Source organism: Talpa europaea (genome assembly GCF_964194135.1).
Source record: "Talpa europaea genome assembly, chromosome: 8".
Classification (NCBI taxonomy): Eukaryota; Metazoa; Chordata; class Mammalia; order Eulipotyphla; family Talpidae; genus Talpa; species Talpa europaea.
Genome location: NC_140075.1, coordinates 117,313,198 through 117,374,145, shown reverse-complemented (window position 1 = coordinate 117,374,145; position 60,948 = coordinate 117,313,198). Strand labels below are relative to the sequence as shown.

Here is a 60,948-nt window from a genome sequence, read left to right as displayed (position 1 = left end):
AAGAAAAATGTACCCAAATGGCATGTGAAATTAGAGTGCTAGACCTAGTGGGAAGTGAGATCATCCCTGCTTTCTTTATTGCTGCCTTATCAGATTGCTTCTGAGTTGAGATCAGACTTTGTAGACAGTTTTGAATGTGATTATCAGAAGTACAGTAGGTTTGGATTCTAGTAGAGAGCTCCTGGATGGCTATCAGTTTTACTCATGGTATTCTAGTGGTAATGGTATTTTTAGGGTAAATACAAATTATAGTCATGAGGTGCAGATATATCTGTTGCTGAAGAAAAGCACAGGTATTCTTGATACTGAAAATCAGAACAGAATTTTCATTAACCACAAATACTGTCCATCTAGGGTATTTTTTAAAATGTTTCACATAGTTGTGGAAGTTATTTTTAAGATACAATGTCTAAAAAAAAAAACCTTAGATACTGGTCAAAATGTCTCCAGAAAGTGATGGACATGGGCAGATGTCTAATGTGTTCAAGAATGGGAAGAAATGGCTTTGCATTGTTGGGATTAATAGCTGTGTGGTATGATTCCAGAGGCAGAGTTGGTGTTTCAATGTGTATATAAAGCACAGTCTTTCACATTGCTCAGTATTGGAGTATGTAAAAAAAATTTCTTTGTTAGAAATAGTTAACAAATGTCTTAAATTGTTTTTTATCGCTTTATTTAATTTCTAGTATTAAAATTGAATGGAAAAACTTATTTCCTCTGTTTAAAGTACAGTTGTGACTGAAGCTTTTAGGGACAGTTTGGACAACCAAAGCATCTAGCAACTGGAATTCCTAGTCCATCCTCTTTAGGTTAGATTAAGCCATTTTTATTGGAGGTGCAGGTATCTTTTTAACTTTCAAAACCTGTATTTCTTTCTTTATATTTGATTGTGTTTTTTAGATTTCTTTCATACTTGTTCCTCCCCCCCCCCCGAATTGTATTCTATATGTATGTTTGAATTAGATATATGGCCTGTATGTATACATGTTATATATGTTCTGTAGTTAGGTGGGACAATTGTCATTTTATCTTAGATGATGTGACTATGTTTTGAATAAAGTAATTAAAAACTTGCAACTGGAGTATGGTTTGTTTTGCTATCAAAATGTTAATGTGGGAACCAGTGCAGACATCTTTTTTTATTCCAAATTAGGATGAACAAACTTGGTGTGTCCTATTATTTTGTTAAGATAGTTAAAGTAGATTGGAGATTTCAAGCTTTTTTTGCATGTGATGAAAAACCTGATATTTGAGAAGGCAAAAAAAAAAAAATGGGCAAGAGAATAAGCAAGGAATCTTAACCCCACAGAAAATGGATATGCATATTTTGTTCAATACAGACTCAATTGTAATAAATTTGTTAAACCTCTTTAGAAAGGAAAAGACTGATGAGAAAGATAATAACTACTCAAAATAAAAAAACACAGCGCCTCCCTGGTGCCACAGGGGTTAAAGTCTCAGCATTATGAAGCTCTCACCGGCCACTGAGGCTAGTTCCATTTCCAGCCAGAGAGCTGACCCACAGGGCACAGTAGACCGCTCTTGTCTTGTCCACTGGTCCTCTTAACAGTGTGTTTTGGTGGATCTGCCTGTTCTGCTCCCCACTCTTGTCTGGTGAATCTTCTTATCCCCAGCACCTCTGACCTAGACCCCAGTTCTTGTATGCATATGTAAATAAATCTAAAAAAAAAAAAAAAAAACCAGAAAACAAAAGGGCCTCCCTGGTGGCTCAAGGGGTTAAAGACCGCACTATGAAGCAATCCACAGCCTCCTTAGCGTGAGTTTGATCCCCGGCCAGCCAGGGAGCAACCCCCCCCCCTCCCTGCTGCACCCCTCAGCAGTGTATTTCAGTACATCCGCCTGTTCTGTTCCCTACTCTGTCTCTGGTGAGTCCTCTTACCCCCTGCATCTCTGGCCTGTACCCCAGCTCTTGTATGCATTAATAAATCTTTAAAAAAACCAAACAAAATACAATCCAGTAGTGGTTTATTACTTGAAGTTATAAAAACATGAATACAGTTTAACACTTGGCTTGAAAACTAGCTTGAACCATTTCTAACTAGAATGAACTTTATGCTTGTTTTCATTTCTAGTTATAGTCAAAACATTTATAAAAGTGCCTGTTCATAATCCTGGGATAGTCATGGGGACTATAGTTGACTTAAACTCATGAAGCAGTAGACATTGTGAGAGAACAGTATTGTGCTATAATGGGGCAAGTATTTTTTTTTTTTAAATTCAGTATTCATTTGAAATTGGTTGAAAGTATTGTCTGAAGGAGAATTCAAATGGTTATGGCAGTTTTGAGGGTTACCTTTTTGAGGTCAGTTTTATGGAACCTGATAACTATTTGTTACCTGAGGAAAATATATTAAATTTTGAATTCATCAATAATTTGTGTATTTTCATCACAGGAGAGGCTACATAAATTTGGAAAATAGAATATTATTAATGTAAGAGTCTTGAGACAGTGGTGCTCATTTGGATCACCAGTTCTGTGGAATTAATATCATGGCCTTGTAAAGCTGTGCAGTCCAGAATAAAGGAGTAGGAAGAAATAATGTGAATTACTGTAAGAGAGACTCTGATTCATGTTTGTTTAGTAAATGTTACTGTAAAATCTGAATTAAAAGAGAAACAGTACATGCCAAGACTAGGAAATACTGACTAGATGATTGCCCAGTGGCTAATAAGTAACAAGCACTATGGGTTTCCTGACATTCTTAGTATTCTGTGTTAATATTAGGAGACAAAATATTAAACACATCCAGCAGTGACAGCATAAATCAGAACCCAAGTGGGTAGGTAGTACACAGTGGTGAGTACTGCACAATATTCTTAGATTTTGCATTTTGATTAAGTAGATTATTGCACTTTTAATTTTAAAAAGAAAAATGTATTTAGAACTTGGGAAAGTGTAGGAGTGTGTGTTTGAAAACGAACACTTAATTTCCTATGGAACAGAATGTGGGGGGAGATACCAGATCCAGACATCAGGTTCTTTCCTTAGCCCTTACCTAGTTTTGCATGATACTTGATTTGTTAGCTTTTAAATAATTGTTCTGTTTATCTTTGAAGTCCTTGTCCATTGACTTATAAGTTATTATTTCAAAACAACAATGGATATCACCAAAAAATAATTGAATCAAAATGGTTCTTTCTCAACAAACTTTTCACCAGTTAAATAAAATCCTGCTGGTTGCACAAATCTGGAGTTTCTTTTCAAATGCAAAGATCTATAATCTATAGATTATAGCATCATTGTTGAAGTGTAAATCTGCTACTAAAAATCTGTAAAAGCTTAATGTGAATAAAGTAATCCTTCCCCCAAGTTATATTGGTTATGTTTATATTATTTGCCCTATTACCTGTGGGTTTTACTCCTTGAAACTCAGATGTTCCAGTTGTATTGGTAAAATAGTACTTTCATAGTATGCTTATGCTTTAGAAATAACAATGAAACAGATTTTCATTCTTCCTCAGGAAGTAAAATTTCTTAGACATTCATTATGTTTAGCATTGATTTTTTTTCTCTAGTGTTATAGTTGATCTATTTTCTTGTCAATAGTTTATTTAGATGTTTAGGTAGTGGCAAAGTTAAAATCCTTGGGGTCGGAGGAGAAATGTTTTCTTTTTGGTCACTTGGTTTATTTAGGTTTCTTAGTCTTTTTGGATATGGCAGGGAATCAACTATATTTAGAAAAGCACTTTATTAAAGCAGTTTTTCTGGTCATGCCAACTTGTTTTAAATTGTAGAGCTATTTTGGCAATAATTTTATCCAATTTCATTTGTAGTCCAGTTACAACGCAGGGATCACAACAAACACAGCCGCCACAGAAGCACTATGGCATTACCTCTCCTATCAGCTTAGCAGCACCCAAGGAGACTGACTGCATACTTACACAGAAACTTATTGAGACACTGAAGCCCTTTGGGGTTTTTGAAGAGGAAGAGGAACTGCAGCGCAGGTAAATTTATCATACATATTTTTAATTTATAATTTTAATTAATATAATGCACTTTTTGAGACTTTCTCCATTCAGAAAGTCAGGATTCTCCCATTTATGTATTAAACAAGAGCAATACCTAGAGAAAACTTTCTATACCAAGTTCTAGTTCTGTAATTTTGAATTCTAATGCTTTGGCAGTAGTACAGTATTGTCAAGAGAAATGGGAAGGCCTTGCTCACCTAAAGGAATGCTGTACCACATGTTACAGTACCCATGATATCGCTAAGCACCATGTTCTTATAACTTAAACGCTGGTTAAAATTTAGAAAACATCTATTGAAAATGTTTTCATTTTAATTGGTAGTGATATATAATAACAAACAGCTTGATTACTTACTGTATTTGCTCTGTCAACAGGATTTTAATTTTGGGAAAATTAAATAACCTGGTAAAAGAGTGGATACGAGAAATCAGTGAAAGCAAGGTAAGGTGACTTATTTGCAAATAAAATAATGTGCCAGTTGAACACAGCAACTGTCTGTTTTCATTTGAGTGGATTTCATTTTTAATTGAACACAGTTCATTTTAGACTACTGATAACAAAATTTATATTTTGTTTCTAGTTATTTTGAGAGCAGGAAAAACTGAACTGAGTTCAGTGATGCCATAAACATTTTTGGTTGCAACATTCTAAAGCTGAAACTAAGTAGTTCATAGAAGAAATGGATATTTTTCTGAAAATGTGCTTTAAAAATGTAAACACATATCTGAGAATTTTGTTAATGTTTAAGGAGTCCTACAACAGTGAAAATTTTTTAGGTTTTCACATATTAGACTTTCAAACTGAATCTCTTTTTATAACCACCACCTTTGAGTTCCTAATATTTCTTTTTGAAAAATTGTACACACAGCTAGTGAATACATGATTGAGCTTCTGGTAAAGGAAATATATTCTTAGAGTTGTGGAATTCATTTCACCCATTTAAAAATCCCCTAAATAGTGGTGATCTTTTCAGGATGGTACAAATGAATATTTAATCCATAATTGATGGAAAGAGAACCAGGGGTAGAAGATAAGTAAATTAAAGTCTTCAAATTCTAGTCAAATCGATAATAACTGCTGTCTTAAAACTATGTGTATTTTTTTTTTTTTAAATTTATTTATTTGTTTGTTCGTTTTGTTTATACATGCACTGGGTACAGTCAGAAGCACGGGGGAGGGTGAGAGAATTCACCAGAGCCAGAGCGGGCAACAGAGCAGGCAGACTGAAGTACACTGCTGAGGGGAGCAGTGGGCGCCAGGAGAGGTCTGCGCGCCATGTGGGACCCTCCTCTGGTGGCCGGGGAGCAGCCGGGGATCGAACCGGCGTTGCAGAGGCTGCGGGCAGCTTCGCAACCCAGCGCACAACCACTGCGCCACAGGGGAGGCCCAAAACTATGTGTATTTTTTTCAGGTGGCTGATAAAGCTTTCGTAATGGTAATATGCCAAATTGGGGGGTCTGTTAAATGTTTCTCATTGTTAAGACTTTTTGATAAAAGTCAGATTGTGAAAAGGAAGTTTTAGCTGAGCAAAAGATGTTTAGATTTTTTTTTTTTTTAAAGTTTTAAAATATATACCTTTTGGGCCTCCCTGGTGGCGCACCAGGTTGAACTTAGTGCTGTGAAGCTGTCTGCAGACTCTGCAGCTCAGGTTCGATTCCCGGCCAGCCAGGGAGCAACCCACGTGGTGGGACAGACCTCTCCTGTCTTGCCTGCTGCTCCCCATGGCATTGTCTTGGGTCAGTCTGCCTGTTCTGCTCCCTACTCTGTCTCTGATGAATTCTCTCACCCTCCCACGCCTCTGGCCTGTACCCCAGCTCTTGTATAAATAAAGTAAATCTAAAAAAATAAAAAAATATATACCTTTTTTCCCTTCCCAACTACAGAGTGAAACAGTATTCATTCTGAAATTTAAGTATTCTTTACTCTTTTATTGAACTTGGTATTTCCTTAACCATTCATAAGGGAACATAGCTTTGTAATAGCCTTTTCTTAGATGTAAAACATAGTCAGGTAGACAAGGCCAGACTTAAAATTATTTGTGAAACAAGAATATTACCTCATTGATAATTCTGTTTCAGTCACTTGATTTTCTGGTTGTTTTTACAGAAAATTTTGATACAATTCTTCCTGCCTGTTTTCTTGCAGGAGGAATTGTTTGGTTAGTGAAATTAATGCTCATTTCTCTTAACATTTGTCATGTCTTTTTCTTTATAGCTTACTATATAGATAGTGGGTTAGCAAATGGGACTAAAGAGGTTAGTGAGGCTTCACAAGTTTTGATCTTTTGTATCTGCCTTTTGTGAAGAGAATTTCTTTTTTATCTGGTTAGTTTTAAGACTTGATACAGGATTTCTTGATGTTCATGCTGTGTATACTTTGGGGCCAGATGGTTGTTTTTTAGGTGGTCTGTCCTGTTCATTATGTTAAGCAGTATTCCTGTCTTCTGCCTATCAGATGCACTGGCCCTGCAGCCTTTCTCCCCAAATTGTGACAACCAAAAATGTCTCCAGACATTGTAATATGATCCTTTGGGGGTGTAGAATCATATCCCTGGTTAAGAAACCATTGATTTAATATATAGTTATAATTAAGCTATGTTATTTTGGGGAGATTTTTTTGAATTTTCTTTTGTTGTTTGTTTGCCATGTAATCCTGAAATAAGCAACAACAAAAAAATTACTTTGCAACTGAAAATGTTTTCCACAGCCTGAATTAAGAAATCTTTTCATATTCTGAGACTGAGTGGAGACTTTACTGAGTAATTAGAAGCTACAAAGAGAAATACTGACCTAGCACATATTAAAATCATGCATTTTTTAAAAAAGATTTATTTATTTATGCATACAAGATCTGGGTACAGGCCAGAGTTGTGGGGAGTGAGAGGATTCACCAGAGACAGTGGGCAGGCAGATCTACTGAAATACACTGCTGAGGGGAGCAGCAGGGAGACAGGAGAGGTCTGCTTCGCCATGTGGGTTGCTCCCTGGCTGGCTGGGGATCGAACTGCTGCAGAGGCTGCAGATTGCTTCATAGTGAGGTGCTTAACCCCTTGCACCACCAGGGAGGCCCAAAATCATGCCTTTTTTTTTTTTTTGAGACAGTCGTCATCCTACCACCAGGGCCATTAGAGCTCACCATCATACTTTAGATGAGTGCCCACGTCAGGAAGATTTTTAAATGCTTTACTTTCATCTTCCTGGTGTTTCTGCTCTTAATAAGAAACCATCAGTAAGTAAGTTCTGCTCAAAATCTTCCCATCAGAACTTCTTGGAAATCTAAACAACTAAACTGTTACAGTAGTAATACCTTTAAAGAGAGTCACTTTTGATATGGTGGAATTATGCGTCAGTATACTTTGAAATATTTACTGTGATCATCGAATGTTTTGTTATCAGCTGTCAGAATTTGTGTTTGTTATATTCTGACATAATTTATTGCAGCATCTTTGTCATGAATAAAATCTCTGATTTTTAACATTGGTCCAGTAGAATCACATGCTGTCTTCTACCATAGTTCTCTTTATAGCAGTTTCCATAATATGGCAAAATTCTAAAATAGTGTGGGTCTTCATTAATATATGTTCTGCTGAAGAAAGCACAGTTTGGGTCTTCATTAACCAACACTCATTAAGAGTTGAAAATTGCTTGAATTTCAAATTCGGTTGCTCTGTGAAGACCTGGTATTTTGTAGCGTTTATAGGGTTTGTTTACCTTTTCTATAAATTTGCACTGAAGTCTTGCTTTTTTCCCCCCTTCTATATTTTTAAATATAGTGTTACTTGAAATAATTTCCCCTGTGTTTCACTAACAAAATGACCACTTTTTGGTTTTTTGACAGAATCTTCCACAGTCTGTAATTGAAAATGTTGGAGGAAAAATTTTTACATTTGGATCTTACCGATTAGGAGTACATACAAAAGGTAAATACTGTATAATTATCTTGAGATGGAATGCTTTTTTTAATTTCTTAAAAATTATAATGACATTCATGCATTCATGTCAGTTACTTGTGTTATCTTAAAGCTTAGGTTTGCATGGAAGAGAGGGTACTTCAGGGAGGATAGATTTGGTAAGAAAAAAGATATGAAATGCTGCCTTCTATACCTGCTCTGTCAGTGCAGTGTTAAGCTAAATTAAATATTCAGTTCCTCAGGAAAAGTAGCTTCAATATGTATGTTCAATAGCCACACAAGGCTAGTGACTGCCACAGTGGAAAGTGCAGACACAGAACATCTTTACCATCAGAATCTTTTGGATAGTGCTGCTCTGTATATTGTTTCCTCTCTGAGGAATATTAGTCTGGAAAGCAGAACAAATACGAATTACAGCTTAAAAAAAGGCTGTAGATTTTCTTTTTTCTCCATTTGTTTATTATAATTGTAATAAATACAAACAAAACAGTTAAAAAGTATATCTACAGCCCACTGATAATCACTGTCAATGTTTTGATATGTATACTTGGAGTTTTTTTCCTCTGCCTAAATATGCAATAAATATATTATGGTGGATAACATTTATTGAGTTCTTTCTCCTAGGCTAAAGCTTTTGATTGTTACCTTATTTATTCCTCGCAGTACTTTCATGTAACAAATAGGCATCTGAGACTTAATGAGGTGATGGAGCTTGAGTATTTTCCCTCTGTGATCTCTTGGCAGAGCTAGGACTCTCCTACCTTGGGCAATCCGAGGGCCTCTCTAATCACCTACCACTGGCCTCTATGTTTTGAAAGCATCTGCCAGTACCGTGTGCTCTGTTTTGACATCTTTCTTTCCCACATCTTTCCCACAGTGGTAGTGTGTTTGCTTTCGATGCATCCTGTGCACTCTCCACCCTTCTCCCCCATCGGGAATATGCTAAACATACAGCTTTCAGTATTGCCTCAGCTGTTGAGTTTTTTTAGGAAAATGATGAGGTTGACCTGATTCCACATTGATCTCTCCCTTTTGTGGTCTCAATTGTTTTGTTCTCTTTTAGTGTTCCCTTTATATACTCGGTGCATGGCCTGCTTTTACCACAATCTGCTCTTTGGATTCTTACCATTGGTTTTAGAAATTTGTTCTATAGATCCTATTTAGGGACCAGGTTGGAATCTGTAAGCACTGGTCACATAATGTATAGAAGAAACTGTATTTTGGGCCCCCCTAGTTAGTGGCCTAGGTTGGGTTAAGCCTCGGGGCTATCAACACTATGGACTGAGTTTGACACCGCACCCCCCCCTTCCCCGCTGGTAGCTCACATGTGGCTCAGCAGACCTCTCCTGTCTTGCCTACTGCTCCCCTTAGCAGTGGATTTCAGTAAAAAAATCTCCCTGTTCTACTCCCCACTATGTCTCTGGTGGATCCTCTCACCCTTTTCCCCTCCCCCACACCTCTGGCCTACACCCAAGTTCTACACATAACATACAAAATAATAATAAAAATAAAGAACTTTTTTTTTTTTAAACACTAGTAAACTTGACTGTGACTGACTGATAACTTCAAGATATTATGTGTTTTCTTAAATAATTCCCTCTCTCTACCATAAAAGTCCTACCCGAGTCACCTTTCTTATCCAGCTCTTCTTGGGCAGTTAATGGCTGATTCACTAAAAAAAATAACGATTCATCCATTACAATTATATTGTTCCTGAACTTACTATTATATTTTTTTTAAGGGGAGGGGGTGTATTTGTAGTGGTTCACCTGTATAATACTAATAGATTTTCAATACAATTTCTGTTACGGTAAGATACAAAATAATTTTCTCATAATTACAATTAGTGGTTGATGGACTTAATTTCTTTTAGGTGCCGATATTGATGCCTTGTGTGTTGCACCAAGACATGTTGATCGAAGTGACTTTTTCACCTCATTTTATGATAAGTTGAAATTACAGGAAGAAGTAAAAGATCTAAGAGTGCGTAAATGTTTGGGGTTCAGGGGAGGGGTTACAAAAAAATGAGTTGAGTGAATTTTATGATACAGTGACCATTTATTGAACTCTTACAGGCCCTTGTAAGTGCATGCCTGTATGCTTGCATTTTTTTCTTTATATATTAGCCTTTATCATAAATGTAATCATGTACTGATTGGGAAATGAGGCAAACAGAATAAGTAATTTTTGACCACAATATGTATCTGAAAGATAGAAATCAAGAATTTGAACCTAGATTTGTATGAGTCAAGAGCATAGTGTTTTAATATTAATTGCTGAGAACCTAGTCTATGTCAAGCATTATGCTAAGCTACGTTTAAACAATTTCAAGTATCAAATTTATTGAAAAGCACTAAAGCAAGTATAGGTCTAAATGTGTAGTTTCAGAAAAACTGAGCTTGTTTAAATTTCTTACAGGCTGTTGAAGAGGCATTTGTACCCGTTATCAAACTGTGTTTTGATGGAATAGAGGTGGGTCATAGTTTATATGTTTTTTGCTTATGTGTAATTTTGATCAATGTAGGTTAAAGGCTTTAAAATGTAAAGGTTTTATGAATCTAAAGTTTTATAATTATTGAATTGGTGTGATAGTAATAAGTTTTTTTTAAATAGAATCTACTACCTGTTCTTTGTGGAATATGTCATTTTTAGTCTTGTCTTTTTGAAGAGCATAGTGAAATTAGAAACTGAAATATAGCTAGAAATAGTGACACTTTGACTATGAAATGATACTATAAGATAGTTTACCTGTAAGTTTTTTCCATTTGCAAATTTTATGTACTTCTAGTCTCTAAGGCAATTGCACAGTATCTTTTTGGAAATAGAACTTTCGCTTGACTTTAAATTAGATATTTAAAGAGATTGAGATAAAATCGTGACATGATACATTGTAAACAGAAAAATTTTTCTGATAAAGGGGGAGGAATTTACGAGCCTAAATTCTGGAGATCATATGAAAGTAATTGGGACAAAAGTGACAGTGAAGCAACTGTAGTTTTTGTTACATGCTGACATACATAATGGTGCTGGAATGTCACTAATAAGTCATAATGAAGATGATAAAAATTTGGAAACTGGAAGAAAATAATTCATTGTTTTCTGAAAAAGTTTCTATAATTGCTGTATAAAATAACCCAACTCGATCTTCCATGAAATGTCATACCTGACCTTAATAAGTTCACATAAAATGTTAAATTTCGTAAACAGTTCTCAAGTTCAAGTAGTTATGATTTACTGCCAGTGTTTAAATAAATTTGAAACAATGTGTATGTAACACAAGGTTATGCCCTATTTCCCTAAAAAATATTAACAAAGGGTAGATTATTTATTTTTTTGGTGGGATACTCACCTCAGTTATATAAACTTTATGGGCTAGAAATGAAAAGTCAAATGGCTAATGAAATATTTAATGTTTTCTAGCCACACATTCTATAAAATACAATGCTATTTTAAGGAATTTATTTCCATTTCAACATTTTGTGAAATACTTTATCCTAACATAAGAAAGTCTCCTTCATCACTGGAATGCTTTTCGAGTGAACTGTTTTTGTGAAATAATATTTATTTTTGTATATATTAGGGAAGAATACTAGACTTTGCAATCTGTTTCATTAGAAAATGTATGCTCTGCTTCAAGTACTTAATTTGAAGAGTGTAGTTTTTTTTCTATCTCATAGTTTTATTTAAATCATCTTTCACTATAACCTTTTAAAATACTGCTTTTTAAAAGTGATCTTATAAAAGTTTTATTTGTAACAGCAGGCAGCTTTTTGGAACCATGAAGTCATACCCTCAGGAACAACTGCCACATCTGTACTTCCTTTGCCTTGCTCCTTTTCAATGGGGAAAAAAAAAACAAAACTGCATTATATAATACCCAAAAATTAGCCAGCGTTTTACTACCCCCCTTTCCATTTAGTCAAAACTAAATTGAAGAAATGTACTTCAGTGTTACAGATATAAGTTCTTTTGCTCAGAGGTTGGTTTGGGCTACTGTAAGGTTATTTGCCTTATATTTGGGCATCCTTTGGTCTATAGTCCATAGTTCATATAGTTAATTTTAATTAATTCAGTATATGCATGTAACATATTTGGTAAACCCATTATATGTATTCAGTAAACTTAGCAAACCTAGTGTGATGAAATGATTAATAGGTATTTATACAAGTTCTGGTTCATATCTCCATGATTTAACATCTGATTTAAAATATTTATGATATAATTTGATATTGTTTTGACCTTTTTTTTTTGGAGACGCTGTTCATATTTGATCAAAGTGCCTGGCTTTAAGGAGTACTAAGTGTTTTTTAAAGAATTGCCTTAAAAATAGTTTGACAGATATGGAGTGTTACATTTTGGTTTTGTTTTAGATTGATATTTTGTTTGCAAGATTAGCACTGCAGACTATTCCAGAAGATTTGGACCTACGAGATGACAGTCTACTTAAAAATTTAGATATAAGATGCATAAGAAGTCTTAATGGTATGTCATAACCTAATATCTCTCTGCATAGTAGCAGTTTTTGTCAAGCATGAAATAGGTTTTAACTGAAATTTTATAATGAATGTTTTTTATAGTTAATGTTTATAGTAAGTCAGTACAGTGAACTTAAATTAATAGATGATGGGGGGGAGGAATCTGGTTCTTTCGTTTTACTCATTGGCCTCATATTCAGCCACTTTTCTTCCTGGGACCTTTTAATATATAAAAAACTGATGTTTGTATTCTCTTGTAAGTGATTCAAGTCTCACTGCTATAACCCTAATTAATTTTGATCATGGTATCCTTTGTAATATTTTCAGCTGTTGTGTTACACAAAAGGGTTACCTTTTGAACACTTTTATATTAGCATTGCTTTGTTACTATACTCTTGAATGAATTTTGGAAATTTAAGTGGATTAGACTCCTTAGTGTATCTGTACTGAAAGAAGTTTTAATTATCAGTTGAAAGCTAGCTATTAGGCAGGTAGCGCTTTGGTTTAGGTAGTGCTTTTCATAGGAGATAAAGTTTTAGATTTTTCTATTTGTTATTAGCATTTCTGGTTCTTCCAAATAAATTTTATTTGACATCATTTTCAGAAATTTTAAAGGAATATTGTCATTAAACTTGGGATGATTTAACATTCTGTTTTTCACTCCTGTTAATCAGGTTGCAGGGTAACCGATGAAATTTTACATCTAGTACCAAACATTGACAACTTCAGGTTAACTCTGAGAGCTATCAAACTGTGGGCCAAACGTGAGTTCAGAATTTGTTGGCTAGCTTATTAAAAATGTTTAAATTTGTGTTCAACACTAACTTTTCTTTTTGCTTTTCCCTTATCAACAGGCCACAACATCTATTCCAATATATTAGGTTTCCTCGGTGGTGTTTCCTGGGCTATGCTAGTAGCAAGAACTTGCCAGCTTTATCCAAATGCAATAGCATCAACTCTTGTACATAAATTTTTCTTGGTATTTTCTAAATGGTATGTGTTTAGATTATATTAAAATAAAATTGTTTGTAGACACTGAAGTTTAGTCTTATTTCTATGACATTTCTGCAGCTGGTTTCAGATTCAAAGTTTAGTTCATGATGGTAGTCATTTAGATAGTCTTGGGGAGATCATGTATCTAAAATGGAAAACCTAAATACCATTTATTTCCCCTAGATTTCCCAGGATAGTAAGGCAGATGCTATTTATACATCCATGCATAAACTTACTCTTTAAATAAACTCTGAGCTATAATGTTTGTTAAAATATGATGAGTTGGTAGGTTGGGATATCAGTTACTTTAGATAAAACTTATATATACTACCTTTTTTTACTCTTCGAATTCATGTTAATCTATAGCCCTTTAGTTTATTGTGACTGTTTTTTGCTTTCAGCTGTCCATTTATTTTTGGCATGATATTAAATATGCAAATGTGTATAAAAAGCTATTAAGAATTAACAGTGCTTGGGGAAAAGAAAAAGTGAGATTACTCATTAATCCAGGAGATTTTTTTTTTTTTTTAAATAGCTCCCTTTGGCAGGTTAACATTTGTCAACCACTATTTCTTTTAAGGTTAAAAGATAAAAGGTTATCGCCATTTCATGTTGGCTGCTTTGGCCCAAAAAGTTCAGAGTTCTTGGTTTTTCGTTGAATTGATCTCAGTTATTCGTCTTTCCTCCCTGTTTCTACCCCACCCCCTATATCTCTTCCCTCTGGAAAAAAGTTCTTTTCTAGTTATTTGATAAAAACTAGAGTTATTGGAGGCAATTTATGATTTAGAATTCTGCTACACTTTGCAGTATGCGTTTCTTTCAAGATTTGATTACACCTAATCATAGACAATCAGGTGTGATTATATTGACTTGAGAATGTCAGTTTCTCTTAATGCTACCCATATATAGCAAGCTTTATTTTAAAGAAGCTAATCTTGATATTAAAAGTGGCATACATTGTGCAGTTTTAAATCTCTTCCATAAAGGATGAAGTAGCAAACTTACAGACTGCGTCTTAAAAACAGTGTATTCATGTCACAGTTTTGTTACACACATTCATGCTACAAGTTTTAAGTCATGAGATAAAGTTTCCCTAATCAATTTTTGTAATTATTCATACACCTTTGCCTATAATCAGTTAATTTTTTCAACCTCCGTTGTCTTTGGATGGAACTTGTATAAAGGCAGGGCTTTTGTATTTTGGGGAGAGATTTAACCTTTGCAAGGTTGAGATGAACACATTATAAGTCTTGGGATACTACTTCTTAATTTCATAGTGCTTTATTCATTCTTTGAGAGGCAGAGAAGATGGCTGACTTCCGCTGCAAAATAACTTTAGGTTAATTTCATAAGAGGAAATGTATTTTGAATAATGTAATGTCTACAAAGAGCAATAAAAGGTTTTATATACCAAGAGGGCAGAATGAATGAAGAAGGATCACATTCACAAATGCTGTATGTTTAACAAAGTACGTTTAGATGGTAATATCCAATAGTCTTATCAAGTGCTACAATCTTTTTAAACAGGGAATGGCCAAATCCAGTGCTATTGAAACAGCCTGAAGAATGCAATCTTAATTTGCCTGTATGGGACCCAAGGGTTAGTGTATTATTTTTTCCCCTACAAATTCACTGTGCAATAACAAGTAAAAATCATCTGCATAAACTTCAGGGAGACTTCCCATCCTTTTACATATGAGTGGACATATCCGATTTACACTATCTTTTTGATAATCTCAACTATAATTGTCCTCTGATGTGAGACGCATCATTATGTATTCTGTAAAAACATTTAATTGTACATAGTTTATAATACCAAATTCACTAACATTTTAATTTATTCTATATAGAACTGCCTTGTAAGAGAAACTTGTGTGGGCATTTGTGCTTAAAAACAAAATAAAAGGATACTAAAAATCCCTGTATTTTTTTATTTGATCTAAATATTTTGTCAGAATTGGGTTGTTGTAGGAAAACTGTTGCTTAATGTTTCCATGTGGCAGATAAACTTCTAGGCAATATTTTAATTAGTATGCTGTAATTGTGAAAATTGGTTTGGATATTATAGATTACGAAAGCACGGTTGGGCTACAGAAGAGCTTCTGCTCTGCTGCTTAGGAAGTTATGATCTTTATTGTTTGCTTAGTTTAAATGCTAATAACATGCACTTTATTAATTGATGAAAGAGATGTAGGTTTGAATAAGGCTTTCTAGATTTAAAGTCTTTTTTACATCAATTTACCATCTTATTACAGTATCAAAAATGTCAGTTTTAACTTCTTAATTACATCAAGCTAAGCTATGTCAGCCCCCCACACCCATTGTTTGTTTTCCAAATCTCAAGGTTTTTAGTTATGGAGGGGTATGAGTTTACATTTTCCTTTGTGGAAATATGCCACTAATCATTAGTATTGGAGTAACAGTTACTAAATCATTTTACTTTCTCTTAAAATACCAATATGGATATGTAGTTGTAGTCTTTGTTGATAAGCTTATATTCTTTAAGTTAAGGGTATATTAGAAAATAAGTTTCCATTTTTCTTAAAATTTGTTTTACACAGAACATACTATATAGTAAGACATTTCTCCAAAGCATAGTTGTGTGTGCACTCCTATTTCTATTGGGGAAAAAAAAGGAAACCCAGACTCAGTGGATTCCCCAGGTAGAATCTGTTTAGCTTAATAGTCACACTTTTGCTACTAAGATTGCAGACTAGTCATGCCCACATGGTTGCTACACACCCCATTATTCTAAACCAAATCTCTTGATTCTATAAAGAATTCCTGTAAATGCAGTGTCTGCTTACATGGTTTTTCTTTCTCAACTCCAGCTATGAATGAAATAAATTTAATCATTGGTTCAGTTTAACAAGGGGTAAAAAGTCCAAGTATCTGTTGCATATGTACTTGAAGAAACTGATTGGCTGTTGTTGTATGTAGGTAAACCCCAGTGATAGGTACCATCTTATGCCTATAATTACACCAGCATACCCACAACAGAACTCTACGTACAATGTGTCCGTTTCAACACGGATGGTCATGGTTGAGGAGTTTAAACAAGGTAAGTGTTTATCCTTATGCTCTCCTTTAAACACGAGGATTTATATGCCCTTGTAGACCCAGTTCAGTATAAACTGAAGAAAGCATTCACTGAAGTGAATGTTGGGAGTCATTAATTGATTACAGTATATACTTGAGAATTTCCTTGGAAAATCCAGATTAATTTTAGGCAATTTATTTTGGATTATATATTAGAAGATTAACCATTAGTAAAAGCCGTGTCCTTAGCTGGGCCTTCTTGGGCTGGTGAGTGCCATACTGTGGCCATGTAAAGTTGACTAATCATAGTTTGTCTCTACTGGGTGACAGCAGAGATGCAAGCAGGATTGGGATCAGACATTTTGAAAGAACCTCTAAACTATTCTGAATCTCTGTACCATTAATTTGAAGGTTTAGCTGTTGCCAATCTTTGAGATAAGGTAACTGGAACAGGATCGTTTGATTGTGACATCAGACAAGGGAATAGATATTGGATGACAATCTTTCAACTCAGCAGAGTAAAATTTTTTTCTATAGTCTAAAGAGACTCTTCACTGGAAGATATTGCTGTCCTTATAAAAAACAACAGGAAGCGTGTTTTTAGAAAAATGGGTAACTGTAGTGCCTAAGCTGCTAGAGTGATCCTACCGGCATGATATTTAGAGTGCTAGTAGTTTACTGGAAAGCCGACTCCCAGAACCCTCCAGCGTTTTGGAAAATGTGTATGTATGAGTCTGTGCTCTATAGTCATAGGCTAAAATTTCTGTTAAAATTAGGATTTTAGGATCATACTGAATGCATGTGGTATGTTTAAGAATTTAAAATTTCTAGATTGTTAGACTGAAGCATGCAAACATTTTAATATGTTTTTAATTTAGGTCTTGCTATCACAGATGAAATTTTGCTGAGTAAGACAGAGTGGTCCAAACTTTTTGAAGCTCCAAACTTCTTTCAGAAGTACAAGTATGTATTTTAAGGCATGTTGGACATGTTGCTCTCTTTTAAGTAATGGTTTAATAGTAGCATATATGACATCTCTTCTTTATAGACTCATGTCATTTTGAACTTTCCTTCAAACATTCTATAGAATTCTCTTTATCGCAAAGGGTGTACTATATTTAGTAAACCCCTTATTTATTTATTTTTTTTTGTCAAGGTAAATTGTAGCCCCTACAATTTGCTGCCTGCTGTAACAGAACCTTTACGTGTAGCAACGCCAGTTCTTATAGGCACTTTCTAGTCGTCTTCAGAACTGTATACTTTGACAAAAGAGGGAACTGTTAAATCTGTAGTTAATATGCTCTGTTAAGAGAATTATTTTCAGCTAGTTCTGGAGGCTTTATCTCTAAGATTCTTTATAACTCAGGCAAAGCTAATACAATGTCAATATATATTCAGATGTTTTTCAATAGTTAAGGTTATGATTGGCTTGCCCCCCTATGTCTTTAAAACTCCTACAAATATTTTTACAAATAGGTTTCATGGGATCTAAGTGGGTGTAATAATTTTACTAATGGTTTTAATATAATGATTTTAATACCTTAGTACAGGTTAATAGCCTGATTGTGTTGATTTTGATGAAAATTGTAAGTTACAATAAATCTTACTTTAAAAAAAAATGGACTTGCACTTTTATTTGCCCTGAGCTGAAATCTTGCCAGAGTCCCACTTAAAATTTTTTTCCTTTAGCACTTGAAACTTGACCATTTGATCTTGTGTTGGATTGTGTTTTGTAATAATCTAAGCAAGATTGCGTTATGCTATTTCCCCAATTAAAAGCAAGAATGATGACCTTCATTATGTCTCTGTGTTTTGTTTCTGTATCTTTTGCATGAAAAAGCAATAATGGAGCCTGCTTAATTGTTGTGTTCTGGGAACACTGCTATGTCAGTTAAAAACCTAGCATAACATTGAATACTTGTTTATTACTCCCCATAAATTGTGCTGTTCCATTTGGCAGATAATTTTTCCTTATTTTTATTTTAACTAGTGTTGAGGGAAGTACCTTTGAACATGTAAACTAATGAATGGATGTTTGATACTATAAGAACTACAGCTTGAAAGAGTACATTATTACCTATAAGTAGAAAAGTAATAAATTCTTGTAGAAAAGTGTCAGCATCTCAGTCCCTGAGAATCAAAGGTGAAGCTAGATTATTTTTCTTATCTCAGGAAATGGGTAGAATGAGGGTTTTGAAAGTACCGACTTTCTCAGTGACTTTCTTCACTGTGAGAGAGGTTACTGTTGAAAATGCACAAAATGATAGCTTCATTCCATTTCAGAAGTTTGTGTTGTGAGAATTTGAAGTTTTTTCTTTGTTTGCTTTATTTTTTTAGCTCTTAAGGTAACCTTCAGTCTATGCCAAATAATATTTAGAAAATTTTCATTTGACTAATAAAAATATTATAGATTGTTATCTACTGATTCTAGTGAAAAAGCTCATTTTAGGTTATCAAAAATTAAACATTAGAAATGATAATAGCAACAAATATAGAATATTTTATCAGGAACATTTAAATTTCGGCTGTGAGTTCTGAGGAAAGTAAGTTGAAAATAGAACAATAGGCTAGTTTTATCTATGCCAATTTCTATTTATGTTTTTAACTTTTCTCCCAAAATTTCCTTCTTCGAGGTATCTTGCGATTACTATCATTGACTTAGATGTAGTCACACATACGGATTTTTTAAAAATTATGAACTACACCAGCAGTTGGCTGCACAACTGAGTTGAAATCCTTAGTTTTCTCTTGACTCAAAGTTATTCAGCTGTGTATAGGAAGGATGTCCTGAAAGTGTTGCCATTTGTCTTGTGTAGGATTTTAGATTGCATGTAGTAATTACCTGCTATTCTTGCAAGGGAGGGAAACGTAGAGAATTTCATTTGTCTTAAAAAGCATACAGATCATCTTTCAGAAACTAATGGTGTCCCTGCAGAAATAGAGTACATTGCTCGGTAAAATTTTAAGTCTAAGAAAATTTTTGCTTTTCCTCCAAGATAATAAAGCAGCAATAAAATAAATCATTAACAACTGAATGCTTCAGGTTTTCTGCTTCACTTGGAAGCAAGGAAGGAAAGGTACTTAGAAAAACATTCTCTGAGGTGTAAAGATTATTTTTAAATTCATTATGTGTATGTATGTATAGAATATCCATAAAGTGCTTGAAAACTTTAACTCTTGTTCCTGAGCTAGTTAAAGATGGAATTGCAAGGACTTTTGCCTGAGATAATTCCATTTTTAGTACATGTGGGAGACGTATGATCTGTCCAGGTAAAATGTTAATGTGATGAAATGACCACACCTATTTAACAATGCTTTTTTTGAATAGATGTTTGATGATGAAAGCAACTGAAGTATGTGTTCTAACTTAGGAGTATTTGAATAGATTTTAGTTCATTCGGGGTACGATTTTATAGTTATTTTATTTTTTTTTTCATCAGAAGCTGATCATCTTTGGGGAAAAGTTAACCACAGTTGCATTAAAGAACTCACAAAGGCATTAGAGCATCTCCAGTGTGATAGTTTTAAGTGACATAGGAGATAACATTTTGAGCGAGAGTAACACAATATTGCCCAGATGTGGAAGAACTTGTACTTTTAGCCTCTGCTCTGATAGGGATCTTAGGAATTGAATACATATTCTGGCTTTTAAAACAAACTGAGTTGGCTTTTGTTTTCATTTTCTTAGATGGATTTTGTAAATGAATTTCTAATCCACATAAATATTTGCAGATCATTTCTGCTAAACTCACTGTATTGATATCTCCCACTTTAAATTCGCTTAAATATTGCTGAGTAAAGGACATTTAACCTCAGCACAAATACATGTTAAAGTTTTTATTTAAAGTATTTAGCTATATGTAAACAAGCACCTCTGTGCAAAAACAATGTAAAAGGTAATTTGCCTCTCCTTCCACCCATAATTACCTCTCCTTCCCCCCATTTCAGTGGGAACCAAACTTGAAATCAAACTTCAAAACTTTAAACTTAGAAACACCAAAAATTATATTCAAATGGATCGTATATTTTGCCTTCCTAAATTGAACATTGTACATGATTTTGGCTTTTGTGGAAAACTGGCTGTTGAGATCATCCAGTATACTAGTGTGGCCAAAGTGATTGAGACTCTGAATTGTGGTGCTTATCCTTGGTTAACCAGACAACTTTGTTATTTTTTAAGTTTTTGTGTGCATGCCTGTTTTTTATAACTTTGTTGTCTCCTGTTTTGTTATACTTCTGTCAGAGAACTTTTCCTTCATCTCCACTTTTATTTATTTAAAAAGTTCTTTTGCCCATTAAAATCTAGGATAGAAACTAGGTTGCCAAACTTGTTAGGATTTTGTTTGGTTTTCCAGTATTTAGGGCTCTGAAAATGGGTTCCTTTCTTTGTAAAATGCATAAGCTTTTGGTGCTTTTTTGTGACATTTACTGATTTATTACTTGGCCCATCTATGTTTGTTCTATATATTTGGCTTACTCCAAACAATGTTGAACAGTTAACCTGGTGAAAGAAGTTTTGACTGGACTGTATAGATTGGGCTGCTATTTTTCTGTCAACTTATTTTCATATGTATGTATATTACCTCTGCTACTTTAAGTTTAGAAATACTTGAAGTCATTTGCACTTCATAGTTGCTCACCCAGTAAGATCTATATCCCATTTTATAGATGGTACAAACAAGTCTTAGACCTGTTGAGAGAGTTATATACCTATGAAGACTAAGAACTATTTCACGTACTTTGTGAGCATGAATAACAGTCAAATAGACTAAAGGAGCATGACTTTAAAAACATGTTTAAATTAGCAAATCTTCAGTATCACTTGGCTAAATATCCTTTTTCCTTCCGTTTTTGGTTAAGTGGGATTAAGGTTGGGGTTTTTTTAGGTCTAGGTTAGAATTTTCCTTTTGGTTGGAAACTTCATTTGGAGAATATTAAAACCATAAAGGCTTCAGCCTTTTAGAAGAGTAAAGTAGTGGTAAATTTTAGTTCATGCCTGACTTTCCAAAGTCAAGATCTGTACTAGATAATGATGTCAGTTTGGGTTTTTTGAGGTTAAACTTCTGGTGAGAAGTTTGACTGCCAGTACCTTTTGATTTTGTAGGAGAGTATATTGGACTGAACTTTTTAGTAGTCTTGTGAAAGTGAAATAAATTAATTTTACTTCAGTTGCAGATCATTTTTTTAATGACAAAATAGATATATGGTCATTGTGCTATTTTCTAAAATAAAAAAAAAAACCTACCCTTAATTTGAATGAGTTTGGATTCCACATAGAAATCAGGTTTCTTGTTCATATTAGTGTTAACTTCTTCATTATATAAACATACTGCTATTTAAAAATCATGAGGCCCAAGTTCACTATTCAATTTAATCTTTGCTACCTTTGAATTACGTAGCATGATGTGTTTGATACTATTTTTAAAGGTATTTCTGTAATGTGTATCTAATGATCCTATTTTGGGGGCTAAAGCCCTGATGCTTTATTGCCATTAAAAGAATTTGTTTTCATAGATTATATTTTAATGAGCAGTTCTTAAAATTTTAATAAAGCACCCAGCTATTGTCAATGTTTAGTGTTCTTGCATTATATTACTTTTTTGGGTAATTGTTTATAAAATAACTCTTTAAGAAGAATTAAAGTCTCCAGTAGTTAGAAACTTGAGGAATTTAGCTTTTATGATTTTTGCAATTCCTCCATGCTCAGTTGATGCTGATCTATAATTGTAACGAAGCTTATTACATTATGGTGTTGATATCCAGCACAAAGCACTTAAGTGAAATAAATAGCATGTTGTCTTTATCTTCAAAGGCATTATATTGTACTTCTAGCAAGTGCACCAACAGAAAAACAACGCCTAGAATGGTGAGTATAAGACTAGTTCTTACAGAAAAAATGAGTTGTGTAGTCAGAGAACACAGTAGGAAATGGGAGGAAGTCCTTTAGTCATCCAGTTTTGTATTATTCATAAATGAAATTTTACTACATGTAATGGAAATGCAGGAGTTTGGGGGGGATATATGTTTTTTTTGGTTTGCTTTATAAGGTCCATGTATTATTTCTCAACTATACATTGCTTTGTTTGATGTTGATTTTTTTTTTCTTTAGATAGCTATTTGTGGGGATATCTTTTTATAACTTTCCTACTTTGAATTATGACCTGATTCTCTCTTCCCCCCAGTTTTCGCTTCAACATTTTTGCTTAGAGCATAAAACTTTGGTTTTATGTATTGGGTTCAAACAGTTGAACTGCCCTCATGTGTGTTTAAGTATGATCTTCATGTTACTACTTTTTATAAACATTTGATTTTGTACCTTTGATTTAGTTTTTTTAAATCACCAGTATTTTCATTAATGCTAAGTGACGTTTGTTCAGGGTGGGCTTGGTGGAATCAAAAATCCGAATCTTGGTTGGAAGTTTGGAGAAGAATGAGTTTATTACACTGGCTCATGTGAATCCCCAGTCATTTCCAGCACCCAAAGAAAATCCTGACAAGTAAGCAACCTTGAATCTCTTTGCTCTTCCACTTTTCAGCGTTTCTAGAGCTTACAGGCAATTTTTAGCAACTGCTGTCACTATTGTGTTGATTGCATCCACTTTGAGATTTATAGTTCAGATTTTCCTAATTAGAAACTTTGAAGTGAAGATCTTTCTTGGGAAAAATTTCCTTCAGTAATGAAATAAGTTGTTTTCTCTGATAGACATCAGTAATTATGAGGTGCGTATTTAACTAGGTTTAAGTTCCCCAGATCCTACCCTTTAGCATTTGTTAACTTCCCTTTCTTCCATGTTTTAAACTGTGCTTGTCAGAATACCTGCCATGTCAATATCTTTTTTTTTTTTTTTTTAAAGAAAGCATACTTTGACCAGAGTTTATGATGGATTCTAGAACACTGAGAATACAAAGTAATAAAAGCAGGCTACTTTAAACTTCTAATGTTCTTTAATAGGTCAGTTTCTGGTTTGTTGCCATGTCATTCTGAGACTGCCTATATTTTATTGCATTTGAAAGGTGAGGGAAGTATTAGGATTGAACTTTTTTTTTTTTAAGTCAGCTTCAACAAAGATTGGAATTTAAATGGTTTAAGATTGTGCTATAATAAAATGTTCTGATTATACACATTATTATAAAAGACAAGTGTCGGGAGGGGGGTAAAGGGAATTTTGATGGAATTTGGGCTTAGAGCCTTAGTTTGCTTACACATTTGCATTCTAAGTTTTTCCATGTACCTCAGGTTCTCAGCCTCATTCACAAATATAATTTTATTAAATTCTGATACACTAAGTAATATTCCTCATTCTTTGCAGGGAAGAATTTCGCACGATGTGGGTGATTGGGTTAGTGTTTAAAAAAACAGAAAACTCTGAAAATCTCAGTGTTGATCTTACCTATGATATTCAGTCTTTCACAGATACAGGTATGTCTCTACTTGAATAATCAAAACATGCATTTGCGTATTTGATACTTTGCATATTTGATACTCTTCATATTATACAATAGTGCTATTTTCTATAATTGTTGAAATTTCTTGGAAATAATGAACAGTGATCATCAAAATTTATTGTTTTGATTAGTTATTAAGTGAACTTTTTTGTTGGACATACCTAAAGTTAAATAAAGTTAAATCTGATTTATCCACAATTACTGTGACATCAGAAACCACTTGAATGTATGTAATTCTCCAGAAGACTTGAGTCTCTGACTGCTTTATTAGTATTGGACCCTTAGGAATTTATCCTTGTCTAAGATAGACTGAAATGTTAATTCATGGGTGTAGAACAGGATAGTTAGAGTCACATTTCAGATTGACCCATACCTTTAGAGTAAAGGTATGTGTTAATTAAATGGTGAATGATGTTGACAGAGCTAAAGTTGTATGTAGATACATAGCTTCTCAAGGGACAGGTGAGCATGCATAGGAACATTGAAGACTGTGTCTTCTTTTGGGACTATGTTTTTCTTTCAAATATGTCTCCCTTCTCCCCCATTTAAAAATATTTTAGTGTTATTTTCACTTGTTCTTGTAAGTTTTCCCCAGAGGGCATTGAGATTTAACATTAAATTATTTACCTACATGGAGAAGGAGAGACAAGAATCAGTACATTTTTAAAAATCAGTGTCTCATGCAGAAGGAGATACAAAAGGAAAATAATGTGTTTCAGAGTGTAAAGGTTCAAGTTCAAGGAGTAGACGACAGGTAGTCAGGTGACTTTGTCTTTATGTAGACTCACTTGTCCTTGACATCTGTGGATTCCTACTGATAACAGGCATTACCTGTTGTGATTCAGAGACCACCAGCAGCCTTGCAGTTGTTGGGGATGTGATAACATTTCAATGGAAGCAAAAAGTCACCTCTTGATATAAATGGGAGTTGACTTCCTGGAAAATTCAGATTAAAAAAATTTTTTTTATGGAAGGTTGAGTTGAGCTGTTGATTCAAATAGTTGACAGGTAGGTTTTTTTAATCTTTATGTAGGAAATGGTACAGTTGTTCATTGTGAAGAACTGTCCGCATCGAAGGACTGTCCCTAACGGTAGTAACCTTTAGTCCCTGTGGCAACAAAAGCACTCGAACTTGAGGATGTGATTTGGAGTGTGGTACTCCTTTTGCTGAGCACATATCAAAATGTTGGTTTTTTCCCCCTCCCAAAGTACGAATTCTAACATACTTAAATAATTTATAAACTAATAAAACATGGAGAAATACTTGGATTAGAAAATTTGTTTTGTACATCGCATCAAAGCTGAGCTGTTTATCAGATTGTGCTAATGAACCACCAGGATTTTCAAGGAACTTTGAGGTTTTTGGTAAAGAAAATCTGGAAACATTTTAATGGGATACTTTGTCAGATTTTCTAATCAAACAAATTTAACGTGTTGGAAATTCATTCTTAACCCGTCTCCTGCAGCATCTCTTCAAATGTTTTTGATCCTAAGATGCTGACAGTTCTATCTTTGTAATTGTCCAAAGTAGAAATTTTGGTATCTTCCTTGATTCTTGTTTGCCCCCTCCTTGATATTAATTCATTAAACTACTTGCGTGTACTTTCAGAATACATTTAGATTTACTGCTATTTCTACTGCTGTTCCCCTAGTCCAAACCACTTACCGCTACCCTGTTGGGTGGCTGTCCTTGCTCTGGTTCCCCTGTTCTGCCCTTTATCCACCTTCACCCATTCTCAGCCTGCATCCAAAATGGTACTAAGCCAGACCATGTTTTGCCTGCATAAAACCAATAATGGTTATCCATCTCACTTGGAATAACAAGTTCAAATCCTTACGGGAGTTTATGACCATTTACCTAATCAGGGCTTCTCATTATGTTTGTGACTTACGTTCAGAATCTTTATCCATGTCTAAGGGCCAGAAGAGTAGTAAAGTTAGTAATATTCCTAGTGGGACCTGGAGTAGCATTTGGTTATGAAGGACAGTGACATTCCTACAAGGAACTGTTTGCTAAAGGTAGAGAACAAATGGCTTCAAACAGTTCATCAGGACTTGTTGCCAGATCAGCTCTTGTGTCAGTCTTAGGAGAAACTGTGTCCACAGCTTTTGGGGTCTTAGAATGACAGGTAAAGGGATTATGTATCTTTTCTTCTTCCTCAGTGGCCTTTTTGTTGTTCCTCGGATATTCTAGGCATCCTCTTCATTCCGGACCTTTGGTTAACATTTCTTTTTTTTTTTTTCCCTAGATTTTTTTTTTTTTTATTTATGCAAGCACTGGGTACAGTCAGAAAAGCACGGGAGGGTGAGAGAATTCACCAGAGCCAGAATGGGGAACAGAACAGACAGACTGAGGAAATAAATTGCTGTAGGGAGCAATGGGCAGGCAGGAGAGGTCTGCGTGCCATGTGGGACCCTCGCTGGTGGCCGGGGATTGAACCGGTGCTGCAGAGGCTGCGGGCAGCTTCGCAGCCCAGCACTCAAACACCGCACCACCAGGGGAGGCCTAGGACCTTTGGTCTTTGATGTTTGCTCTTACTGGAGTACTATTCCCCTAGGTATTCTCCCTTCACTCTCTCACTTCCATGAAGTCTCCGCTCAGATGTAATTTCAGTTTCCAGGTTGAGCATTCTATCTTCCTAATCAAATTTTCTCCATAGCACTTAACAACATGTAATATGAAATATATTCTGCTTAGTTTTTTTCTGTTTATTATATTCTCCCTATCAGAATGTAGATTCTGAAGTACTTTTGATCTCTTTATTCTCTGCTACATCAAGCTGCCTGTCAAAACCAGTGTAATGCAGTTAATAGGGCATCAGCAGTATTCATTGTAGGACTGAACAAATGAATATTTCCATTTTGGGATCCCTTGGAACTAAATTGTTTGGATCCATTTATTTTTAGTAATTTTTGTTGTTGTTTCTGTAACCTCTTGATTTCACTTATTTCTGTAATAGAAAATAACGTCTTAAAATTTTTCTTTCAGATTCATGAAAAGGTGTCTTTAGGTATATTTAATTTGACTTGTTTTGCTGCATTTGTTGCATACATGGGTTCGAGTTTTAAATTCCACTGCTAGCATAAAAAATATTGGGGTTTAAGAAACCCCTTTTCTCCAGTTCTGCATTTCTTCAGGGAGTTACTCTTTAAAGTTAATACTTTAAGGAGTTACTGCACTGGAAGAATTTTATCCATCATGCACACCTTTTGGTAACAGGCAATGAATAATGTCAGATTAGAGGCAGCTTTTGACCTGGTACTTTTTACAGTCGAGTGGTGTTGATGGAAAAAGGATTCTGATTTAGAAAACCTTCTCCTATGTTAGTTTAACTGCCTTTATTAAAATGTTTCTATTTCTTATAACAATTTCCTAATTGTGTAGTTTATAGGCAAGCAATAAACAGCAAGATGTTTGAGGTGGATATGAAAATTGCTGCAATGCATGTAAAAAGAAAGCAACTCCATCAACTACTACCTAATCATGTGCTTCAGAAAAAGAAAAAGGTAATTTTAGAAAGTACTTACAAAAGCATTACTAACCTCCTGTTTTATGCACCCAGCTTATCAATACGTTAAAATTTAGACTCAGTTTAATAAGCCATATTTGAACTAGATCAGCATTTTAAGAATAAGTTACTTGGAGTAGCTCCATTATGTAAAGCCTTGCTCCTGGCCAGGTTTCTTGCACACACTTGCTTCCGACCTAAGAGTCATTAGTAGTGATGCTTTGTATCCTTATTTTATAGACTTAAATTCCTTTTTATTCTTTTATTCTTATTTAGTGCCCCACATCAGTAGCTAACATCCTTCTCTTCTAAGTGACAACAAAATTAGGTAATGTGTGAATAAAGTAAATTATGTGACTTTTTTAGTAAAATGGCTTTATTTTGGTAAGAATTGTACATATCTATTACTTAAAATTAAAATTTATTGATTATACAGATCACTGACAGTTGAGTTCTGGTATTAATCTTTCCTGTTAATAACTTATAGCCATGTTCTTATTTGGACTTCTGATAGAGGATATGTTGAAATTTTAGTGCAGAGGTGACAGCTACATTTTTACTTTAAGTAGTTCCAAAAATGGCTTATTTCGATTACTTTTACACAGCAGTGAAAATAAATTAATTAGAGCTACATGTATTAATATGCTGAGTTAAACAAAACAGATGTAGATGAGTACCATAAGTTTAAAAAATGTAAAGCAGTATATTATTTCAGAATTTCAGATAAATGTATGTACTAGAGAATGGTACCTGGGAGTTGGGATAATGAATGGTTGGTTATCTGTGACTGGGAAGAGAGGATGAAATTAATATAATGTTTGTTTTTTAAATTTAGATGGACTTGACATGTGACATTAGTTGCCGATGTAGTACAATGTGATTTGCTCTTGATATATATGGTGAAATCTTCACGAGGTCAATAATTTATTTAAAAATGAAATAAATTATGGTACAAAGCAGTGAAGTTAAGAGTATGGACTCTAGAGTAGACTGTCTGATTTCAATTTTAAGCTTCAATGCTTCCTAGATGTGAGATGTGGGCAGGTTGTATAACAAACATTTTTGGTTTGCCTCATCTTTAAAATAGGGATGTTTACCTACTTCACTCAGTATTTTGTGAAGATAAAATGAGTCATTATCTGTTAGCTTAGTACTTTTGCATTTTGTAAATGTTCTCATATTTGTCTATGGTCTTATCACTTAACATTTTTCATAACTAAGGCGTAGAGAAACTTGGATTTTTTGGGTCTAAAATGCAGTTTTTGAAAGTATGCTTCAGTTTAAAAGAGTAATGTGTTGACTTTAAAGCTTTACATGGCTTAACTTGCTAGCTGTTGTTAACCTGTTTTATGAGTTAATTAGGTAATCTAGGAAGTAACAGAGATGTACTATCTTTTCTCAAGCAATTTTATTTTGTTGTAAAATATACTTAACACACAATTGACCACTGAATAATTTTATTTTTAAACTAAACTATCAAGTCAGACATTTGTCTTCTAATTGTCCCTTGATGTGTTATATTATTAATGGGTTAAAGCAACCGTATTTAAATGTGTGTTAACTATATATAAAAATATTCAGTGTGCTTATGTGGTTTTAGATGTGAAGATAAATAGTTAATATTCTTTAACACTTGACCTATTTGTGTTGTTAAATCAGTTATTTACAACTGAGGGTAGTTAGATTTTCTAGAGTCCTTGATTTAGATTACCTTTTAAAACTGTTTACATGATAGAATTGATATTTGGAACAGCTAGTGTATAGTTTATGGAAATTTAATTTTTAGTCTATTGAAGCCCTATCTGTGGAGATACAATTTTGTAGAATTTATAAAAAGTATCACTAATGATCAGAAATTTTGTCCAAAAAGTATGTTTATCAAATGAAGTTTAATTAAAATCTCATCACCAGTAGTACTCTTAACATTTTAAATGTTTATTTTTTACACAGATTATTCTGTGTTCAGTAACCATATGTATCTATTTTTAGGATTTTTAATAGCATTTTGTAATGCTATTACCTGTTTTTTGGGGGTGCTTACAATAGTGGGGCTATCTAAATTACATGAAATTACTAATGTTAAATAATTGCTTAGTATCTTTTTTTTTTAAGATTTACTTATTTATATAAGAACCAGGGTACAGGCCAGATGTGCGGGAGGGTGAGAGGATTCACCAGAGACAGAGCAGGGAGCAGAACAGGTAGACTGACTGAAATACACTGCTGAGGGGAGCAGCGGGTGAGGCAGGAGAGGTCTGCTGTGCCTTGTGGGTATCTTGCTGGCTGGCCAGGATCGAACCTGCGCTGCAGAGGCTATGGACAGCTTCACAGCGCTTTGCTCAACCGCCTGCGCCACCAAGGGAGGCCCTGCTCAGTATCATAAAAAGATACAGTATGATTAAATCTGTCCTCCAACGTCATTTAGATTATGTCTACATTTCTACTAGAAAATAGGACTTGACTTTTATAAGTAATAAGCATCTGGAAATCTAGATCTATGAATATTTTCTTTGTACTCTTATTAGTAGCTTCCTTTTATTTACTGCTATTTGCAAAGTACTATATCAGTCTTTTTCTATATTGAAAGAGACAACAATTTAGGGGTTTTGTTTCCTTTATAGAAAAACAGCAGTAAAAAAAAAAAAACTTGCCTAATGTCAAGTAGTATGAGCTGTGAATTTGACTTAGGTTTGATTTCACAGTTTGTGTTTATTTCTCTTTGTGGTTTACCCTATCTGTATCTTTTATTAGAGATTAATTTTATTTATTCTATTAGAGATAGAATATTTATGGAGTTTTGGCATTGAAGTCTCTTATACCAAACTTGGTAGACTAACAGAGGGCAAAGCAAAGTAGTATAATGCTTTTTTGGTATTCAGATCAACTAGTGAAAAAACTCACTCACAGATTATCCCCAACAGTAGTCTGTTAGCCCACAGGTGTTGGATTGGCTGGTCAGGCAGGTGACTGTAAATAATTGAGTATAATTTATTTACTGAACAAATAATTGTCTTGTGGAAAATGAGTTTGGTAGCATTTTTGTACAGGAAAGATGTTCTTTTAGAATGTTAGAAAATTTATTTCACAACTGACTTCAAAAGAGGCAGCATTACTTTCTCTTCCTCTAACTTCTGCCAAATGTAATCTTACCCATTTGATCAGTATTGACTTATGTAATATGCAAGTGGTCTCTCTGTAGTACTAAATCTACAGTTAGAATATCTTGTCGTTGGAAGTGGGAGAATTTATACATAAATGTTTGGGGGAATGGGTTATTGTCAACATAATAAATTATTTCCATTAAAATGTTTCTATAAGTAAGTGAAGATTGAAGTGAGAGGTTTTCTCGGGGGGGAGGTAGTTGAAATCGATGGACATAATAGCACTGATTGCAGAAATGGGAGCTTTGTCACTTGAGAAGTCAAATTTCATCCCATAATATCATTTTTAGCTCTGTTAGCTTTATTTTGGTTTTCTTACATTAGGTAACTATTCTTTAAAAATATAAATGCTTTAATATTTAAAAATAAGAACCAACTTTACTTTTCAAAAAATTCTGCTTTTATTTTCATAGGAGTTTACACTATTTTATTGTGTTAAAATCCTAAATGGTCATTAGAGCACTAGAAAACACTTGCTTTTTGAGTGACTCTTCATTTGTTTACACATAGGAGAGGCACTGAATTATTCTTACTTGATAATGTTTTTTGAAATTACATGGTTTTCGTATTCATTGTAGAATAGCAATTAAAAACCATAAAAATCCTATTCTCACTAGCTAGAAATATTCATTGTTGGTATCATGTTTACAGTCAAAGTTTTCTGATAGATATTTATATGTGTGTATATATATGTGTTTATAGCCCACTGACTTGAGAATCATGTGTTTCCATATTATGGTGATTTTTACTTTGCAGTGTTTTAATTGAGTGCATACAGTTCATGTAGCATTCCTTCCTTCTCTTCGTCTGTTCACAGGAGAATTATAGTTAAGTTGAAGGTCTCAGAAGGCAGGAAGTAGGTGTCTCCCAAATCTTTGCCTTGGTAGTGAGCAAGCTACTTCTCATTTTCATAAAAACTTTGATTTGTGCTTTTTAGTAGAAATCACATATCAGTTTAAAAGATACATTTTAAAGAATTAATAAAATAAAAATGTATTTGATTATTAATTGCAGCATTCAACGGAAGGTGTCAGATTGACACCTCTGAATGACAGCAGCCTTGACTTGTCTATGGACAGTGATAACAGCATGTCTGTGCCTTCACCTACTAGTGCTATGAAGACCAGTCCATTGAACAGTTCTGGCAGCTCTCAGGGGTAAGGAAAAGAGGGCATGGAAGTGAACTGACTGTTTATTAAACACATGTTAGATATGTTCTCTTGTTAAAGTCATCTATTAAGAATAGCCCACTATCTACATTCTATTAAGAATAGCCCACTATCTACATATTTTAAAACAGCAATTTAACTTCTGGTTTTGGGGAAAGTAACTTACTTTTGTTCTTCTGTCTCATACCATTTTTCTGATAGATATGTCTTTATTTAGTCAGCTATGAATAAACTTAGCACCATTACTCCTCCCATTTTATATAGTGACATCTCCTGCCTATAGATTAACTGTTTGGCTAAGGAGGATAGGTAAGAGGGACAATAACCACCATTCTGTCCTGGAACTGCTTATACTGGTGTAGCAGGGACCATATTTGTAAAGATATTAGTTATTTTCTAAGGAAGAATGTTTTTAATTAGAGGAACCTTTTGTTGAAGAATTGTCTCTATAAAAACATTTAAAGCAGCTAAAACTTTTTATTACCAGACTCTGGTGTTAAAAAAAACTTAGAACATAAAAAAAAATGCTTATATTTAGCTTCTATAAATTGCAGAATGTTTTTTGCGAAGGGAGTTCTTTATGGTAGACTTCTGGGCTGCTAATACTTTAAATTGTGATGGTTATACTGACCAGATTGTTAATTGATATGTTGAGACTTAAAACCTGAACATTTTTATGAATGCATATTACATTTCAGTTGTTACAAAACACACTTTAAAATTGCATCATTGAAATATAAGCAGTGACAAAGGCACAGGTTGGGATGATTCTCTGGATAAGAGTGAAATAGAAAATGTTGAGGTGCAGTGACTAGGTTCTCTCTTTTCCCTCAGACTTTGAGTGCAAGATGTGTTTTTAGACTAATTCATAATTGAAGACTTCAAGTGTGAACGTAAAAACAATTATGTGTTTGTAGAGGGTTAACTTTCAGATTTTATTTTTAATGGGTTTTTTTCTAAGTGAAGAAAGCACTAATAGTTCTTCTAATAAGAATTTTGGGATTTATGAAAGCCTTTGTGTTCTTTGAATTTATGCATGTGTTTATAAAATAAAGCGTACATACATACTATTATGTCATTTCAGAAGTTTAATAAGTTTCTCGAAACTATATTAGACAACATGTATAAATAACATTTTTGCATTTTAAGTTGGACTATACATTTGTCCAACACATATTGAGTATTTGTTATATAATAACCTCTTCTCTAGCTATTTTAGGTTTTCTTCACACAGTTCTCCCATTTAATCATACTTGTGCCCTTCAGGACTCTGTCCTCAGTCTTTCATCTCACCTTCATATTCTCCCTGAGGGTGTGGTTTTCACCTGTGCTGTTGACTTCATTTACTTACGTGTGCTAGTGATCTCCAGAGCTTTAATAAGCCACCTGCCCTGTAGTTGCATATGAATGTGAGGTGCACACCAAGTATTACATCCTGTAGTGCTGACCCCCATTGTCATGGCATCCTCCAGCTCCAGAGCATGAGTTCTAGCTGAGGGAGAGAGAGTAACCATGAAGTATTTTTTGCCCTTTTTCTTTGAGGAGGTAATATTAATTCATTATTTAAATGCTAATTATAGTATTTATTTGAAACAGACATTTAAGAGATTAGAGGGATGATTTGAGTTTCCTAAAATAACAGGAGGGAGTGGAATATAGAACATGGCAGGACTTGGACTTTGAGAGACTTCGGTGTTTATCTGTGCCATTAGGTAGGCTGTTCAATTTTGTATGTAGGAATTTATTTTTCGGGCCATTTTCTTGGTTATAGCTTTTGATAGGATTTTCTTATACCCAAATGAGAAAAGAACAGCCTTTTTTTTTTTTAGATTAAGTTTAATGTGGTAGTAACTAGCCCTACATGTGACAGTTTAAGTTTATTATTAAAAAAAAAATGAAGTATTCAGTTTCACACTATCCGTATTTTAGGTGCAGAGTATTTGTACAGTAGTTGCCATAGTGGTTAGTGCGGATATAGGATATTTACATTATTAAAATCCTAGTGAACAACACTGCTTTTGGTTGTTGGTTATATTTTTATCAGGTAAAGTCAGTTATGTGTATGTGTGAGAATTAAAACTAATCATTTACTTTACAAAATCTGTACATATTTTGTAATGAATTTTATTTTATATACTTCTCTTTGCTTTTTTACTTCCTTTTTTTAGCAGAAACAGTCCTGTTCCAGCTGTAACAGCAGCATCTGTGACCAACATACAGGCTACTGAAGTTTCTGTGCCACAAGTAAATTCCAGTGAAAGCTCAGGGGGTAAGGAGATTAGTTTGATAGATTTGAGACTACTATATTGTATTTGATTTTAGCCTTCATTTTGAAAGATTATTGTTGATAAGTTTGAATTCAATTTGTTAATGCCATTTTATTTTACATGTAAAATTACCAGTGAAATTAAATTCACAGACATAAAACTTCACTTGTAGCTTAGTGTCCACATGATGTATTTTAATTTTTATTTATCTGTGTCCTTACCATTCAGGTACATCGAGTGAAAGCATTCCTCAAACTGCCACACAGCCAGCCATTTCACCACCACCAAAGCCTACGGTCTCCAGAGTTGTTTCTTCAACACGTCTGGTAAACCCACCACCTAGACCTTCAGGAAATGCAGCAACAAAAATACCTAACCCTACAGGAGTCAAGAGGACAGCCTCACCTCATAAAGAAGAGAGTCCCAAGAAAACCAAAACAGAAGAGGTATCTATGTATTAGTTAGCTGTGGGTGTACCAGCTTGCCAGTTTTAAGATGCAGTCATAGAAAATTGAGAAGGAACAAGGAGGAAAGCTTTCCGAAACTGTGTAGGCTGTGCTTTAGTGCCATAGTTTCTCTTCACCCCTCTATTATTACCTCGTCCCTAAAGCTGTGCCTCTTGTTTAAACTTTTACAGCATGTCTCTTCTGCAGCACAATTTAGCATAGCTATAACATGTCATCTTTATTATTCTCTCATGACTCTGTCTTTTACGTGTAGTGATTCTTTGACAGCTCCTTTGAACGCAGTTTTTTCCTTCTGTGATCCAAATGAAGTTTGGGAGTTTCTCTATTTACATGGCATTACAGGATGATTTAATACAAGAGATTCTCAGGGAATTTTTCCTGAATGATTGGCCAAGCTGCAAAGTCAGATTAGTTTTGGGAGTTTGAATGATTATTTTCCCTAACACTTTCAGGAAAACCTTTCTAGCAATGTTTTTGCTTTTTATAAAAATGGCTGGTTTAACTTGTCAGTGTCAAATAGTTTTAGAAGTAGCCTTGTTACACAATCTCATTGCTCTCTGGAGTCCCTCTCATGTTGTTTCCTGAGACCTGCTTCATTGACCCAGAGAGGATAGTCCATGACCACCAATTTCCATATGAATTTTGGTTGGTAATTTGTTATTTAGGAATTTGCCACACCAACATTTCTGTAGAATGGGGGAAAGAACCTAAGTTTTTTCAGGGAGTGCTTTGATTATAATGGTGAAAAATTTCAGTCCCTGGTGTTTGGTACCATAGCTTTTTTCTGAAACCTTTTGATTTGGATTTTATTGGAAATGGTCACCACTAAGTAAATACGAATAATTTGATGAGCTTTTTATCAGTGATGATGCTAAATGAGAATGAAAAAATGGGTATATCTTTAAAAGATATATTCTAAAAACCCAGTTGAGTGTGTGTCTGTCTCTTATGGCAATGATTTTTCAGCCTCGGTTGTTCATCAGAATTACTTTTTAAATTTTTCTTTTTCAAAAACAGATTTTTAGGATTTCTTCCAGGTACACTGAATCAGACTCTCCAGGAGTTAGGCTTGGGGCTCTTAGTAAACTTCATGTTTCTACCTAATTGTGTGGTATAGCAGCCTGAGAACCTGTTAGCTTAGGTGTAACTCCACATTCTGTTTGCTTGGAGTTGTCAGAGCCTTTCAGAAATCACATTTCTCTTTATTGGAGCGTACGTAAGCTTAACTGTAGACGCCAGTCGTCCTACTTCCTTAATGTTAATGAATTTTTTTAATGGTTCCCTGAGAGCTCTGGCTAAATAGGTACAACACAATTCTTGTAATTTTGTTTACATTTACTTTGGTGTAGAATAATGCTTGTTTCCTATCTAGTTTAGAGAGGCAATTTAAGAATATAGAATTTTTTAAAGTTAATATGGAAACTTTAAAATACAAACACAAGTCAAGGAAATCACTTCATGTCCCCATGTATACCATCATCCAGCTGCAGTTACAATGCTCTTGGCCAGTTCCTGTACACTTAATTCCTTCTGCCTTTTCCATCTTCTTCGCATTTCCCCTTTGCATTAAATGCCAAATCCAGACATCTTCATTTCATTAGTATCTTAAAAATAATGTATCTAATAATGTATCTAAAAACATAAGGGTTACAAAAAAGAAAGGGTAAACAAAACAAGCTTTTGTTTAGAAAAGTGAACAATTTGTTAACGTCAAGTATCTAGTCAGTACTTAGATGTCCTCCCCCCTTTTTTTTAACAGTCTTTGTTTAAATCTGAAACTAAATAAGACCCCTTGATTGATGTCTTATTGTCCTTTAAAACAGACTTTTTTTTTCCTTGCAATTTTTTTATATAGTTTTGCACAGTCTGTTTTTTGCTTATGGCAGTTGTATGGAGTTGACTAATAAAAATCAGAATTTTCAGATATAGAAAGGAACTTGGGATCTTTGTTTATTATTTCATAGGCTGATCTCCTTATTTCACAGAAGAGAAACTTGAGATCCAGTGGCTTTCCCATTTATACAATTAGAAAGTCAGAGCAAGGATTAGAACTCAGGCCTAAATTTCATGGTGCTAAAGTTGAAGAAGATTGTTAAAATATTTAATTTTGTAGTTCTCCTAAACTAGGTCTTTTGTATTCTCTCTTAATGATAATGATACTAGCAATTTTAGCAAACCAGAAAGAAACTCTGGTCCTAATCAATTAATCAATTATTACTACTTCAGTAGACATGAAAATAGTTAAAAGTATTTCCTTAATTTGCATCCTACCCAAAAGCTTTTCAAATACATGTAAATGGTAGGAATGTAAGGTAAAACTAGGGAAAAAAAAGTTTGTCCCTTCACTTGGATTATGTGATTAATGATAATTATATATATGGCTAAAAATATATATACTTTTTTTTTTTTTTTGAGAACTTTTATGGGAAATTTCAATCATGTACAAAAGTATAGTGAACAGTCCTGTTAGCATCACTTAGCTTCAACAGTTAACTTATGGCCAGCCTTGCTTCAACTACGCATCAACCCCCTTCCCCATAGTTATGAAGCAAATCCCAGGCATATTATTTCAATCATATTTCATTTTATATTTAAAAATACCCATTTCTGAAAAATGCAATTAGAGTATTTTTATCACCACATATATTTGTGTGTGTAGACACACATAAGTATATTTACCAATATTAACAATTCCACAGTGTCACATGTCCAGTCTGTGCTGAAATTTGCCATGTTGTGATTTAGATTTTTTTTTTTTTTAATTTTGTATGTTCCCAGGATATAATAGTGGTCCTTCTGGGAGTTAATGTTGCTATTAAATCTGCTCTAAGCTATAAGTTAGGGTGTGGTTTCTAGGTCTTGTTTTAAGTAACATTTAAGATTAAATTTTAGTTCTGCTTAGTAAATAAAGCAGAGAAATTAGTGTCAGAGTTGTTTTTCTTATGAAAGTGATGTTTATTGTAAATCACTGCAGGACTGGGAAGGTACAGCTATTTTTGGCTCCTGCCCACCTTTTTACCAAAAGTGAGTTATTTTTAATGGAGTTATAATTAAAATATTAAAACTGGAGGAGAACATTTCTCAAACTTCCCGTTCTTCCCGATGTTTAATAGGTGTTATTTAGCAGGAGGATTTTGTGGCTAAGTTTGGGAAAGTTAGAGGTATTTTTTTATGGAACTTCTTATAACTTTTAATTAATGTGTGTGGAAACTTGGGGTGGAGGGGTTGGGGTGGGGGTGTCATAGTAGTCTAAGTTTCTGAATTGTTTGACCAAGGAACTTTTTTTGTCCTCCTCTTACAGAAATATTCTATGACCTCATAGTGGTGTGGGAAATGGTGATGATCAAAAATAACATCTTTCCTTAAGTTCTTTTTAATTTTGATAGTTACTAAAGCCAAATTAAATTGGTTAATTGGTTATCTTAAGGCTATCCTTGATCTTACAGGTTAAATTATAATTTAAAAAATTATAAAGCATTGATTGGCAGATAATCTAAATTTTTCATTTTAGAGAATAAAGCTTTTTTTTTTAAAAACAGGATGAAACAAGTGAAGATGCTAACTGTCTTGCTTTGAGTGGACATGATAAAACAGAAACAAAGGTATACTAATTTAGCCTTGGGATACATGCACAATATGAAAAGTACAGAAGATATGCTCTAGAATTGTCTCTGGAATATTGTACTGTATTTCGTTCTGTAGGTTTTAGATCGTCTTCACTATTATTTTTAGAGAAGTGTTTGTCCTTTTTTAATGTTACCTAAAATGCTGAAATTGAATTCCTCGAGTGTTTGAGATCCTGCCACAGTTGGTTAATGTGGTGAACACTGACTAGAAGTAGTGATGAGGGAAGAGTAAAGGAGCATAATTAAGGTGAGAAGAGGAAGCCAAGACTTGATGAATCACATTATCAAAGAAAATTGAAGTAATTGAGTGGGGGTTTGGGTGAGAGGGTGTGATGTTATTTTTTTCACTTTGGAAACAGTGAAAGACTCATAGAAGGAAAATGTAGAATTTGAGATACTTCTAGAAGCTAGAGAGTGTGGGGTTTTTGCCAGTCCAAGATAAGACAGTCACCTCACTGTTGGGGTGAGGGTGGCATGTTTGGAGAACCAGTTTTTGATAGCTTCTGGCTAGAACCTGGGACGCATAGGGATGAAGCAAGGTAGATGGGCTGGAATACTGATTGTAACCAAACTATTAGACTTTGAATGTCATTTTATCAGAAATTGAAATGTACTGAGTAAGACTTTCAACTTTTTTCCCCTTCCTGTAGAAAGATTCAAGTCTATTCCCTTCAAATTATCCAAATTCTCATGATATATATTCTTTTGGTATCTAGTTTTTATGTGTGCTTACCTTCTGATACCTTTTGCTTTCAAATCTTTACTCAGTATGTAAACCAAGAAAAATTGTTCATGAAATTATTTGTTCTACACGATAGTGTTAGTAGCTACATACAGTGCAATCTTAAGGCTATTAACCATATTTTATTCAACCAGTTCCCTGTTGTTAGCAATTGTTTCCATTAAAAAAAGAAAGTTGCTTTATGCTACTGTAGTATTGACTGTAGCTAAATACATGCCATCTATTGTATGTTTATTTCATAGGATAACTTAATGAAAGGGGAATTACTATGGCTAACTTGATATGTATTGTCAAGTTGTGCTCCAGAAAGACCACACTTATTCCATTTCTATTCCTTACCCCCTATATATAACCTTTCCAGTTTCATAAGAGAAAGTTGGTATTTTATTGGGTTTTTTTTTTGTTGTTGTATATATTGCTTAATGGAAACTGAAAAAGTTAGGTTTATTTTAATTTATCTGTATATGTGTGTGTTACTGCTTTTGTGTTCTTTTTTTAAAAAAGTTGATAGCAGTGGGATTACATGGTTCACCTGTTATTTTCCAGTTGTACTTAGAGTAGAATCAGTACAGTAGAATCAGTACATAAACATTGATTATTGATGACATGAAGAGACACCGTAAGGAAGGAGAAATGTTTTAGAGACATTCTGAATTTTAATTAAAGGCAGGTATGGGGGCAAGATTTATGTTTTGGGGTAATTTTATTTATCATTAGGTGGGTTTCGTTGTTTTCACATAGCTAAGAGCTTAGGTTTATATTCTGTTAGTTGCTGCCTGGGCAACATTTCACAATGTGCCTGTATATGTCTTTAGTCATTGTTTGCTTGAAATATCTCTGTTGGATTTGGTTGGGAAGTCACTAGATATTGTAAACTCACACGTTATAAGTAGGCAAGAGGAAGTGTGTGCATCTGAAATGGTGTGAGTGCCTGCTGTTAGGCTTGAGACACAGTTCTGTAATGTAGTTGCAATTTTCTCTTGATCCCTCCTGTCTTCCAGTTTGTCTCCTTATTAGCCACCAAACCCAGTTATGTTCTTTTATTCTTTTTTAAGTCTCTTTCCTCCCCCATCCTCTTTGTCTCACAGGAACAACTTGATACAGAGACAAGTACAACTCAATCAGAAACTATTCAGACAGCGGCTTCTCTGTTGGCCTCTCAGGTACTAAGTACAAAAAGCAAGGAGAGTTTTATAAATGTACTTAAGATTAGTGTGGTATAATGATTTAGTGAAAATATATATAGATATATATGACTATTAAAATTATCTTTGTTAAAGTAATTACTTGCTAGCCCACAAATGCATTTATTGTAGTTTAAAAGCAAGGACTGGGACTAATGGAAGCTGTTCTTTTTGCATGTGAAGATACTAACTCATACCATTTTATATTATTGATATTGCAATCATTTAAATCCTCACTAGTCACATTACAGTATAGAAGTTTTATTTATAGGTCAGAGAGTGGTATAATTAAATTATGACACAGCTAGAAATTCTTAGTTTTTTCAATGTTAAGATGATCTTATTTTTAAACTGTGTTTCTGTTTGACTTTTTCATCTCTGATAATTTTATGTAAATAGTTTTTGCATATAGTTTTTGCAAATAGTCTTCAATTTGTCCTAGAAATTCTGCTTGTGACAATTCTTCGTATGCAGCAGACACCTGGAATCTTTTTCCTTTGATTTGTGAAAAAAAAAAAAAAATTTTTTTTTTTTTTTTGTGAAATAACTGTTTCCTCTTAAATCTTTTCAACTTGAGTAAACTCCAGAGTCTAGGTCAAACTGACACCAAATATTTTCTTAAATAATAGACATTTGATGGGTTTTAACATCTGTAAATAATGGAGATAACCACCGCTGAATAGGGATACTGCTCACCGACAGAAGGATATTTTGCTACTTTGAGATTCAGTTACTTAAAATGTGATTATTTTAAGAGGTGTTTTGCTGGCTTTTAACCGTCAGAGCCCCTAAAGATAGAAATGTTATGTCTACATTCTGGAGTATCTTTATCTCCTAAAACTTGGGGAGACAGAGTTAAGTGTGCTTGATATTGACACGTGGACAGACTTGTTTATAAAACTTACACTGTCCTGTGATTGCATGTCTTTTGCTTGCCACATTACCCTCTAGGGATCTAGTTTCATAGTTCATCATAGTTCTTCCCTGTAACTGATTAGTACACAAAAGCCTTTTAGATATTTTTGAGTAAGTGGGATTTTCTTTCAGATTAAAAGATCCTAGAGTAATTGGGAGAAAACTCCCCCAGATACAAAAAGAATGTTTATATTGATTAAAAAAATACATATCCTGATGTATTGTGATAGAAGGGGGCATATTATTTCTGGGAAGGTGATTAAAATGTTGTGCCTGGTCTAACAAAGAATGCTATTTGGAGATCAATTTGTCTTACAATTAGGTTTGAGTCCTTTATAGACCTTTATAGCTGAGATGATAGGATCTCTGGGATTTGCTTCAGAATGATCTGGGAGTGAAGGTGGGAGGACAGGGGCCTTCTTTTGGTTGGCAGTTGATGATGCCCAGGTAGAGACGACAGGGGACTTATGATACAGTGCTTGCTGTTTTTGTGTATGTTTGGAATTTTCCATAATAAACTATTTTTTAAAAAATTCATGTTTTTGAATGTTAACGAGGCCTTGATTTAATCTGTTTTGCAATATAAATAAAGCTTCCCAAAAATTGAGAGTAATTAACTTATCACTCAGTTGTATATTTCTTAGTTTTACAATTTTCTCAATCAGAAAGTAATCGATTTACTGATAACTGCTGTGCTTATGTTTAAGGTGAACTTTAAGTTTTCTCCCACACGGGGGTGCTCCAATACCAGTTAATAATGGCAACTGTTAGTGTTATTTGCAAGTAAATAAAACTTTTCATGGACTTACTGATAGGATGGGTGATTCTTAGTGCAGTGTTTTTTTAAAAAGCAGTATTTGAAATAAGCGTTTTCTATATATTGCTAAAATACTCTTATTTGAAAATTTCTGCAAGTATAGAACAAATAATGTTTTAATAATCATTCACACTCCATTTTAACAACATTTTACATTGTTTTTCTTTAAAATTTTAATACTGCTTATGGCCCCACCCATTTCTTAGGAAGTAAATCTTATTGTTAAGTTACAGTGCTTTGAACAATGTTGTATTCTTTGCTTTCGTTCTCAGAAAACATCCAGTACAGACCTTTCTGATATCCCCGCTCTCCCTGCAAATCCTATTCCTGTTATCAAGAATTCAATAAAACTGAGATTGAATCGGTAAAAACCACCTCAGGGGTCCATAAACAATATCTGCCAACTCAACCTGTTGTCTTCAAATGCTAAAAAAGGAGAATGGAGGGTACAAGACTAGACATGACTGAAAATGGATTTAGGGGCTTTTTTTTTTTTTTTTCCTTCCTTCCTTTAAATTTTGTGACCTCCCTTACTGGGCTAATCAGCACTTGATCGGAAGTCCAGGTTAGTATGTGAAGCCAGGAGTACTATTATTATTGTGTTAGCAACAGTTGTATTAACTATTTCAAAAAAATTACTGCCTTGAAAAAAAGAAAAAAACAACCTCAAGCTATATTTGTATCCATAATTGACATCTGGATTGGGTTTATGTTTGATACATTGTTTGGAAAATTTGCAATACAAACTGGCATAAGAATTCCTTATTCTGATGATGCACTTTTATGTATTTTTTATTAGAAAGTAGAACTAATTTTAGATTTTCAGCTTGATGGATTTTCATTTTTTTCCTAAGGAATTTTCTTTACCATTAGTCTTTAAATTAGATGCCATTGTGCAGTGGTGTACTGGGAAACCTCAGAGAAAGGATAAACGTACAGCTCGTTCAGTCCCAGTGAGGTAGCTGTAATCCATAAAAATGAAATGTCAGCTCTCGGATATATATTTGACATTGGAAGAATAATTAGGAAATACTCGCTTTTGATGGGGTCATGATTAAGAAATGATATATTGGTTTTTATTTATAGAGTTGTTTTAGAGTGCATACAAATCAGTGATCAGCCAGCAAATACTTTTCTTTGAGCTTATTTAAAGCTCCCTATTCTTTTGCCTTCCATCTGTTGTCTTCGAAACAAGCAAAGCTGTTTGCTTCTTCCCCCTTCTCATTTCCTTTTTTGCTTGTATGCGTAAGGTAAGACTTACTTCATAAAAAATAAAATGCCAGTATTTTCTTCAGCCATGATATTGAAGCTGGTGACCGGGCAGCTGCGTGGCGCAGACACTAAATTGTGGTCCCATGGCTGAAACTCTAGGTGACTAAAAGGAATGCCTGTGAGACATGGTAACTCTGGGGTAGCCATTTGATCTCTAAATATAAGGAATTTTGTACACTCCACAGAACTCCTGTCTATAGTACGGTTGATTTTCAACTTTAAACATGGGCAAAAAGGCATTTTCTCCAAGAATTTTAGACTAATTTTTTTAAGTGGATGACCAAAATATGTCAGTAAATTTTACATGTAGAAACATTTTAAAAATCATTTCTAGCAAGCACTTGACATCTAGTCAACTCTCTACTCTCTCTCTCTCTCTCTCTCTCTCTCTCTCTCTTTTTGGTTGTATCCTGTCAATAGATTAGGAACTCCATTCTTCAAAGAAAACACTTCTTTAGGAAGTATGAGGGATGCCAGATGTAGATAAACTTAACTCTTAATCTGGATGAAGCAAAGCTAACAGATTGTTTTGATGAGCATGTTTTTGAATCCTCCATTGTGCTCCATTCTATCACATGTGCATTTTTCATGTTAAACTGCAATTACTTAAACTCTTCCCCTATCCTTCTAAATTAATTTTCCAAAGTTGGAGTGTAGTCTTTACCCCTTAGGCTATGCATTAATTGAGGCTTTATTTTCACCATGCGTTACAATGTCTAGTATACCATCTTTCTACTTCCACATCTTTGCTCTGCACAGTCACCTTGCCCTTTCTCCCAGCACGTAAGGAAAACGACGGTCGTACTAACAGGTGAAGAGTACAAGGTGTCTGTGTGTTTTGTGTAGCTTCAGAGTTAGATTGAAATTGCCAGGCACAGATTTAGTCTTGTCATTTTGTTTACACATTGGGGAAAAAATTCAGTTTATTAAACGTTTCATGTAACTGCACCCAAGTTTTGCCAAGCTGGAAACTTGGATCTTTTCTGTGTAGTGACTTTTTAATTCTAGTTTTCATAACCTGGAGATCAGACTGTTGCTTTCGCATGATGTACGTAGTGTCTCATGACTGGAGTTTGCTTTGTTTTATAGTATCTGTACTCCTTGTATTTTTCAAGAGCTATTTTGTAAACAGATGATGTATTTCTCCATTGAAAACACAATAAAAAAAAAAAACAGCACAATCCCACAGTTGGCTCATTTCTTTTGACTGACTTTCTCTTGTTTTTTTCAGCAATCTGATTGGTACTACTTAGAAGTGTGTAGCATGGCTCTTAAGTGAAGACTTGCAAAAGAATTTACTTTGGTTACATTTAGAAAAGATTTGTTTCTGGTTAATTTATGCTATTAGCAACAACCTAATAATTCATGTCTCACATCATCAGGTATTTGTTTTTCATGTAATTGGTTCTTGGGCAAGTAACTATGAACATAGTTCATGTTTCATTTTCTTTCATCTATCCCACCCTCTGAAATACCTGCTGTGTGTGTGCAGATGCCAGCCCTCTTCTGTGGCCGCGCCCAAGCGGGTAGATGGTGTGTGTGCCACCCACACGCTGCTTTTGCAAAGCTGTTGGTCTTCAAAGCCGTTGGTGCTTAATCACTGAACGTCAGCAGGTGGCACTGTTGTTTTTCAGTGAATTTAGGGTTGTAGCTCACAGCCACCCAGGATTCCTATATTTCTCACTTTACTAAAGCAAATGAGATACTGCTTTGCATCAAACCCCAACCATTCGACACTGTATTTAACTTGTGGGTTAGGAGCAAACTGCTCTGTCTGCCATGGTCAGCTCTCCAGTATTGCTGGCTGAAGGGTTTTGAATGGAGGGAGAGGCCTCTATATACAATCTGTTATTCTAATGCAGTTGTGTGTATTCTCCAAATTCCAAAGTCTGTTTGTTTTACTATATGTAGAAATACATCTCCAACATGGAATAACTTAGTAAAAGAAAATTTAATTTTGGGGCTGTTCAACAAAAGGGAAAATGTTGTTAACAGTTACCTTGACGGCATTGTTCACATCAGTAGAATTGAGCTTGCCATACTTTGCCTGCTTTGAAAGACTCCTAAACGTGGGCTTGGATATCACACTCGGAGTTTTATCACCTGTGTGATTTTTTTTTTTTTTGGCATTTCATGCATCTTGCTGAATTTGTAAAATGATAATTGAAAGTAGTGTTGTGGCTCTGACTATCTTCTGGAATAAAGTTTGTATTTTTCTAATTAACACCTCTGTTTTTCTCTCCACACAGAAAAATGTTTTAGAGCTCTGCGTAGTAGTAATTCTGGCTGCACTCAAGGTGGCAATAAATGATCAGCTTCAAGTAGTAATTGATATATGAAAGGATAAAGCGTTAATATACACAAACTTTTAGACTAAGCCTTGGAAACATTAACTGTTAGTTCATTTAAATGTATCTTAAACAAAAAGATAAACTGTTTACCTAAAAAGGCATTGAACAGTCCTGTGGATATACTTTTACCTATTTTAATTCAAATAAAAAAATAGTACAAGGAAAATAAGTTGCCTTTTAGCCTGAAATTTTTTTTTTTAATTCTCTACTTTATTCCTCTCCTGTTAGATTTTCTTCAAACCAGAATCACAAATGGATGCTGTCATAACTCACATCTGAACTTGGTAAATAAATATTAAGTACATTCTGTAATAAACATGACTTCAGTCATAGAAACAAGTGGTCTGTTTAATTCTGTGTAATACCTTTTTATATCTATCAGAGCAATTTATTCATGCTTTGTACTTAATCATTTTTAAAAATTCTTAAAAAAAATTTCTTGAGATGTTTTATATAGCTTTATTGGCATCAAGAAAGACGGCATCAGTATTTCTGAACCATGTATTTCAGAAGTGATTGTATGTACTGGATTCTAAAAGTGATTACACGTTTCTTGGGAAGTCATTTAACTTCTGCTTTTCTTCTTCGGAGACATGCTTTGTCTCTGGGAAGGAATGTCACTGCAGATAATAAACCATACATACATGCAGTACATACATACTTCCTCTTACTGGGGCCCAGAATTGGCCAGGGGAGACAAAAGGGTGTTGGTGTTTTGCATTGTGGAATAAACAAGGAAGGGTCTAGAAGCCCCAGAGCATACTCAGCCTCGCAGTTTGAAGTTGGCCACCACCCCTTCTGCCTAAGGGGAGGTCCATTTTCATCAGAACACAGGTGACCCCGCACAGCAAGATTTATTATCATTTCAGTTAAAGTCCACAGTATCAGGGTCAAAAATTTTAGAAAAAATAGTTTCACCTGTACTTTATATTTTAAGCAGTTACTTCAACAGATTGGAAGTAGATTAAAGTGAAACCCATTGGGGGTGAATCTTGACCTGGGGTAGGCTTAAGTGTTAGGTCTGAGTATGAGGTAATTAACAGCAAAATGATGAGTAGCTTCTGATCTATGCACTGTGTTTCTCGAGTTGTTTTCCATGTATTGAAAATAGCCAGACAGCCTACTCGGCTTTCACTTACTAGCTTGGATTTTTTTACTTCCTATTAGTTATGTGGTTGCGCCCTGATTTTGTTTTTTAGGTGTCTTAAGTCTCTTTAAAAATACTTCACAAGCCTTTTAGAAGCCTTTAATTTGCAAGGTGCTATTTTTTGATCGAACATATTTCATGCTTAAAATATGTATTTTGAATAATTTTTATGAGTTCCTCAGCTCATTGCAGATATTTATTTCATTCTTCCGTATTTTCTAATAATGTCATAATCTTGAATCAGAAAATGTTTTTAGTATTTTCTGCCCCAAGGAATCTTGGCAATACAAAATTATTTTGGGGGGATAGATAATGTCATGCTGCTCCTGGGCCCTCTGTCCCTGTATGTACACATAAAGATATTTGGGTTCTTTTCTGACTTCGGGGCTAGAAAAGTATTTCAGTATAATCATCTACACTGTCCCGACTTTAGGCCTGTTCCTTGTGGGTGCCATCTCTGTCTTGGCACGACACCCTCCGTACAAACTTTCACACTGTGTGGTGCCTGGTGCTGTGTGATTTCCAGAAACCTGGCACGAGAATAGGTCCTTGTTTGCGTTTTCTGACTGCAGTGGAGCTGTTAATAAAGAGATTGATGATAAAGTTGTTGAAAAGAGACAGTTGGGCAGAACTGCTCCCCATGAGTGACAGAGGGCATGCTCTGCCTTCACAGCCAAGAAAGCCGCCCCCAGCAGAGAGCCGGCCGTGCCCGGACACTGTGCCAGGACTGCTCGTCAACTACATCTCTCTAGTTTAGGCTTGTTACAGATCCCCATGTTTACCCTGGAGTTTATGGAATACTTGGGACAAATATATTAGCAAATAGGACACTTTCCAATTGTAAAATAATTCCTGGTGCAAATTCTTAAAAACAATTCATCCAAGGTGGTTTGACAGCATTGTTTTATTTTGAAAATACCTTAATAGATTTTATAGACAACCTTAGTGTTTTCTACATGTTAACCTTCAGGTCTTAAGGGGTCAAGTCTGGCAACTCCAAGAACATTGATCACTGTGAGTCCTGGTGTGTGGGTAGCTGTGTTCCTCGGTGGTAATGGTTGCTGCATGTTCTTGGTAGTGCTGCTGGTTAGGGCAGCGGTGGCGTTCCGTCCAGTCCTCCAAGCTGCCCAGTAGGATTTGGGCACTCTGATACTCCAGAGATACAGGTTTGTCTTACTGTTTTAACACTGAATGCAGGTGTTTCACCTTAATGCTTAATTGTGACACTGTTGGACAGATTTCTTCCGAGAGAAAGGTTCTATCATGGTCCATGTATTATGAAGGGGCCCAAATGTACACACTTCAATTACCTGATAATCTAAACATTCTTATAAATCTTGCTAGGGCCTCCCTGGTGGTGCAAGGGGTTAAGTGTCAGCACTGTGAAGCTATCCGCAGCCACTGCAGCACGAGTTCGATCCCCGGCCAGGGAGCTGACCCACATGGCACAGCAGACTTTCTCCTGTCTCGCCCGCTGCTCCCCTCAGCAGTGTATTTCAGTGGATCCGCCTATTCTCCCTACTCTGGTGAATCCTCTCACCGCCCCCCACCTCTGGCCTGCACCCCAGTTCTTGTATGCATAAATAAATAAATCTTTTAAAAAATTAATCTTGCTAGTATGATTTTTGCCATCTGCCAAAACTGTTGGATTGCAATGTAGTTATGTATTTTAATTATAATACTTTAAATAAATGACACACGAGTCACAATGCTTAAAACAATTTAAATTTGTTCATAAAAATCTCAGAACTAGGAAGAACCCAATGAAACATCAAATTTATTGTATCCGTGACAGCTTCGACCATTTTCATTGAGGGAGAAGTTCGCATCTCATCATTTTTAATGCTGGCCAGTATTTAAAGTCTTAGGTTGGGTGCCATGTTGGTTGTGAGAAGTCTCACTCTCCAGAAGCAAGCTCTAACCAGTCTACCACCTTTAGTGTGAAGCCCTCCAAGCAGGCTTTTGAGTAAAACCGTGTGCTGGGATGTGTGTCAAGAGTGTGTCAAGGCTGGACCTGGCCTGGCCAGAGGACATCAGCAGGTCGCTGGTGGCTCCTCACCCTGGCTGCATGGTCCAAGAACTGGGTGCTGTAGGGGAATTGGGCTAAACTCTGATGTGTCGTCAGGCCAAATCCCCCAAGTAAAGGGCTCATGGGAGTTAGGCAGTTACTCGTACTTCAGGGTTGTGTCAGCTTTTAGGATGCGTTTTGGAGGTTCATGGTGAGCAAAAGCCGTTGCTGAGCTGGGCATCCATTGACAACAGGGATGAGGAGGAACACAGGCAGAAGCCAGTAATTCACAGCGGAAACACCTGTCAGTGACCATGTGCCCACATCTGTCTGACCCTAGCTTTTTCCTGCTATTCTGCATTGTTTGTTCCCACCTTTGATTTGGGAGGAAATAAAATGTAACATTTACGGCACCAGGTGTGAAGAGTGCTGGCATCCTTGGCTTCAAGGGCCTGAGGCCAGCTTTGTTCTCAGAGCCCCTGGACTGCCCCACAAGAATTTCATCGGGCAGCTCCCAGGTTGGCTTCCCAACTATAATTCCGACACAATAGCATCTTGAACTGTGGTGGGTAGAAGAGCTACCATTTACTTCCTCTTGGTTTTGTGGTGCTTTGATGAACTGGATTCAGCTGTCATAAAGTTGTAGGGAAGCTTGAGAATATTCATTTCCAGAAGGGTTTGCAGTGGCTTAGACTTGAAGTGCTGTGAATGAGATTTTTCGGAGGGTGATACAATTGGGATAAAGAAGCAAATGTATAGTAAGGTGAGACCAGAAGCCTGGAGAAAAATAATGTAATTCCCCTTCTATTGTTGAGATGTTTTCAGGTTCTGTGGCAGCCCTGGTCTAGTCGCTGGCTTTGTGGACTCTGCATTCCTGTGGAAGCTAATACTGTTACATTTAGTAACACAAGTTAGTGGCCAAACCACAGAAATTAGTAAAACATTAGTTAAGAATTACTTGGAAACTCTCACTTGTAGATCTTGGGTTGGTCACACTTGGCGGTAACAGAGCTTCCCTGAGTGAAGGACCAGACGTTACAGCGGGAATGGGGCTGACTTGAGTGCTGGTCTTGAGGAGGTCTGCTGTGGTAGTCACTTGGGGTGAAGACTGGATGGAGAACCCCACTGGCTTGTTTAAGGCTGGTGGGACTCAAGTCAGTCAGGAGCTTGGGCCCCTGTGGAGAGACAAGAGCTGGCTTGAAAGCAATGGGACAAGTTGCTGTTCGTGTCAGGTTTGGCACATGCTTGAAACGGTCTTCAGCCAAGCTGCCGTCAAGGCGTTCGTGTTGACTGCCACTTTGTCAACATGGAACGTCAAGGAACCCCGTTTGTGAGCAGTGATGGAAAGAATTCCTATTCTCGGGCCCGCTGCTTTGGGGTCCAGTTTAGCACGTCCGCTTTCACCTGGAACACCTGCGGGTCTTAAACCTGGACCCATGACGTTCTCTGGGTGAGCCTGGAGGCGGGGCTTTGGCCAGGCGAGCTTGGGTCTCAGGTCGCGTTTAGGGGATCTGGCATTGGAAAGAGGCTGCGTTCTCAAGGTTCTGCTCAAGTGCAGGGTTAGCCTCATCTACCCTGCGCTCGCCCACCCTGCGTCAGATCAGTCGACGTTGTTTGTAAATAATCATTTCAGCCCAATTCGGTCACCAGCGCATTTGGAGTTTATGCTCTGGTTTATGTGAGTGGCCTGAACCTGCCCCACTGGAAGGTCCCAGGTGAGAGTTGGGGGGAAGACAAGTTGAATCCTGCCGGCCCTCAGCCTTCCTGCTTGAGTTGTGCCGCCGTACGCCTCGGGCTTTGCACGTGGGCTCCTGAACACGCGTGTGCGACTGCCCTCGGTTAGAGGGAGAGCCTGGTCCCGCCTCTGAGCCCCAGGGCCGGGGGCCCCAGCAAGCCAGTGGACGCGTCCCCTTCCTGACTCATTCTCGGTATTTTTGTTTCTGTTTGGAATCTCACGTGGCTTAGCTAGTCCGTAATAAGGTGTTTAGAGAATCAGATTTTTAAGAGATGGGCTAGGCTTGATTTGGAATAGTGAGCAGCCGTGAAGGTGCGCTGGGGAGGCCTCGCTGGGGGGCACCCCTTAACACCCAGAGCTGCCTTCCTGATTCGGCGGTGGGCAAGACCAGAGCAGGGAGACAAACTTCTCCCCCTTTTTCAAAAATTAATGTGGAGTGAGGACAGACTTCGCCAGAGAATGTTCTTCTGCCTTGGTGCCAAGGCAGGTGCAGCACAGCACAGGCAAGGAGGAGACGGGGCCTGCATTCCTCTACCCCAGGGGCAAGCAGAGTGGAGCTCCCGTGGCTCCTGACAGGAGCTGGTGCCAGGTGGGCGTGGGACCTTGACCGCCTTTGGTGAGGGGACCCCGACAGCCAGTGTGGCCGCCTTTGGCAGGTTGGAAGACGGGTAGCTGGTGAAATGAGTGGTGGGTCACACAGCGGGTTGGGGTGGGAGCCTGCTTCTGCTTTGCTCTGAAGCTCAGTGCTGACACAGGCTGGGGGCCCCACCCCGTGGGGTGCGAGCCAACTGCTGGGGGACCAGGCTTGGGAGCACCCTGGTGCAGCCTCTAGTTTCAGAATGGCCGAAGCATGTTTCTGCTGTGTGGGCGCCCTCCAGGCAGGCCGCCTCGGGCGGGAGGGACAGATTTGCCATGAAGAACGGTGAGTGACCGCGGCGGGCGGGTCCTCCTGAGGAGAGAGCCTGAGAGGGTGTTGGCGCCCGGAGTTCCAGGCTCTGGCCAGTGTGGGGCGAACAGACCCATGCGTGCCCAGTTCCTGGTAGCCATTGGGTTGCCTAGAACTTGGATTTTTAAAAAATGAACTTCCCTATCGATCAGGAGGTTTTTTTAAATTTTCCTTTTTAAGCCAGTTAAGACCCAAGAGTCCCTGGAACAAGCGCTGAAGCATTCGCAACGGTGCAGGCAAAGGGCAAGTAAAGTGGCCGCGCGACCGCCCGCGTCAGCTCTGGACCGACTTGTTGCATAAATTTTTATTAAAACAGAATTAAGGCAGAAGTACAGTTAGAGGAATTAAATACAAATACTTTTTTTTTTTGGCGGGAGGTGGAAATAGACACGGATGTCGCAGGTGACTGGGTGGGGCGTCCAGCCTGGAGAGAGGCTCGGGGACTGGGGAACAGCGGGGCCTCGTGGGCACGATGCTTGGCAAATGCATTGTTGGCTGAGCTGGTTGGAGGCCAAACCGATGCTATCTGGAATTCATTTTTTTCCGATTGTAATGGTAATACAGATTCATTGTCACACTTGAGAAATACTAAAAGGATAAAGGATAAACCTCCCCAATCATCTTACCCCTCAGAGGTAGGTTTTAATATCTGGTGTATTTTGTCTTTCATGCTTTCATTTTTTACATGGTTGAGACGGGGTGAGCAGTCTCACCCCATAAGCACCCCCGCACGGTGTCGGGAGGCCAGCAGGTCTGGTGAGGAGCCGAGGCCACCCTGTGCACCCTGTGGACGGCCCTGAGGGGATGCGCGAGGGGCAGCGGAGAGGGGGGCAGTCCCGGCCCCGTGATGGTCGGAGACCCCCTGGAATTCTTGATTATGGAGCGGGTCAGAGCGTGGGGTTTCGCTGTGGTGCCTGTCTTTCTCGCTGGAAGGAAGGCCCTATCGGATGGTTTCGAAACCGAGTGTGTCCCCAAGGTCTCCCTGAGCCAAGGTCTCCCTGAGCCAGGGCCTCCCTGCTCCCTCCTGGGCTGCGGTGCGGCGGTGGACAAGGCTCTGCCGCTCAGGGCCCTCCCGCCCTCTCTCCGTCCATCCTTCAACAAATGGCCGCTGGCCCGCGCTGTGGGTGTCCGGGTGCTGGCAGAGAGAGCCGGGGGGCAGGGACAGGAGCCGAGAGCCCCGGAGCCCCCCACTGCTGGGTGACTGGGGCAGGTGACACCTGCGGGGCAGTCGCGAGGCAGGGCCGGGCCGGCAGCGGGTGGAGCCTGGCTGAGTCCAAAGCCCAGGCCCTTTCTGTTGGAGATGTGGGTCCACTGGTTCAGCAGTTAGGGGGCTGGGGCTAGACATACGTGGGGAGCGAAGCTGGCCGGGCCTGGCGAAAGCGCGTGCTCTACAGGAAATACCGGTGGTGCCCGCGACGATGAATACAAGTCCAGGAGACTCGGAGAGTAACCCAGTGCTCCCAGGAGGATGGGCCCCCCCATACCTGCTGGCCTGCAGGGGAGGCGGCACCCGGGAGAGCAGGAGCTGACTGGGAACCGGGCCCCTGGGTGACGGTGGTTCTCCGCAGCAGCCGGGCGTAGCCACCGGTGGGGCTGGGGTGGGCACAGCTCCCCATGGGCTGCCCTCAGGCTTCTTCCCATTGCTGGGGTTCCACTTCAGCCCCAGACCGGTGGGCTGGTGTCTGCTGGGGTCTGCCCTGGGGACGGGCGGGGAGGGTGTGGCTTGGCGTCCCGAGCCTGGTGGGCGGAGCCCAGTATGAGCTCCAGGTGTGAGGAAGGGGCAAGCCGCCTGCCCCTCCATCGGCCCTGCAAACTTGCCCCAGCTGGGCGGTCCCCCCGCACCATGCTGACCTCCACTCACCCCTACAGGCTGGAGTTTAGAAAGCATCTTCACTGAGAAGCCTTGACCCTTCAGCCTGGGTGAGGTCCTGACACCCCCAAACCATTCAGTGGCCAAGTCTGCGCTCTTGGAGAGCTGGGCTGAGTCTGACTGGTGCCAGGGCCACAGCTCTTAGGTGTGGTGGGTGGTGGCAATGGCAGTTCAGGGAATGAAAGTCTCCCCCATTCCTGCCCTGAGGAGCCCGCGAGGTTTGGGGAGCGGGGGAGACGCCCGCTAGTGTTTGCCCAGACTTGATGTTCTAGACACGATGCTAAATGCCTGCTGGTTTCCATCTTGACACATCAACCTTTAAGCGCATAATATAGTTCCCATTTTAAAGATGATGAAACTGAGGCACAGCTGTTCAATACTTGGCTGAAGTCCCACACCTTCCAGGTGATGGAGCCACGTGTTCAGACGGGCGTGTCTAGAGGCCGGGAAGGAGGCGCCTGTCCTTGCATGGGGCACCGGTGAGCGCACCTGCCTCTCATTCAGTTCTCAGAACAGCCCGTGGAGGGGGCGGTGGCGGGTGCCTGGAACCCAGGATCCAGAGAAGTGCCGCAAGCAGTTCAAGGGCACCTGCCAGGAAGCAGTCAAGTCAGAATCCAACCCTCTGGCCCTTTCCAAGCCCTGGGGCCTTGAGGTCAGGGTCCCCCTGTGTCTGCCTGCGGCTCTCCCACCTTGGAAGGGAAACAGTTCTTACTATTGTCATTTCTCTGCAGAATAAACCATCACGGGAGCCCAGCTAATGGGGATGAGGTTAACTCACAAGTTCTAGATCTCAGGGCTCATCGTCAAAAGCCCTTCCTGGGACTAGGGCCGATTGCTGGTCCCCTGTAGTGGCAGGGATGGCACAGAGCAGGTTTCCTATGACCCGAGCAGACGGGGTAAAGGAGGAGAGAGTCCTGGAGACCTCGGTGGCTTTTCAGACCTTTATTGGGATTTACCAGGTACACGGCAGGCAGGGGGGCCAGGAGGCTGGCAGGCCTCCCAGCAAGTCTTCACTCTGGGCTCTCCAGTATTCTCTCGTGGTTCTGCTGCTGCTTCTCTGCTCCTGCTGGCGTCCCCGTGATGCCGCCCTTAAAAGCCCAGTCTCAGCCCAGGTGAATCCCGTCTACATGTGCCCACACCCTGCTCCAGGTGCCACCATCAGGCATGCATTCGGGACCACAGGGTTCCGTCATCTACCCTAATGGCGGGAGGGCAGGAAAGCCTGATGCTTTTACCTCACCCTACATCCCCCAAAGGCTTCCAGGTCACCCCCTCCCTGGCTGTGGCAGGTGCTGCAGAGTAAGTGGCAGAGACTCAGCAAATCTGTGAGTGGCGAAGCCAAACTAGCGCCGGGAGGGACTAGCGCTGCCCCCGGGAACTCTGGCTGTCACGTAAGTGAGTCCCCCCCAAACCATCTTGGCCGATGATTCCTCTTTGTCACTGTCTGAATCTCACGTCTTCCGGTGGCCGCTGAGAGCCTTGGAGAGCGCCGGGAGCAGAGTCCCACTCAGCCTCAACAATTCGTTGGCTGAACAGTTTGTTGCCGGGGGTAACGGAGTGGGCGAGGTGCAGGGGAGGCGCGCGGGAGGTGAGGCGCCTGCTCCGGGCCTGCGTGTCCTCTGTGCTCGGCTGCCGGAGTGGGGACAGCAGCTGAGCGCCGGCAAGAAATGCCCGCGGCCTCTCCAGGAGTGCAGCGCTGGGGGCAGAGCTGGGGGCTTCGTGGCCACTCACGTGCCCAGCCAGGGCTGTCCGCAGGGCTCAGCCCAGATTATCCTCATGCCACATTATTCTAGGCGCCGCTAGCTTGGGAGAGCTTCCTGTCTACCAGCGACCAAGACCTCGGCCCTTACCTGATCTCTCGGCGGCGCAAAGTGCCTGTGAGGCGGCCTGAGCTGCATCTTACGGATTAGGGAGCCGGTTGAGATAAGAGGTGTCCGGCTTGTAGGGTGCATGTGTCTAGGCGAGATAGCTACTTTGCTAATCGATTTGCTAATTGCACTGGAGGTGGGGGGAGGGGCGGCGGCTGGACTTTTCAAGAGACACAATGAGCCAGCCCGGCTGGTCCTCTGCCTCCGCCCACCCCCGCCGGCCTGGGCACAGTCCAAAGGAAGGACGTTGGGGAGAGGAGCCAAGAGCAGGGCTGAGAGCGGCACTGGCAGGCAGGTGCCAGTCGGGGTGAATATGGGGGGCCAGCTGCCGGCAGCGAGGCGGGTGGGGAGTGGGGTGGCCTAGCCGTGGCCTGGTGTGGAGAGCGGCCGATTCCATGACTTGCCCCTGGAACACAGGCGCCCGCCCCTGCGTCTGTCACTGCAGGTGGCTGCGCCCTGGGCTCACGCCCAGAACAGGAGCCGGTCCCTTTCCGCTCAGCCTGCACACCTTGGGGGCGAGCCCCCCTCTCTGCTTCTCGTGTTTTTCCCCACACTGCTTAGCAGAATAAGCCTCCTTGATAGACCTGAGCTTCTGAGCATCTCCTGGATCTTTCTCTACCCGTATGCGTGAGAGTTAGAATCAAACACAACTGCATTTGCATATGAGCCCAAACTAGCCCAGGCCCAGGCCTGGGTCTCAGCACATTCTCCTCCAGCCACTAGGCTGGGGGTCCAAGTTCCCTTGGGCGTTTTCTCCCCTGAAGGCTGATTTGACTAAGACTTGGTCTCTCCCGCGTCCAGTGGCCTGTTTGCCCCTCCCTGTCCTGCCAGCTCGCCACCCCTGGCGGGCTGCACCCATCTCTCTTTGTTTGCTGGCTCTGGAATGCAGGGGCCGGCCCCTCCTGGTGTCTCGGGGAGAGTCCTGATGAATACAGATACTGCCTTTTTTGCATATTCGCTCTGGTGCCAGTCTGAACCCAGCTGTGTGCAACGTAAGGTGAAATATAGATTCCCCCCACCTGGCCAAGGCTTCGCCGCGCGGCTAATGGAAAAGCCGAGTGGGCCGCGCTGCATATGCATCAGCCTGAGGCGCCTTCTCTCTTCTTTCCTCTGCGTCTTTTTTGCGCTTTCCTGGGTTCCTTCCAGCGAGCAGGCCGTCCGGGCCCGGTAGCCTGCACTGGCCTGGGATGTCTGGGACCTGAGTTCCGAACCAGCACCCACCTCCTGCCCACCCACCCTGCAGGGGGCAGGAGTCTTTGTCAGCAGCAACCCGAGGGTCCCCCCCCATTCCACCTGCCCTCCAGCCACCAGGCCTTACCTGGCAGCCCCCACACATGCCGGGCACTCTTGCTGCCAGCCTTTGGGGGGCTGTTCCTTCTGCCCTCTCTCTGGCACCCCTGCAGGGCTGTGTCCCCATGGCCCAGAGGCACACACTGCCCTTGGACTCACACTCATGCCTACTGGCCCCTGCGCACGAACACGGCCCAGGCCCATGTGCTTGACACCCCTGTCACCTCCCCTGCCCCCTTTATCAAGAATTCAGTCTTAAAACTGGCTGGATCTTGCCACAGATGTGTTTTGCAGAAGCTGAGATTAGGAAGGAGGCAATCTGAGGGGGATCTTCTGGGCACCTCTGGTGCAAAACTGCTAAAAGGGGAAAGGGTTAGAGAGGGGGGCAGGGTTGTGTTGCTGTCGCTGCACCACTGACAGCCCCCCAGGGAGGAGCCCCTCAGAACCCCGTGGCCAGGGAGGGGACACGGGCTGCCTGTCCGTCAGGGCTGGCGTGGCCAGTGGAAGAGGTGGCGCTGTGGACAGCTGCCCTGCGGGTGCCCCACCTTCTCCCCTCTGCCCTTCACTGCAGGGCCAGGCCTTCCAGGCGCCCGTCGCTTCCACGCCTCCATTCGGATAGCTGAAAGAGCAGGGGCTAAATTGAGTTTATATAGCTTCCCCTGTATATATTTAGAGATAAGAAGTTCATTTAGGGATTAGGGGCTGCTTCTTGTCTATGCATCATTAAGCTTGCCACATCTGCTACTGCGCTAGCAATCAGCAGAATATTGAGAAAAATTATAAAGAAATCTTTGCGATGGTTCATTTTCCTTCCCAGCTCCCGGCGTCCGGCTCAGACGTTCTAGGTCTGCGGTGGACGGAGGCCGAGGGAGCCCGACTCTGCGCCTGGCGCTGGGTTCCGAGCAGCAAGAGAAATTCAGTGTCCACTCGCCCTCGGTGTGCGGGCCTGTGGACACGTGTGTGCACGTGCGTGTGTGTGTGTGCATGGGGTGGGGCTGGAGCAAAGTGGGATGGGGCCCCAGGGACTAGGGTGGGGGGTTACTGGAGCTTTGGTGGTAGATAGGGGGTGATACCTACATTTGAGGAGGTATAAACCTATAGCTTAAATATATGCGGTTATGAACCAATGTTATCTCAATAAACATAATTTTTAAAATAAAAATAATACCTGAAAAAACAAAAGAAAAAGTTGTGTGTTTTCTCACGGGGCAGTGCCAGGAAGGGCCTTGGGGAAGGCAGAGGGGTGCCCTGTGGGGTCAGAGGCTGGAGGTCAGCCTCACTCAGGGGCTGTTGGAGAGACCTGCCCAAGCTGCTCCCCCAGCCTCAGTGTGCCCCTCTGTGAAGTGGGGGCATCGCACAGCTTTGTCCCCACTGGCTGAGTGGGGAGGGGCCAGGAGGAAATTGCTGCCCCACAGGTTCTCCAGGTCTGGTCCCGGGCTGCCTGCTCAGCAAGTGCCCCTGACCTTGATGCCCAGGTTGGAGGTGAGCTACTGGGGAGCCGGCGCTGCCTGAGGGCACAGCCGTGGGCCTGGGTCCTTGGCTCTGCAGGTCAGAGCTGGAAAACGGGAGGGAACTGAGAACCGAGACTCCTTGCCCCTCCCTGGGGACACCAGCCCACTGGCCCCATCTGGTGGGGCGGGCGGCAAGGTGGTGACCAGAGGACCCCCAGCCCCTCCAGGGCCGACTGTCCAGCAGGTGGCATGTGGCTGGTTAAACTGCAGGTGTCACTGTTAGCCTGGAATAGGGGCTCGGCTGGCCCCGGGGTGCCCACAAAGGACCACCTGGCCCCTAGCCAGTGGGTCAGGTGAGTGGCAGCTCCGCCAGGGAGGCCCTAACCCAGCGCGGCATCCCCAGGTAAAGTAAAGATAACCCTGACTCCGCGTAGCCCTACTCCGAAGGCTTCTGCGACGAGCAGGGGCTCCGAGCTGGGGTGCTCCTGGGCTCGCCCTGTAACCTCAGCCACCTCCGGGAGGGGGCGCGCTGGGGCTCGGGAGCGCAGCCACAGCCCGGACACGAGCGGGGCCACCAGGCCGGCAAGTGCAGGGTGCACGGTGGGGGCTGGCCGGCCCGGAGGCCTTGGGGACCTCGGAGGGCCCGTGGGAGCACGCGCCCCAGAGCCAGGAAGGGGAGCCCCGAGTAAAGGCAGGGCATCCAGCTCAGCGTCTTGGTCCCCAAATGGTGGCATGTGTGCCCTCGTTACACAGCCAACTGTTTAGTGGCTCAGGATGAGAAAGGCCATCTTTGAAAAGACCCTTTTCCAAAAATGATCAGCCGGTGCTGTTTTCCCCAGGAATTTACCCGAAACTCTGGCCCTGCCCCCCCGCCCCCTACCGTCTTGTAGAGGCAGTAGCAGCAGCCACCATGGTGCCAACAGGTGCAGACACAGTCCCGTGCCTGGAGTCGATATCGTGGCTTCCCCGGCAACCCCACCCTGCCTTTCTTTTGGGGAGCCATTGAGTCCCAACAAACCCTCCCCCATTTGTTTTGGCCCCTCTTTTTACTTTTGCATTTCACTCTGAACTGAGAACTGGGGTGGGGGGTGTCCCCAGGTTTAGAGGCTGCCGGGGAAGGGGTGCTGGCTCTGGGCCCCCTTCTCCTGATATCTGCTTACAGAGAACAAAAAGAAGGCTATGGGCGGGGGGGGGGGGGGGGGGTGTCGTGCGCAAGGACAGAGACTATCCAGGCCTTCGAAACAACCAGAAAAATACATTTTTGAATAAGAATGGCCTGCGTTCCGTGACCCAGGGCAAATGCAAATATCTGTTTTCAAACTCAGACTCGTGAATTGTTATTAGGAGCCGGTGACTGGGCCTCCTACAGGACATGACATATTTATAAGTGTGGGGGCCCCTCCCACGTCGGGTGTGGCCCTCCCAGCACAGGACCCTTTAATCTTGGGAGAAGAAAACACCAGCACCCCTGACCAGCGCGACGGGTCTGTTTTCTTCAGTTCCTAAAGTGTTAAGGGAACCGGAGATAAAAGATGCAGGCAGAACAGCAGCCGCAGCGATCCTCCACAAAGATCTTTTTAGTGTCAACTTAAATGTACACAAATAGCGGATGATGATCTCTTTTATTGGACTAACATTTATCCAGTAATATCCACACACTTTTAAAACCATTGAGGCCTCCTCTTCAGGTGTTCATTTGAATAGAAATAGCTGAATGAGTGTTTTTATAATTGATCCCCTGAGAACTGAATGTCTAGTGCTGCATAACGAACATTTTCCCATTGCTGGTTTTTTTTTCCCCCCAAATTGCCACTCTGCAAAATTAGGATTTTGTACAGTTTTGATAAGAGAATTAACCTCCCACGTGCCAAACTCCCCAGTATGAGGGGCTTCTCGGGAGTCAGCCTGTGTGGGGTCAGCTCCCCACCAGCCACTCCTGGGGCTCCGCGGCTTCTCTGTCTCAGGGGGAGACTCCCCAGCCGGGTGGGAGTGGGTGGGAGCCGGGGTGGGGGTGCTGGAGCCACTGGGTGGGGAGGAGACTCCTAAGCTCCTGGGGCCAGGAGGCAGCTCCTGCCTTTTCCCTTTTGTTCCCAGCTCGCCCCACCTGAAGGAGGCCCCTTCCTGCTCAGGCCTGCCATGGGCCCGTGTAAGACCGGAGGGAAGCAGAGAGGAGGCTTCCTTCTCCTCTTCCAGCGCTTTCTTGTTATGTTCACTCTAGTTACAATCATAATACATATGGTTATAGTCATGCTCTGTAGTGATAATATATAATACATATAGTTATAATCGTAATATATATGGTTATAATCAGAGTACATGCTCACTGTAGAAAGTTAGAAAATGAAGGCAGGAACAGAAAGTTGAAAATAAATATTGCCCTAAATGCTACCCTTTGGGGCTCGAAGCTCTGCTGTCTTTCCTGCCAGTCTTTCTCTGGGGGTGTATATAACTTAAAGAACTGTATACGTCGGGTGGGGTCAGACGGTGATGTGGCTTTGATTACTTCCCCCTCCTGCAGGATACACAAAGCCCTCCGGCATCTGGAAGCATCGATTGTCAGCCTCATTCCCGCCTGGGCTCCCAGGTGCCAGGTGATTCTAGTTGAATGGATTTAATTACCCATTGATGGACAGTGAGGGGGGCCTGCTTTTTGACGGTGAAAAAGGAAATGTCCTTGGCCCTTTTGAAGGAGGCTTTTTTGATCCAGGGGAGGAAAGTTACTTAGGAAACAATTTTCCCCACATGGCTTCGAAGGGATGGGGAAAGCAGTTTCTTGCCAGGCAACCTGACGGTGAAAGGTGCTTCGTTGGTGATTCCACGGCGACGGCGTGGCGGAGCCTGCGGAGACAGCCCGGTGCCTGGGGGGGGCCTGGCCCTCGGCCCTGTGCTGAGCCCTCCGAGCCTCCCTCCTTTCCTGCTCCGCCCGCCCGCAGGTGGCAATAAGTGAGGTAGGGGCTTCCCATGCCCGGTAGCCGGAGACCCCAGCCCAGCTAGCTTCAAGCCCGAGGACACTGTCAGCTGACGGGATTTCCCCAGGTGGCAGCCCTAGGCTGGCTGGGTCAGCCGCTCAACGCACCGAGGACACCCCCAACCCGCCTTCCTCCGCAGAGCGGCCCGATCTCAGGGGGCCACCCGGTGCCAGGCAGGCTGTGCGCACCCTGAAAGCCAGCGGGGGGAACGGGACTGTGTGTCTTTTTGGGACGTTTTACACCAGCCACGACACCTTTTCCAGAAGCCCAGGCCTCTGTTCACACGCTCCACTGGGCAGTGGGTGGGACCAGTGCTCATGCCAGCCA

The 60,948-nt window shown here is 39.3% G+C and overlaps 1 protein-coding gene across 1 annotated transcript; it reads left to right on the top strand.

Moving 5' to 3' along the window:
- Positions 1–2,210: 2,210 nt before the first annotated feature.
- Positions 2,211–42,082, top strand: PAPOLA (poly(A) polymerase alpha; the record flags this gene model as incomplete). The annotated part of the gene is made up of 22 exons (XM_084240323.1): positions 2,211–2,215; positions 3,796–3,969; positions 4,369–4,435; positions 7,832–7,913; positions 9,778–9,887; positions 10,323–10,376; positions 12,275–12,386; positions 13,054–13,143; positions 13,234–13,372; positions 14,900–14,972; positions 16,313–16,433; positions 17,290–17,374; positions 22,224–22,277; positions 22,789–22,908; positions 23,722–23,831; positions 27,243–27,364; positions 31,542–31,684; positions 33,868–33,965; positions 34,192–34,409; positions 37,970–38,032; positions 39,887–39,961; positions 41,987–42,082. The coding sequence occupies 22 exons, from the start codon at positions 2,211–2,213 to the stop codon at positions 42,080–42,082; spliced, it is 2,211 nt and encodes a 736-aa protein (XP_084096449.1).
- Positions 42,083–60,948: the final 18,866 nt, after the last annotated feature.